We start from the raw sequence: 72,089 nt of genomic DNA on the forward strand, positions 1-72,089 counted from the left end.
CAGCCTGCCTGCTGAGTGTGGCAGGAGCAGTTTTCAGGTCATTTGACACATGTTATCATGAGAACCTGTGTAAAACCACACTGCTTCTGTCAAATCCACACTGTAGTACACTGTAGTGTAACAGGTGAACTGAAAGTAACCTACTCAAAGTATGTGCTGAACTTCCCTCGCAGTTAGTGTAAACCTGGTGTGAGTTTGAGTGAGTTTTGCTTCTTAGCCACAAGGTTTTCTCTGAGGTCTGAGGTCAGCACTAAAAGGAAAATCAACATTCATGGAGCATTTCCATGGACTTGTACGATGAGCTGGTACAGTTTCACAAACTGTACACACACGGCTGTGAAGTGAGTGTAGACAGATGACAAAGCCTCTTGGGTGATTGGTGAAATGAAATGACTCCTTTTGAAAGCTTTATCATTCTTCGTGGTTTGTTGTGACTATAATCCTCTCTCTTCAGGTACGTCCTGTACAAGGCTCCTGGAACGGAGCAGCGCACAGGTACAGAGTACATCTACATTGACTCTGCTGGACAGAAAACCAACTCTCACATCAACGACGCAAACGGACCCCTGGCCAACACACTCCGGCCGATGCTTGGATCCGTCCGGACAATGGTACCACTGCTTATGTTGAAAGAATATTTAGTTACCATGACAACAGAATGCACTCTTCTGTACACAAACACAGTCTGTTTTATATAGTCTGAAAACTCAAGCAAAAACACAAAATGAATTTAAAGAGCACATTTTCAGGAGCCTGTGATCCATACAAGTGTTCAAGTTCTGTTTAGGAGTTTGATTTTCAACAAAAAAAAGTGAGAGTGATTAAGTGAAAAACTGTGGAATCATTACATTAGAATATTAGTGCATTTAAGATGTAAGGCATTACATTACTATTACATTACTTTTAAGTTACTCTCACCAAAATAACTGTGATGCTGAACTTTTGCACTGTATATGTACTGATCCAGGACTGAACCAGGACTGAACCAGGACTGAACCAGAACTGAACCAGGACTGAACCAGGACTGAACCAGGACTGAACCAGAACTAAACCAGGACTGAAACAGGACTGAACCAGGATTGAACCAGGACTAAACCAGGACTGAACCAGAACTAAACCAGGACTGATCCGAGGACTGAAGTAGGTCTAAACCAGGACTAAACCAAAACTGAACCAGAACTGAACCAGGACTAAACCAGGACTGAACCAGAACTGAACCAGGACTAAACCAGGACTGAACCAGGACTGAACCAGGACTAAACCAGGACTAAACCAGGTCTAAACCAGGACTGAACTAGAACTAAACCAGGACTGAACCGAGGACTAAAGCAGGACTAAACTAGGTCTAAACCAGGACTAAACTAGGACTAAACCAGAGCTGAACCAGGACTGAACCATGACTAATCTTAGACTAGAACTTGGAATGAGAGAGAACCTGAGCCCATGGAACAGGGTGTTTGCAAAGCGCGATTGCGTCAGCTGCAGTCAGACCCGTGGAGCGTGGAGTTCTGCTTCGGTCCTTTCACCCGCGGTTACTTCACAGTCTACGCAGGCGCTTCTCCGACATTTCACCACTGCTGATATCACAGCGATTTTAGGGAATTTGTATGAAGAAAAACGAAAAACCCACCACTTCAATCCAGGTTAAAAATGCATTGTAACACATGTTACTGACATTTGTACTGAGTAAAATATTAAGATTTTTTCCCCTGTAATGCTGAACATTACAGCAAAAAGCAATGCATTACTGTAATTTGTTACTTTTATAACACGTTACTCCCAACACTGTTCACAAGCTTTGGTCTTTTCCACGACTGCTCGTGTGAACCATGGCATAGTGTGAATGTGTACAATTAAATGCATCCTTGCATCATGTAGTGTGACATCTACAGTCTTATAAGATGAAAAAAACAAAATAAAAATCAGCAGCACAAGGATTTAGAAGGCACTTGCTTCAACTTGAGGACACATGCACACTGTGTGATAGTGCACGTGATCAGGGGTGGTGGTGCTGAGATGGTGTACACATTTAAACTCACATTTAAACTAAAATAAGAATGCAAGTTGATAAATACTTGACTCTGTCTCTGTTTCAGCCATCTACCTTCGGGTTTCTGAGCTACAGTGACCAGCCTCCGGGAGCCCAGGCCATGAGCGAATTGTTTGGGCACAGCAAAGGTCAGAGAGCAAAAGTTTCAGATCACATCACAACATTCTAGAGGCCAGTCATATTGAGAGGAAATAAATGCCGTTTTGTGTTGTAATTCAGTGACTCTTGTGTCTAGTCACTAATAGAAATGATCAGGTTCAACATTTGTGAATTTATCTTTTGGATATTTCATGGCAAAGTACAATTTAATCATTGTTAGATTTCAAGTAAGAACCAGTACAATCATATACAGTATATCTATGTATTAATGCAAGGAACGTCTGTCTGTGTCTCCTCCTGTTGGTTTGTTTGTCTGTTCCATGCATAACTCTCAAACCACTCATCTGAATGATCTCAAATTTGGAGGGTGTCATCATAATGAGACGGGTGTGTGCAGTGCCAACTTTCATGTTGTTAGGCCAAAAAATGCAAAAGATCTGATAAAATGAGCGATATTAATCAATTCTTTTTAATTCATCATTGCCTTTACTGTATATAGAGCCTTTCCAGATCCCCAAAGGGCTTTACAGATCATTATTCATTCTCTCCACACTCAGTGGTGGTAAACTACTACTGTAGCCACAGCTGCCCTGGGGCAGACTGACAGAAGTGAGGCTGCCAATCTGCACCATTGGCCCCTCCGACCACCACCAACACTCACGCACACACCACTTTCATACTAGGCAATATATGTAAAGTGTCTTGCCTAAGGACACAACAACAGTTTTGGCCACTGGTTCCCCCCTGTGGCACCTGGAATTCCCAGCGATCTCCCATCCAAGAACTAACCAGGCCCAGCCCTTCTGATCTTCTGAGACCTGATGGGATCAGGCTTTGATAAGCCGGTCTGACCAAACAGAAATATTTTAAATATAAACAACTTTTGGAATCACGGACACCGAGGGTCACAGGTGATGTCTCTGTCTCTGTACAGGTGATGTCTCTGTCTCTGTACAGGTGATGTCTCTGTCTCTGTACAGGTGATGTCTCTGTACAGGTGATGTCTCTGTACAGGTGATGTCTCTGTCTCTGTACAGGTGATGTCTCTGTACAGGTGATGTCTCTGTCTCTGTACAGGTGATGTCTCTGTCTCTGTACAGGTGATGTCTCTGTCTCTGTACAGGTGATGTCTCTGTCTCTGTACAGGTGATGTCTCTGTCTCTGTACAGGTGATGTCTCTGTCTCTGTACAGGTGATGTCTCTGTCTCTGTACAGGTGTGGTGATGGGGGACAGCAGTACTCAGACTGCCCTGTGGATCACTCACAGCACTCCTCGGTTCCCATTCAGGAGGGACCAGAACCGCTTTTGGCCTGACAGTGGAAAAGACAAGGGCCAGACCTTCCTGTGTGTGTCTCTGCCCTTCTCTGCGCTCAAGACTGTGGGTAAGGAACACATTTGGTTTTGCATCTAGAGAAGTCCAAGAGAGGCCCTGAGTAATGTCCAGCTGTTTTCAGGGGAACATCTGCAGAGAATCCACGCATATCCATATGACTACGACCTTCCTGGAGATTTCCCAAGTGAGCTGGAAAAAGCTGCCAGATGGGAAACGTCTGCGACTGGTTTGGGGACATTAGTGCCCCTACAGACCATAGGACACAAGGATCTGGCAATCATGGCCAAACCGCTCGGGGAAGAAGCCAAAGGTAAGAGGGAGGTGTCATAACAAACATCATTGTCTGGTCTTATTTGATTTTATTAGACCTGTAGTCGACTAAATAAATTCACGAAGACATGTCCTTCCAATCGATTGGTCGACTAAAAAGGGGGCTTGGCAAAAGCTCTGAAAACTATTCTGTATCTGTGTATCTGACCCACACTGCGCTCACAAGGCTACACCTGCAAGGATGTCCATGCAAAAGCTGCTATTTATGCCCAAACAGTACTAGAAAGCAATGTATTTCTATAAAGAGAGATTCAACTTGTACATCATGAGTTTAATTTTACATATAAATACCAGCAACTCATGTCTCCTTTCTGCTGTTGTCCCGTATAAATCCTTTTACCCTAAATATATTGATTATTTGACTATACAAATTTGGATTTGAATTTGTTTCCCAAACATTTTTCTGGGGACCTATATTTTAAAAATAACAAACCTTTGCTATCAAGGCAATAGACATTATTCATAAATCACAAAATAAAGCTGGATTTGAGCATTATTGAACATGAATGAGGATATTTTATTGTTGACTGAGTGATCGTGTCTCTGAACAATTAGTATTACTCAAGTTTTATACAATGAAAAACAGTAACTGAACCAGCAATAAAAGGGATCTGTAAGTATCCTGAAGTGCACTGACCTTCTGATTTCTCACCCTTCTTTTTGGACAACCAAGCAAGTACTTCTTAACTTGAGCTGCAGGAACACTCGCTCAGGGCAGGCAGATAGGATTCACTGACTCACGAGCTCTCTCATGTGTCCGAAAATATTGTGTATCATGTATGTTGCAGAGCTACATGCAGATCGTGACAAGGCGACTGAAAAAAACAAAAACAAACTGAGGGTCGTGACCCAGTCTTTGAGAAACAATGGTCTATGGTATAAATCTGTGTGTAGCTGGTGTCTCACAGTTTATGAATGCATCCTTTTTCAGATGGGGACCTGTATGTGAAGCTGGCTGATCAACTGAACAGTAACGTAAAGGCTCAGACCTGGGCTTGTCAGCCAAAAAGAGATGAGAGCTTCTGTGACAGAGGTAAAAAACAGGTTATCAATGTGGAGGCGATCGACACAAAGGATGATACGATGAAGAAATGGTCCTCCAAAATTGACCATTCCAAGTGGGCCGTGACCACTGAGTCCAACATCATCTGGACCTGTTTTGGAGACATGAACCGCGCCTCAACACAATACGAGCGCTGGGGAGGAGCTGTGTGCATCAAAGATAAAAATGTCAACACTGCATTCAAACAGTATCCATCTGAAACACTTTCATGTGGCAAACGTCCATACCCTTGTTAAGTTTGGTATATCAGTAGACACCACTGGAGTCTTGTAGAGACAGAGATTTGTCCAAAATGTCAAATTAAATTACTATGTTGCATTGAAAAAAGGAAAAAAAAAAAGTCAATAATAAAATTTCAAACACAACAACTCATTTGTCTTTATTAATCTGAGCAAATGTGAACTGAATAGGCTCCTTGTACTATAGTGCCTGGTGAGCAAAAAAAAACCAAACTGAAATTACTGAGTCAAAGCTGAAAATTCTTTTGGGTCGGTGACTGATCCTTACACCACACAAGGGTTAATAATCCGTGTTTCATTCGTTCAGTCGTGTTTCTATATAAAACCAAAAGTAAGAAAACGAAAAAACAACTATCGTCTTGATTATTTGTCTCCAAAAACAAAATGAAAAAACAGATAACGATTTGTTTTTTCAGTGTTTGATTTGGTGTTAAAAATGAATAATGGAAAAAACGGATAACGGCCATTTCCTGTTTCTGTGACTTGAACTGAGATGCTGGACTTTTGCACTGCATACAGACTGAACCAGAACTGAACCAGGACTGAACCAGAACTGAACCAGGACTGAACCAGGACTGAACCAGAACTGAACCAGGACTGAACCAGGACTGAACCAGGTCTGAACCAGAACTGAACCAGGACTGAACCAGAACTGAACCAGGACTGAACCAGAACTGAACCAGGACTGAACCAGGACTGAGACCAGGACTGAGACCGGGACTGAGACCAGGACCAGACTGGGACTAAGATCGGGACTGACACCGGGACTGACACTAGGACCAGACCAGGACCAGACCAGCACTGACACCGGGATCTGGTTTAGTCCTGGTTCAGTTCTGCTTTAGACCTGGTTTAGTCCTGGTTTAGCCCTAGTGTAGTCCTGTTTTAGTCCTGGGATCAGTCCTGGTTCAGTCCTATTCCTGGTCCCGGTCTCAGTCCCGGTCTTAGTCCTGGTCCGGTCCCAGACTCAGTCCTGATCAGTCTACATGGGTGCACCTCCGACCGTCCCGACACGCCTGGTTTAGTCCTGGTTCAGTCCTGGTTTAGTCCTGTTTTAGTCCTGTTTTAGTCCTGGTTCAGTCCTGGTTTAGTCCTGGTTCAGTCCTGGTTTAGTCCTGTTTTAGTCCTGTTTTAGTCCTGGTTCAGTCCTGGTTTAGTCCTGGTTTAATCCTGTTTTAGTCCTGTTTTAGTCCTGGTTCAGTCCTGTTTAGTCCTGGTTCAGTCCTGGTTCAGTCCTGGTTCAGTCCTGTTTTAGTCCTGTTTTAGTCCCGGTTCAGTCCTGGTTTAGTCCTGTTTTAGTCCTGTTTCAGTCCTGGTTTAGTCCTGGTTCAGTCCTGGTTAATCCTGGTTTAGTCCTGTTTTAGTCCTGGTTCAGTCCTGTTTTAGTCCTGGTTTAGTCCTGGTTCAGTCCTGGTTTAGTCCTGGTTCAGTCCTGGTTCAGTCCTGGTTTAGTCCTGTTTTAGTCCTGTTTCAGTCCTGGTTTAGTCCTGGTTTAGTCCTGTTTTAGTTCTGTTTTTGTCCTGGTTCAGTCCTGTTTTAGTCCTGGTTCAGTCCTGTTTTAGTCCTGGTTTAGTCCTGTTTAGTCCTGTTTTAGTCCTGTTTTAGTCCTGGTTCAGTCCTGGTTTTAGTCCTGGTTTAGTCCTGGTTTTAGTCCTGGTTCAGTCCTGGTTTAGTCCTGTTTTAGTCCTGTGTTTTAGTCCTGTTTTAGTCCTGTTTTAGTCCTGGTTTAGTCCTGTTTTAGTCCTGTTTTAGTCCTGGTTCAGTCCTGGTTTAGTCCTGGTTTAGTCCTGGTTTAGTTCTGTTTTAGTCCTGGTTCAGTCCTGTTTTAGTCGTGTTTTAGTCCTGTTTTAGTCCTGGTTTAGTCCTGGTTCAGTCCTGGTTTAGTCCTGTTTTAGTCCTGTTTTAGTCCTGGTTCAGTCCTGGTTTAGTCCTGGTTTAGTTCTGTTTTAGTCCTGTTTTAGTCCTGGTTTAGTTCTGTTTTAGTCCTGGTTCAGTCCTGTTTTAGTCCTGGTTTAGTTCTGTTTTAGTCCTGGTTCAGTCCTGTTTTAGTCCTGGTTTGGTCCTGTTTTAGTCCTGGTTCAGTCCTGGTTTAGTCCTGTTTTAGTCCTGTTTTAGTCCTGGTTTAGTCCTGTTTCAGTCCTGGTTTAGTCCTGGTTTAGTCCTGTTTCAGTCCTGGTTTAGTCCTGGTTCAGTCCTGTTTTAGTCCTGGTTTAGTCCTGGTTTAGTCCTGTTTCAGTCCTGGTTTAGTCCTGTTTCAGTCCTGGTTTAGTCCTGTTTAGTCCTGTTTCAGTCCTGGTTTAGTCCTGGTTTAGTCCTGTTTTAGTCCTGTTTTAGTCCTGGTTTAGTCCTGTTTTAGCCCTGGTTTAGTCCTGTTTCAGTCCTGGTTTTAGTCCTGGTTTAGTCCTGGTTTAGTCCTGTTTTAGTCCTGGTTTAGTCCTGGTTCAGTCCTGGTTTAGTCCTGTTTTAGTCCTGTTTTAGTCCTGTTTTAGTCCTGGTTTAGTCCTGGTTTAGTCCTGGTTTAGTCCTGGTTTAGTCCTGTTTTAGTCCTGGTTCAGTCCTGTTTAGTCCTGGTTTCAGTCCTGGTTCAGTCCTGTTTTAGTCCTGTTTAGTCCTGGTTCAGTCCTGGTTCAGTCCTGTTTTAGTCCTGGTTTAGTCCTGGTTTAGTCCTGGTTTAGTCCTGTTTTAGTCCTGGTTTAGTCCTGTTTTAGTCCTGGTTTAGTCCTGGTTCAGTCCTGGTTCAGTCCTGGTTTAGTCCTGGTTTAGTCCTGGTTCAGTCCTGGTTTAGTCCTGGTTTAGTCCTGGTTCAGTCCTGGTTCAGTCCTGTTTTAGTCCTGGTTTAGTCCTGGTTTAGTCCTGGTTTAGTCCTGGTAGAGTCCATATGCGGTGCAAAAGTCCAGCATCACAGTTTGTCATGGAAAATGGGAAAAACGTCCGTTATCCATTTGTTCCATTCCCCTTTTAACACAAAATCGAAAACTGAAAAAACAAATCGTTTTTTGGTTTTCGAGACAAATAATGAAGAAAACTGTTGTTTTTTTGTTTTCTTATTTTTGGTTTTATTTTGAAAAACAAATGATACATGAATTGTTAATAAACCAATCAAATCGATTCAGAAGACTGAACCAAATTTTTGCATCAATATTCTGCACATCACCTTATTTTTTATGCACATACAGATTCACATAAGTAACAGGAGGTGGAAAGGCATAAATAAACCTATTGTATTTCAAATTAATTTGCACAAAAGTTTATTTGTGGATTTTGATTTGTGAGTATAAAACCTAAGTGATGGTCAGACTACACTGGACCGAGCGGACATGGGTGATGTGTGCCCAAAATCCTCCAGAGAAAAACAAACGAACATCGCTGCACCGCACAATTCTTCGGGTTAAAGTTGAAAACAAACAGGGTTGACCAACTAATAATTTGCCCAAAGACACGAGTATGTGCATCCACACCATCTACTGTCTAATGTTCAATAGCAGAGCAACTCAGGGGAAGTGGACAAGTTGGGCTTCAACGGTGGTTCAAAATCTTAGGCAGATTTGGTGGTAAAACAGTCTTTTGATAGCATTATTATGGTTTAAAATACCAGCCAACTTTTACACAAGACACAAATGTGACAGCAAACGCGTAATTAACAGTCAAAGTGCATCTCTGTTTAAAGGGACAGTCTGGAATTTTGGACATAGGACCTCATTTCTTAGTGATCCAGAGTGTTAGAGACGTGTGGAGACACTTTTTGAAATATTCCATAACTAACTACACTAACTCAGTTGAAAAGGTAATTGGTTAATTCTGTCTCCTTTTCCTCCAGGGACCAGCAGTTTTCAGTTAAAGTGCTACTGTGCCTCAGGGTTAAAAGTGGTAAAAGGAAATACAATAAATACATTTTAAAACCAATTATGTGCAATGTCTTTTGTAATATGTGCAAATATGTTTCAAGTGCTGTGTTCTCATGGGTAACAAACCAGCCTGTTTGTTACATTTACTCCAGCAGTCTCTCTGAGGAAGAGGACGAAGATGAAGATGAAGTGGGGGGTCCTCAGCAGCGGGCAGATGATCCACCTCCAGCACCCAGCCCCGTCTTTGAAGAGGATGTGACTTCTTCTCTAGACTTTCTGCCTTTCTGTGGATCCAAGCGCCACAGAGATGAAGAGGAACAGCCCAGCACAGCCATGAACGCCCCGCCCACTCCACTTCTGCTGGGATGTCTGACTCCGCCCCCTCCACTTCTGTTGGGATGTCTGACTCCGCCCCCTCCACGTCTGTTGGGACATCGGACGTCCGGGGCTTCGTCCATTACTTCCTCTTCCTCACCTGCTCCACGACCCTGAGTGGAAGGGGAGTTCAGTGTGTGAGACTCTGGTCTTGGTAACATCATATCTGCTGCTTTTACCACCTACAGCACGGCCGATTACATCTGTAGAGTTTGTACATGTTATATCTATTTAGGAGGAGTTGTTTGTTTCAAAAAAGGGAAATCAAGGAATGCTACGTAGGATTTCCAAACATTTGAGACAATGACTATGATTACTGAATTACTGAAATGTAATTTATTGTTTTTGTCAAAGGAAAATGAGGGGAATAGAAGGAGAGTATATACACTCAGTGCCTTCCTCCACATGTATGTTTTATTAAATATGTGCCCAGAAATGTGTTTAAGAGAATGGAGTCAGCACAGATCCATCATGTCCTGGTGAGTAAAGAGCAATACAAAACCGACTGTTGTTTTTCACTAAAATCATTTCCCTTTTCACAGAGAGGTGGGAGTGAGTCTTATGGGGAGCTGTCCATGGTATCATCCACACACTGCAGTGACCCACCACCAGAGGGAGCCCTCATCCTGACACTGCAGCGTGACACAATAAGAAGTTATTATACTTGTATAGGGAGGAACTCCAGGGCCACTGTTTTGGGATTTTTATTTTATTTTTTTTATATGGTGGCATAGATATTGGTGACATTGATTCATAGTGAGAAATGTATGTAACACACACATGGCCTTGACATATGTTTCAGTCTTTCACATTTGCTTATTTGAACACGTTTGCATTGAATTAAAAGTGATTAATTACATTTTTTCCCATGTACCCAACTTAATTAAATATTAAACCAGCACGGCGGGTGCATACTCATGTTTGTCTATTCCTCATACTCTATAGATGGGGGAAAGCACCGGGGAACACAGGGCCCACCGAGCTCTCCAGCTGCAGTTTTAAAGAAGTGAGTGAGCTGGCTCTGTGTGCAGGAGTGGGGGGAATAGTTTCCTCTAACTAAGTGGGTCTGGGGAAGTATAGGGTATTATTATGCCCGGGATAAAACAAAGGAACTCAATAGGAGTTACTTTGTGGCTGCACAATGATAAAAACAAATGTAAGAAATTAAAAGTCTAAGTCTAAAAACATTTTGAGACGACTGTAGAAGCTTGTCAAAGATGTTGGTCATTTAACACCAAAATATCCTGGTGTCCTTTACAGACGACATGTTATAAAATTATACATAAAAATAAAATTAACAAAATCTAAATGCTAAGCTGTTCATTTACTTCCAAACTGACAGAAAATTAGACACACACACACACACACACACACATATACATATATAATAAAGCCAATATTTTCTTCCAGTATTTTCCATATATTTCACAAATATGAAATTATGAAGCCATTTTTATTAAAGAAACATGTAGAATATAACAGTGTTTTCTGACTTTCCTTTCCTCTTTGATCTGTTATATTATTATTTTAAAAAGAATATATATATATATATATATATATATATATATATATATATATATATATATAGAGAGAGAGAGAGAGAGAGAGAGAGAGAGAGAGAGAGAGAGAGAGAGAGAGAGAGAGAGAGAGAGAGCCGGGCTTCACTCTCCTGGTTTAGTCCTGGTTAGTCCTGGTTTAGTCTGGTTCAGTCTGGTTTAGTCTGGTTTTAGTCCTGGTTTAGTCCTGGTTCAGTCCTGGGTTTAGTCCTGGTTCAGTCCTGGTTTAGTCCTGGTTCAGTCCTGGTTTAGTCCTGGTTTAGTCCTGGTTCAGTCCTGGTTTAGTCCTGGTTCCGTCCTGGTTTAGTCCTGGTTTAGTCCTGGTTCAGTCCTGGTTTAGTCTTGGTTTTAGTCTGTATGCGGCGTAAAAGTCCGGCATGGCAGTTTAAATCATGTAAACAGGAAACGTCTGTTATCCGTTTTTTCCACTATTTTTAAAGGTGCACAAGGGTTTAACAGATTTGTAAAATTTCATAATGTTAGTTCTGATTTTCTTTTTGATAAACGTGGTCGTACTTCTGAGCTCATATTGGCTATTTTCGATTTTGAACATTTTCTGTAATGATTTTGAGAAGAGATTGTTGTTTACTCTGAACATGCTTATTAAAGTGTAAAGGTCGACTAAATTGTAAAATATCTGAGTTTGAAGGTTCATAAATAACATATTGGTTGGTTCACTGTAAGTTGATAATGTGATTGCTCTTATTGCCTGTTTTTGCAAGGTAAAAGTTGTAATTAAAAAGTTTTAAAAGTTTTTGTTGCAACATGGATAGACATAAATATGGGCTACAGATAGTTTTTATTTCACTATTGGGTCAGTCTGTATGAAATCAGCCGTTTTCAAGGAATCTCCCCTATGAGCCATCTCACATTTGGCTGAAAAAATGTCAAATAATTTCTAAAATCACCAAATGAAAGAATCTCAAATTTTAGCTCAATCCCTTGAGTCGTTCCTGAGTTATGACCCACTGAAATTTTGGAGCCATGTTCACTTTTTCTGAAGCCTTAATTTATAAACATGTTTAAGAGACCAGAACTTCATAAAAAATAGAGCTAGGAAACTGAAAATTTGTATTATTGTAGATTCTTGGTCATAGATTCTAAATCTGTTGTCAAATATTTGGTGTCTTTATTAAGGGGGGCGCTGTGGGCCCCCAAAATCTCACATTTGGTTGCAGCTCAATTTTTTTTTTTCAATTTTTGAGGTCCAAGATCTATTTACTCCAAGCAGATATTTACAGACTAACTGCTGAACCTGAATATTTGAGAGAATGAACATTTCTGACAACAATCTTAAACTTTTCTGAGCTTTCATGTGGATGGTGTAGAGTCCCAAATATGGTCACAGATCAAATGTGATCTTTTTGGTCCCTTCTTTGGAGCCTCGGTTCCCCATGTGGTACAGTTAGATGTTGATCATATTTTACCAGAGAAACTTTGGCATATTTTGATTAGTTTAAAGTAATAAAAACAACTATTAATTTCCTTTATTTCAAACGGAATTTTTGAAAATGAGCTCTCACGGGTCATTTTTGGTGGAGCTTATGTACTTTTCCACCTGATAGAAAGATTCAATTACCTTTAATAGATTTAAACACTAATTTCTTGTTATAAGGGAAGACAATTGGAGATTATAGTAACAGATTCAGAATCTATGACCCAGAATCTACAATAATACAAATTTTCAGCTTCCTAACTCTATTTTTTATGAAGTTATGGTCTCTCAAACATGCTTAAAAGTGAGCATGGCCCCAAAATTTCAACGGGCCATAACTCAGGAACGACTCAAGGGATTGAGTTCAAATTTGAGATTCTTTCATTTGGTGATTTTAGACATTTTTAGGGTTTTTTTCAGCCAAATCTGAGACGGCTCATAGGGGAGGGTTTCTGATTTCATATGGACTGACCCTATTTTATTTGTTTTTAAAAATCCCATTCCTAATATAGAGCCGGGCTTCAAATCCGCCTGTGTAACCACTAACATCTCGAGCTTCATTTGAGTGGAGCTGAGCGCTGTGGGTGCTGACACACTTGTTTATACAGTGTGTGCTTTGGCCTCAGGATTCACATGTGGAATTACAACTATTCAAAGTATGGGACATTTGAAGGGAGACAAACCTGTGTGACTGCATCTGTCTGTAAATACTCTTCAAACACCTGAGGAGATGAACTGACATGGAACAAAGAAGTGTTACATGAAAGCTTTTCTAGAATGTCTACAAACCAAAATGATTCTAAAGATAAAATAAGCATTGTGTGGAAACAAGGAAGTCCCACATTAAAATAAATAAACTCTTGTGAGCTTCAAGTCATGTGTGTTTTGTTTCATTCACACATGTTTGAGTAACTCTTTATTATTAGTCTGTCTACATCTCCAAAGCTCAAAACACTCTCTTCCACCTTGTGATGTCATGATGTCACTATGTTTCAAGTGAACAGCTCCTTTTACATTTAGTTCAGTAGAGATTGGCAATTCCAGACCTGAAATGATCCAAATGATTCAAGTGAAGGTGTGTGGAGTTTAAAAACACAGTGGAGCACTCCCTGTATTACCACATGACATCACAAGGTGGGACAGATTCTGTTTTGAGAGAAGAACTCAGTGTAAATGTGCAGGGTTTGTGTGTTAAATGTGTGACTGAAACAAAAAACTCCAGGTGTGTTTGTGATGAGGAAACATCTTTAGAACAGGTTTGTAAAAAGAGTCATACTTCCTGCACTCTTCCTGTCACAACTGAACCTGCAGTGGCAGTGACAAAACCTGCAGATCGAGACACATCCAAGTTTGTCTCATTCTCAGTTTATGGACAGAACAGGCGTCATGTGAAGCTCAGAACCTCCAGAATTCCCCCCCAGAGCTGCAGAGGCTGCACTAGCACTGACTCATCCTTTGTGCATGTGCTAGGGTTTAGTAGAGACCATTTAGATCAGAGAGTCCTTTTAGGTTGAAACCAACTGGATTTGAGCACTGAAAATGGCAACGCAAATAAAAGACTCATGTTTGGCTCATTCTGCTTATGATTGAATAACTGAACCTAAACACCAAATCATGACATAAATAAATAGAACATCATGTCCAGTGTAAATCAGCTTTAGATTTGATTTGAACATCTCACTGATCTCATATCCAAAGAAATCAGATCCAAATCTTTCTTTGTCCAAAGTTTCTTTGATTATAGAAAAGGTGAGATTATTGTCTTCACATGACATGTTCATGTGTCTATGGTACATGGCTCCTTACATTCACTCTGCTGTGTGAGAGCAAAGGCCCATCAAGTGTATTCAGTTATCCTGAGGAAGTCTAGATGAATATCTGTTAGAAAAGTCTGTATTTCTCCAGTAGTCATTGTAAGTGGTGATATTTAAACATTCAGAGACACTGGTCAAAGGTTTAACCAACGATGTGTGGAGAGCATTACGTGGGTCCAAAGCATCTTTTCACTCTTTACTACTGTGTGAGTACATCTGTTTTTTTATCATGCTATGACATAGAAAGTGGTGTGAACCAGGGTCAAGTTTTCTCCAGTCTCCATTATCTATTCTTATTTGATATAGTTAGTAGAACTATTGAAAAATTACAACTGTAAGTGCAACACTATTTTTAGCCAGCAGAGGGCAGTCTGACTTTACTGTTAACAGTGTCTGGGCTCGGTCATGTCATATATGAGCTGTAAACGTGGCATCTTGAGCGTATAGTCTTACATACATTAGTGTGTGTCCATCTGGCCATGGGCTGGACTGATGGAGAAGACCACAGGTCACAGGTGAACCTGTGCGGGCAACAGCAGTGCTTCATTGTGACTCTTGAGAGTGATTTGACTCTTGTGCCTCACGTGGTTTCTTTTGTGTTGACGTCTGGTGGTGTGGAGGGCCCCTGCAAATAATCACTCCCATGGCTGTGACCCAGACGTAACCTGAATGTTCTCTCTTGTAAAAGGTGTGCTGGTTCTGTTATGTCATGCTCCATCTGAATGACTCGGTGTTGTCCCCGGGCTGTGCTCCTCCTCTTCATATACAGTTTGTGTCAATAAGTGGCCCTCGGTAGAAAAAAGTTGGAACACCTTGGTGTAGACCTGGCGCGTCTGTTTGCCATAACTGGACTTCCAGGCTGTGCTTTGCGCATGGCGCACACTGCGTGCGCCTGTGACTCGTGTTTAGACTGTGTGACGTCACGGTGAGCTTTGCCGCGCTCGCACTGAAGCAAACGTCTCCGGTGCTGAAGCTGCTCTCGCTGTGAGCTCTGATCCGGAGGAGGAGCGGGAGGATGGAGTCTAAAGCCCCGTACGGAGCCGCTAAGGCTGGGAACGGAAGCTTCGATCCTTACGCCTTCTTCACGCACCCGCGGACCGTGCTACGGATCCTGTCATGGGTAAGAACGGCTCACAGGGCCCGGCCATCCCCGCAGCTCACCTCACGTCCACATCTGTGCGCTGGCCTTGTACAGGATTAGTCTGCAGAGATGGGCCATTATCTCTTCAGACGTATGCTCGAGGTGCGGACGTGTCACAGACGCACTGAGCACACTCAGGTCCGGCCTGATGTCCAGCTGCATGTGCACGGAGCGGCGGCGGCGGCACTGTGCGGCTGTGCGCGCGTGTGCGCGCGTCTGCGTGTGTGTGGAGCTCTTTGTTAGCGCTTTGTCTCGGGTATCACAGAGCTGTCCTCTTGTCTCTGAGGTGAGGCTGCGCTCTGACTCACCGTCACTCACATTCTGCACCAGACTGACAATGCGCGTCCAGCCCGGACATGCGGCTCCGAGTGGATCTGTCACCTGCGCGTTAAAACCAAGAGCACACGGATAGGCTTATAGCCTACTGCACTCACGGGTATCTGTGATGGCCCTTAAACGCGTAGGCCGAGTTATACACGATTACTGACTAATGTTCACTCAGTGCAGTCGTGTAATTGCTCTTGAGTCAAAAGGAGCGCGCAGAGGGGAGGGGACACTTAAATAATAAACCTAATCACCATTTATTTCATATTATTCTATTATTAAAAGAGAAGAAAACATCATCCGTGCAGCACAAAAGAAGAAAGTGCTTCTTGTCCCAGTGTGTAGACCGACTTCATTTTGCACATCAGAGACAGAAGGTGCTTATAAAAACTGAACCAGTCAATCAAAGTGTCTTGCTCAGGGACAAAACAACAACACATGAAAGCCAACACTGAAACAGAAACTTCAGCAACCAACAATCACACAAATACAAACACTCGACCAGTCAAGGTGGGAGAAGATGGTCTTGCTCGTGGATACAAAGATAATATCCCGAACCATCAACCTTTGGACACTTAACACACAGTTGGAACCACTGACCCCACTGACCCCACTGACCCTACTGACCCCACTGACCCTGCTTAATGTGCATTGTTTGTGTGTGAGTGCAATTCCCAGTACTGTGTTACTTCATTCACTCTTGTCTGCTACATAACTAACCCCAGTGGTGGGAAGTACTCTGTTACTTTCCTCACTTCTTTCTCAGAGTATTTTATTTGACCTATAATTTCTTTTTTATTCCATTGATCATGAGTAATTCTTATGTCGTTCCTTCTTTTTTATGATCATATTTATTTATCACATGTAATATTATTGGTTTAAATGTTATCATTTAAAATTAATTTATTATTATTTTTTGTAATTTTATTAATTTGAATTTCATTATTTTTAATTACTTTACATTACAGGTTTTAATTAAAATTCCTGAACATCATTTTCACGGGGTATATAGGCAAAATAAATATAAAATGCAATAATTTAGATTCAAACATTTTTGCCTTAAGATATGATTTGTTTTTTCTAATTTATGCACATTATTATTGGAAATATCAGATTCTTAATTAATATTTTGTCCAATTACAATAGATCCTATGTTATACATGCTTAATTTTAAGGTTAGTTATTGATTAATTTATCCAAATAATGATTCTGATACCACAATGATAATTAACTCTCTTTCTGTAGACAATAGATGTGATTTTCAACATTAAAGGTGCACTGTGTAACTTTTCTACTAGAGTATGTGTCAGTCGCTTGTCTCCATGGAGATATTATTGCTTTGACTACAGTGTATGGCATTAAGCTTGTCTGTCTCCATGGAAACAATCAGGAGACGCCACCAGGCCGAGTAACAGGTGAGATCACCACGGTGCTTCAAAGCAAGAAGGTTCCAGGTTCAATCCCCGGTTCACCTCGGCCTTTCTGCGTGGAGTTTTCACTTCGTAAAAATGTCTGATTAGGATTCGTTCAGTGGATGGGTACTTTTTAAAATTTAACCAATAGAGGCTTTGCACTGTCACGTGTCCCCATGGCAACGGTTCCTACGCCGCCATGACACTGGGCACACTATGTCATTGACTTCAGCAGCATCGGAGAAACATGGGCAGGTTTTGTTGTGTATTTGGTTGTTCTAGACCCTCTGAAAGGGATAAAAGGATTCATTTCTTCACTATTCCTCTGGAAATGACTCATCAGGAGCTCAAACAAGGGAATTATCAAAAAAAAGATGCGGATTATGTCTAGAGAACATAAACCCCGAAGAGATTTCCTATGGTCCCATCAAGACACACTCACGTCACTTTCATCAAGGTATTTGTTATTTAAATGGTTTTACAGTTTATTTAATGAGAGAAGCACATTTACTGAACTAAAATGTAAAAAGAAAACATTTGCAGTGTGAGTGGCAGTAGAAACTGGATCTTCCAGCACATATAAACATGTCACTCATCGTAGGACCATGTTTTCTTTATTGTCTTGTTTATCCACAACTATGTCTTCTAGAATGAATCTCTTTTTGTGAGTGGATCTTTCTAATGTTCGCGAGGATCTTTTCATGACCGATTCTTTCGAGGTTCGGCTCACAGACTCTTCGACTCGTGCGTCATGTTGATCATAGGAGCCCAGTGTGGGTTTGTTAAATCGTAAACTAGAGCGGGTTTTCCTGGATAAATTAATGACATTTTAGTTCAGTAAATGTGCTTCATTCATTAAATAAACTATGAAAAAATTTAAATAGCAAATACCTTGATGAAACTTTGGGTGTCTTGATGGTTCCATTGGAAATCTCTTCGTGGTTTATGTTCTTTAGCCATAATCAGCGTCTTTTTTTTCGATAATTCGCTTGTTTGAGCCCCTTTTGAATAATTTCCAGAGGAACAGTGAAGAAACAAATCATTTTATCCTTTTCAGAGCGTCTAGATCAGGGGTGTCAAACTCATTTTGGTCCGGGGGCCGTATCCAACCTACTTTAATCCAAAGGGGCTGGATCAGAAAACTCATGTCATATAAACCCCAAAAATAACAATAAGTTCAAATATTTGTGCAGAGAAACACAAATCTATTACAGAAATCTTTTTTAATTGATGAACTCTTATTATACTATTATAATATTATGAACAACCTGAAACTTGAAGAAAAAATCAATTTCAACACAATGTTTTAACATTAACTTGTCTGCAAACAGGAATAAGTCTATTTTTGTTGTAAAATCCTGCACTCGGCTGCACTTTTCTCATTTTGGACATTTTTCTGATGAGGGTGTCACGGTCAACAGTCAAAACGATCGTCCTTTAAGAGCGTTTGGAAAGAGACAAGTCTTCATTTGTGCTGCTCTGGTGGGAGGGGCCACGTACAGAGACGCTGGAGACGCTGCTGCTGATAAACACCACAGAAAATTACCAATATTTTAATAGAAAATATAATTAAAATATTTTAGTAGAAAATCACCCAAGGGCCACATTAAAGGTCTTGGAGGGCCGGATCTGGCCCCCGGGCCTTATGTTTGACACCTGTGATCTAGAACAACCAAATACACAACAAAACCTGCCCATGTTTCTCTGATGCTGCTGAAGTCAATGACAGTGTGCCCGGTGTCATGGCGGCGTAGGCACCGTTGCCATGGGGACATGTGACGGTGCAAAGCCTCTGTTGCTGCTATTTGATCGAGGCGTATGTAATGCTGCAAACAGTGTTGCCATAGTTACTTTGAAATTGTAATCTGACTACTGAGTATTGATTACTTCTTTAAAAAGTAACTTAGTTGACTACTTGCTTTTAAAGGTAACTAAGTTAGATTACGAGTTACTTTACGTTACTGTTTTCTAGGGGTGTGCAAAAATATCAAAATATCGATATATCGTATCGTTTAATGCAATACAGTATCGATATCGTGGGCTGCTGTATCAATATATCGCCAAGAGTATTTTTTGGTATATTTTGCTACATTATTTTGTTACAGCTACAGTTTTGTTGTTTGTTTAGAGGAACAAAACTTGTTTATGCGACACATTTGACATTTTCACAGTTTTGATGATTAAAATGTTTGTGTTTCATATTAACTTTGCACAAGAAGTGGTTTAAGAAAGACACACACAGTTGCACAGCCATGATTTAGGCTTTTTTTTAATTTTTATTATTGAACCGTATCGAATCGATTTGAAATATATCATATCGAACCTAAAGTGCACTGTATCGAGATATGTATCGTATTGTGGCCTGTGTATCGAGGTATGTGTCGTATCGGCAACTTCTTAATGATACCCAGCCCCACTGTTTTCTTCGCACCGGGCGGGACCTGCTCTGTTAATGTGGTTGTGCCATGTTGTATTCTTGAAGGCAGACAACACTTGGTCTAAAGCACATAGTGTACAATGAACCTTAATGTTGCCATCCTTAGCTGAAAGAAAATCAAAAGAATGTTTGTATTTCCAGCTGCAAAAGTCGTACCTCTCTCCCTCCATTGTTTACATCTGACTCGTGGCGGAGCAGAGGTGACATATCATCATAGGAAATGTGTCACCAGAGACGATTTATATGATCTTTGGGGTCACAAAACCCACGTCGCCAAAAAATAAAAATAAATAAATAAACTTCACCTTGAAATGCAAAAATAGTAATACACAGTGTATTAGATAAGTAACTTAAATCGGACTACTGGTTTGGAAATAGCACTGCGTTAGACAACTCGGTACTGAAAAAAGTAATCGGACTACAGTAACATGTTACTAAGTAGCATGTGAGCGGCATCACTGGCACCAAATCCCGTAGGAAGAAGGACAATCACATCTTTCCGATTGAGAAAATTCACCAAACATTCTCTTTGTGCCAACTTTAAATCCTCGATCTCGGGAATCGTTGCCAACACAGAATGTTTGGTTTGTCTACATCCATCTTGACACTTTGTTTACTGTTGTGCTCTTCCACAAAAGGGACCCAGACAGGAGCATCAGTTTGACGTCATGGCTTCACAGCTCACAGCTGATTGGCCGGTGTGGTCTACAACCTCTGGGGTTCATGCAAACATCTAGTGTATTTTGATTCCTGACAGTCGCTGGAGAGAAATGAAATGGAGTGGAGGTACTGGGTGGTGCCAGCCTGGCAAGCAGTTTCCCCCATCAACCCAAAACATGCACCAGGGACGACAGGTGGAAATAAGCTCTAGTTCTACGACATGGCACAAAGCAATGTATACTGTGCACTGTCCCTGTCTCATAAATAAACTAAATAACAGGTGAGATGTGTGATGTGAAGAGACAATCCCCCTCACAGTAAAAATGCATGGATTTAAAAGTAGTAGAAGTTTAATAATATAATACACACAATATTATAATACTGTGGGTGACAGAAGCTCAGTTGGTAGAGCGTTTATCCACTAATCCGAAGGTTGGCACTTAGAATCCTGCTCTCGACATAGACATCATTGGTAGAGTTGGCTGGTTGGCTGATGTGATTCCAGCTCCCACAGATGAATGCTGTCGTTGTGTCCTTGGGCAACACACTTGACCCACCTCGTCCCTAGTGTGTGTGTACACTGGTGTGTGAATGTGAGTGTGAATGGGTGAGTGATGTAAAGTTCTGTGAGTGTCTTGAGGGTGGATAAGTGCTCTATAAAAATGTGACCAATAGGGCTGGGTTTCATTAAGAAGTTGCCAATATGATACATAAATCGATACACAGGCCACGATGCGATATGTTTTTCGATACAGTGCACTTTCGATTCCGTACGTGATATTTCAAATCGATTTGATACTGTTCAGTGAAAAACAAAGTCTAAATCAGCAGTGCCCCAAAGGACTACATGAGTCGCAGGCTGGTTTTAAAAATAGCACTGAACTTATTAGTGAGCTGTATCTACAATTACATTTTATTTTGTTGCTATTCTTTTTTTTTAATCACCCTTGCATTTATATGGATTTTAAAATGACAATATCTTAAAAATATGTTCATTATACATGAAGTTTAGATGAGCGAGTTGTTTTGTTTTTTTCAGCGCAGTTTATGCAAATGAGCCATGTGGTTTTAAGTTTCATTTCTGTAAAACATAAACAAATGTGTCAAAGCTGCATTAAACACATTAAAAGCTAAAACGGGCTGATGTGGCTCTGTAGTGGTTATGGTTTATATGTATGTATAAGATTTTAATGAAGAATCTGCTGCAGTGTAGAACTTGCACAATAGTGATTGGAAACGTTTGGTTTGATCTGTGCAGTGGATTGTGGGATACCTCATAGTTCCTTACTGTTGGTTAGGAACCTCTCAAGCTTCCTAAAGGAGCTCATGGTTGTTTGTATTTTTCCTGGGTTATTAGATGTACAATTTTTACACTTGTGCATTTGTAAGATTATGTCAAGAAACGGGCATACTCCATTTATAACAGGATACTCCATTTATAACCAGGATACTCCATTTATAACAGGGATACTCCATTTATAACCAGGATACTCCATTTATAACAGGGATACTCCATTTATAACAGGGATACTCCATTTATAACAGGGATACTCCATTTATAACAGGGATACTCCATTTATAACAGGGATACTCCATTTATAACCGGGATACTCCATTTATAAGCGGGACACTGATGTACATATAAACACACTCTAGAAGCAATGATGATAATTGCTAAGACTGTACTTAAAATTGTAACAATTACTGAGATAAATAAAGTGCTGAATATTGATCTCTTTTTCTCACCTCGCTGTCATTGTTGATAATTATTGTGATAAATCATGAACATAATCAGTGTCTTCACATAGATGATTATCATTAATCATCATTAATAATGTATCATTAAAGTTCAACTGAGCACATGTGTTATTTCAGAAGAGAGTATCAAACTGTAGCTCTTCATATGACTCAGTGCCCATGAAGTAGCTGGTTTAAATCATTGCTGTGATACTAAAACTCTACTAAGTTCACTAAGTTTGTGCAAAGTTAATATGAAAAAAAAAAAAGCATTTTACTCAAAACAGTGAAAATGTCAACACAATTGTAGCTCTAGCAGAAAATTATTTTGTAAAATATACCTAAAAATACTCTGTAGGAGCCATTTTTCTTTTGTTTAGGCTGGGGTTAATTTGGTGACCTATATTCAGCTTGGCCACAAGGGGGCAGGGTGGAGTCAAGCTCTATATAAATGCACAGGTGCCAGTGTACTGGGTGTATGGGTGACAGGAGGTCACACAGTTTTTACCAGTCTCCTTCTGGCCGGTGGTCGTGATGTTGAAATGAAGCCCCATGAAGCACTGAAGTGTTCCAGCCATTTGCTCGACTCTTGAGCCGATGCTTCAAGGTGCTTCATTTGCTCCACGGCGCCATCAAGTGTCCAAAAATATATATATAACAGGCAGATTGAAAATAGAACAATCAAGATGATCATCGAGGTTCTGATAGAAAGATTTATATTGAATAAATTAATGATTAAATATTTGAATGTTTGTGATTTCAACATAAAGAATGAATGTATTAACATAGAGTCTGTGTTCATCATATAACGGTCGGGTTAAAAGAAAAAGCAAGAACAAATTGGAGATCAGGATGTAATGTGACTGTGCTTGTGTTACTACTTTATGTCTGTACTTATGCCACAATAAGGACGGCAAAATAGGGTCATTTTATTCATTTTTATTTAAAAATATCAATTCCTCCACAGTATTTGGACTCAGACGGTTTCTTTTTTACAGAGAACTTCCCCTGCTTTAAAAAAAAAAAAAACCTTTCACAGCGCACAGATGAAGCAGGCGTGCAGAGAAAAGCCACTTGCTGCTCCATCACCAAAAAAAATAAATAAATAAATAAAAATCTCAAATAGAATGTACCAAACTCGCAATAACCCAAAACCACAAAATGTTTTGGGGGAATCCGTTGCCTTTCACTGGCCCTAATGCTTCCCATGCGCCAAATCCGTGAACCACTTCTTGAAGCAGTCACGTGGTCGAGCCGGGCAGCGAGGCTTCGGATGTCATCATTTTTGGCTCCTCCCCCAAATGAAGCGAGCCTCGAAAAACACGCTTCACGGAAACACCCCCTTCATTACTCGACACAGGCTTCGAAACCTCGGCACATCTCGTAACATCACTGGCCGGTGGTCCAGCTTTCACTACTCAACTCTGTAATATTATTGAACATCTATTCATCCATCCTACTCCTTTCTGCTTTATAATGTGCCAGTCTGGTAGCGCGTTAGGCCTGGATCCCCTGCACCCAGAAACGACTAAAGGTTAGGACTAAAATTGTGGCTACATACTCGTATAGTGATATACAGCAGCCCGCGACAATACTGTATCATCAAATTAAACAATACAATATATCTATATTTCAATATTTGCACACCCCTGTGATCAACCTAAACATTGTGGATTATTGCAGCAGCATCTCCATGGTGGCGTATCCTAAACCTGAAAAGTTACGCTGTGTGCCTTTAAACCATAGTACTTTCAAGGTTCAAGATTCTTTATTTGTCATTCAAACATGCGAGAGAAACACATGACAGAACGAAATGTGCTCCCCGAGGCCCAGTGATCCAGAAAGAGATAAAAAAAACAATAATAAATAAGCAATGTTAAAAAGTAAATACATTCAAAACAACAACATTTACCAGTTCCAATGAACAAGTAGTAAAAAAAAAAAACGTGGCAAGATAGAGAGGCAGCCCAAGCAGGAAGTCAGTGTGCACTGTTCAAAAGTCTGACAGCCTCAGGAAAGAAGCTGAACTTCAGCCGAGATGTTCTGGCTTTAATGCTCCTCAGTCTCGTCCCAGAGGCAGAGGAACAAACAGATGGTGGAGGGTGCGAGGGGCCCCCCATGATCCTGGAGGCCCGTCTTCTGCAACGCTCCTCATAAATGTCACTGATGGGTGTAAAGTCACATCCAGTGATCTTCTCTGCTGCTCTGACCACACGCTGTAGATCTGTCCTGTCCTGGGCTGAGCAGTGGCCGTACCACACTGTGATGGACTGGGTCAACACACTTCCACTCCACATCGATAAAAAGACATGAGAGCAGGGAGGCCTAGTCCAGCAGCCTTGAGTCTCCTCAAAAAATACAGACGCTGGTGGGTCTTCTTAACAATGCTTGCTGCATTAGTGGACCAAGTTAGTCTGTCGGGGATGTGCAGACCCAGATACTTCCAGCAGGACACCTTTTCAACTTCTGTGCCTATGATGTAGAGAGGCAGCGGTGAACAGCTGCTCCTCCTAAAATCCACTATCAACTCCTTCGTTTTAAAAAGGTTCAGACAGAGGTTGTTCTCTCTGCACCAGGTCTCCAGCGACTCTTTTCTATGCCCATATGGTCTTCTATCTGTGTAATCCCTCAGTGGTTCAGGTAGATTCCAGGGCTCTTATACTTGTTCTGATGCAGCTCAAGATGATTCAGGAAAGTTTCATTCCAAAGGTTATAAGTACATGAGCTTTTATTTGCATCAGTACTTTTTGATTCTACTATTTATTTAGCATTTGAAAGTAACTGGACTCTTAATTGAGCACAGATTTGTTCTACTTTTCCTCCTCTGACTGTGACCCTTCTCGTTCTCTCCTCTCTCAGGTTTTCTCCATTGTGGTGTTCAGCTGCATCGTCAACGAGGGCTACATCAACATCGGCAGCGAGCGTCTGCTGTGCGTGTTCAACAACAACGCCGACGCCTGTAACTACGGCATGACAGTGGGCGTGGCCTGTTTCCTGGGCAGCATCTGTTTCCTCATCCTGGACGTCTACTTCCCCTCCATGAGCAACGTGAGGGACCGGCGCCGCGCCGTCCTGCTAGACCTGGGTTTCTCTGGTAATTCAAGAAAATAGTTCAATAAAATGCACAACAAATATGCAAAAGTTAAAGATACACTGCAAATCTAATATCTAGGTTAGTTAAAATTAAGAACATTTGGCTTTATTTGAGTAGATCCTACCAATGAAATAAGTGTGTTTTTCTTATTTCAAGCAACATTCGATTTTGTTTCTTATTTTAAGGGCAAAGAGTTGTTTTTCTTATTTTAAGTGTAGCAAGCTGTATTTTCACATTTTAAGTACAAAAAGTCTTGTTCCTTTGGCAGATCATTTTACCTGTCAAGTGAAATTTACTCATTTCATGATAAAACTTTCTTAATTCAAGTCATCTTAACTTGGATAATTTATTTATTTATTTTTTGCGATATATATTATGCAAAGCTGGCTCTTGTGAGCTTTAAGCCATGTTAGAATGTTGTTACCTCTTCACAAACATGAGTTGAGTTTTGTTTCATGTGTAGATGTTTGAGTAAGTCTTTATTATACATTATTATAAGTTTAAAAGCTCCCCTTCACCTGAAACGAATGTTTCACTGTTAGACTGAAACGAATCACCGTATCACCATATTGGAAATGATCTACATCCAGGCACGTCCTTTCTGTGTCTGCAATCCTTCTCTGTCCACACAGTTTTGAGCATATTTGTTTACGGTTTACAGAAACAAAATTCAAAACCACATGGCTCATTCGCATAAACTAAGCTGTCAAAAAACAGCTCACTATTGTGTCGCTGATGCGGTTCAGCTTCTGTCGGACTAAAGAGACAGATTACATGTACCGGCGTTACGTAATCAGAATACAAATTATGAGTAGTACAGTAGTGAACTGTATTCAGTTACAGTTACTGTTTCAGTGAGAGGTAATTGGATTACAGTTGAAATAAACTGATTTATAAATATATGGAATATATATAAATATATGGAAATAATAAATGGATTACATGGCAGTATTTTTCTGTTTTCACATTTTGGGCTATATCCCTTTTTTTTTTTATTTTTTTTTTTTTTTTATTTTGATAATTCCACTCATTGCCAGAAACCCACCCAGAATGTGAACAATAACAGCGATGTAAACGTCTTGTTCACGTTGGTGGCGTCAGTTACACAATGGACGAGGTCGTTAATAATCGTCGTTGTTAATAATCTGATTCTGCATCATTTTGAGTAAAAAACATCAAATAGTACAGATTTTTACTGAGCTGGCGCCTTTATGTTTGTACTGAAAGTGATTTATTTTTTTAATAAACAATATGACACTTAACAGTAGAGTGGAGATCATTTAAAGCAGCAGTGATCTCATATAAAAATAATTTCTCTATCAATAATATTTTTAATCTGGTTAAAGAAAGACTGAGCTTTTTATTGTCTTTTAGCAGATAAAACATCTCATGTTAAGAGATGTCTTAGTCTTTGCTTCTCTACAGCAAACAGTTGCTTATTCATGGACAGTGTTGAGGAGTAACAGATTACATGTACCGGAGTTACGTAATCAGAGTACAAATTATGAGTAACTGTATTCAGTTACAGTTACTGTTTCAATGAGTGGTAATTGGATTACAGTTACTTTGTTGAAATACATGGATTTTTACATGGCGGTATTGTTCCTGTTTTCACATTTGGGGCTATAATCCTTTTTTTTGTTTGTTTGTTTGTTTTTGTTTTTCTCAGTAATTACACTCATTGCCGGACACTAAACCAGGTCTAAACCAGGTCTAAACCAGGTCTAAAACCAGGTCTAAACCAGGTCTAAACCAGGTCTAAACCAGGACTAAAACAGGATTTAACAGGACTAAATCATGCTGCATGGACCGTGTTTCCTCTTCTTCTATCAATAATATTTTTAATATGGTTAAGTAAAATCTGGGCTTTTTAATTTCTTTTATCAGATAAAACATCTTATGTGAAGATTTCCTCGTCTTTGCTTCTCTACAGCAAATCAAGTAATCCAAAGTATTCAGATTACGTTACTCACCTTAAGTAATTTAATGAATTACGTTACAAACTACATTTTGGGCTATGTAATCTGTAATCTGTAGGGGAATACATTTTAAAAGTAACCTTCCCAACACTGTGAATGGACATATATTGTAGCCTCGTCACGTTTTAGCTGTGAATTACTTTGCAGCGCATAGACCTACATCAGCGTATCATCTCTTTCTTGTTTTTGCTTGCCGCTTAGGGCTTCTGAAGAAAACTGTGCTCGTTTCTGTTACATAGTTTCAATCTATGACACCCGTGGATCATGAGGTTATAAATTGCACTTTTTAAATCGCAATATTCATCTAAAACGAAACTGCAGTGCCCAATGGGACCTGATGTCGCCGTTAATGTCGTGTCACAGCAAAGAGCCATGCAGCTGTTGACGCCTCCTATGAAGAGCTGCACTTCACTCTTGCACATTTTTCTCATTTGTACCAAAATGACGATGTGAGATTAAGAAAGTAAAACTGGAGAAAGAAGTACATACGTCACCGTGGGCGTGTACCGGTGGCGTCTTGAGCGTTTAAAGATTACTCATCATCAAACTCGTTCACAACAAGTATTCAGTCAGCTCCATGAAGCTACGAATACCCATGATGCTCTTGGCGTACTCCCCAGTGCTGCCAGCAGAGGTCGCCAAAACACACACAGGGCAATGTTGACAAAAATGTACAGAACAGGTTTTACAGAAGATAAAGAGATGACAAAATGTGAACGACGAACGCGTATGTGATTGTCAGATGCTGGAATAAATCGGAATGATGCGTCGGGAGTATCTGGTGTGGTTCTCTTGGATGTGAGACGGGCTGTTCCGAGTGTCAGCTGCGTGATGAAAAGCTCTGGCGCTTGTCCATACTGCCCCCGTTACAAACTGAATGAGGATCAGCAGGGAAATGATCCAACACTGGAGCCTGTTACATCATTTTTACTGCATATTCTACTGCATATGCCTCATTATTGCAAAAGAGAATTAAAGTCCTATTCTGCGAAATCGACTTTCCGGAGCTTTTAAGTATGTTTTAATTGTTTCTCTTCTCTTTTACCATCTTGAACTTGAATTTTCAAAACGCCATATTGCAGATGAACCCCATTTTGCACTACCACCTGTGCACGCGCGCTGTTCTCTACTTACTTTGTTCTCCAGTTTCTTTTTCTTAATCGGTGATACATGCGGGATGAAAAAAATTAAATAAAATCCGCAACTTACTACAGTGATGTGCAGCTCTCCACCGTGCCGACTCTTTGTGTGTGTTTTCCGACGCAAAACAGTGCGGCGCAGGACACATTTTGAATTTTTTTTGGCAGGATTGGGACTACACAATGTGGGAGCGGGTGGGTGGGATGATGAACTGCAGTGCTGCAAACTAAATATGAGTGTAAAGTCAAATATACAAATGATGAATGTAAGCATACACCTCACGGACACCACACGGACTGTCCCCCGTCCCCTACGCCGCACGGACTTTAATCCATCCCGTACACGGCCCGTGCGGTGCTGGTTGTAGGCATCAAAACATTTCATACTCATTACGTTGGGGCAGGTAAAAACAGTATTTGTATCTATACATCTATCTGTACATCTATCTATCTATCTATCTATCTATCTATCTATCTATCTATCTATCTATCTATCTATCTATCTATCTATCTATCTATCTATCTATCTATCTATCTATCTATCTATCTATCTATCTATCTATCTATCTATCTATCTATCTATCTATCTATCTATCTATCTATCTATCTATCTATCTATCTATCTATCTATCTATCTATCTATCTATCTATCTATCTATCTATATCTATATCTATCTATCTATCTATATCATCTATCTATCTATATCTATATCTATCTATCTATCTATCTATCTATCTATCTATCTATCTATCTATCTATCTATCTATCTATCTATCTATCTATCTATCTATCTATCTATCTATCTATCTATCTATCTATCTATCTATCATCTATCTATCTATCTATCTATCTATCTATCTATCTCTATCTATCTATCTATCTATCTATCATCTATCTATCTATCTATCTATCTATCTATCTATCTATCTATCTATCTATCTATCTATCTATCTATCTATCTATCTATCTATCTATCATATCTATCTTATATCTATCTATCATCTTATAACATCTTTATGAATGCCCATCCCTACTGTGAAGTATTCAGTATTATAGGCTAGTCCCATCCAATCACATCTGTACTTTTCATAGACTGTTGGATCAAATGATACAGACAACTGAAACTGAAAAATCAACAGGATTTATATGGGCAAAAAGGCAGGGTGCAGGGTGCAGGGTGCAGGGTGCTGGGTGCTGGGTGCAGGGTGCAGGGTGCAGGGTGCTGGGTGCTGCTGGGTGCAGGGTGCAGGGTGCAGGGTGCAGGGGTGGTATTCCGGTAATGTCCAAAACAGGGTCTGAATAAAATACGAAAAAACAAACTAAGGCAAAAAATGTTATAGACTAGAGTGCCCGGACGTCCCTATTTACCCGGGACAGTCCCAGTTTAGAGTCCTGTGTCCTCTGTCCCAGCAGATTTATACAAAACCACTGATTTGTCCATATTTTATACAAGAAATGTCCCGATTTTTGTCCGATTTTATACCTGCCAACGGTAAAGAGAAGCATAAATTGTCATCTGTTTAGGTAAAATACAAAAAAGCTGCTTGAAAATGACCAGAACACAACGAAAATGTGACTATACTGACTCTTGTTTCACAATTTTATTATTACCAACCACCAAAAACCAGGAACATCCCAGTTTTTGTTTTTTGTTTTTACCCACTACAAGAACATGTCACCCTCACCAGCTCAGGTGCAGGAGGGTCCGCTTGGCAGAAGCCTGATGCCCTCGGTCATCACATTTCTGAACCCCAGGCCCGGCTGAGTGCACTGTAATGTCTCCTGTAATGTGTCTGCGTGTGTTGTGTTGTTGCTGAATGTGCCAATCGAGCTCTGTGTGCGTGAAAATGAAGTTCTCCTTAGGGACAATAAAAGTCTAAAGTCTAAAGAGGGTGGCGCCAGACTCTCCTCCCAGCTCCAGGCACACGGAGACACAGACGGGAGCGGGAGACTGCATAAGTAGACTGACTGAGGATTTCAAAATAAAACACTGGGACATCCCGTTTTTTTGTTTGTTTTTTGTTAGTTTTTTTGGTGGTTGGTAGTAATAAAATAGTGAAACAAGCGTGTAATTAAGTTAAACAGTCACATTTTCTTTAAGTTTTGGTCATTTTAAAGCAGCTTTTCTGTTAAAATGATTGACAATTTATGTTTCTCTTTACTGTTGGCAGGGATCAGCTTGGTCAAAAATATGGACACCTGGGACATTTCTTATTTCAGCTGTTAAAGGAATTGTAAATCTTACTGTTTTAAAAATAGTATAGGTTCTATTCACACTTACGTCACAACCGGGAAGACGTTTGGAAACATGCGATGACAAATTCCGGCGGGTTCTGTTCACAGTAGTAAGTCTAAAAAAATGTAGGAAAAATGAGAAAATGTCCCAATTTTCTTCATCTCCGTGTCATTGTAGTGTTCTGTTATGTTCGACTCATCAACAATTCCAAACACACTTCAGTTTTCATCATTTCCCCACTGACGCACAACTCCGAGTGCATTGGGTACATGTGATTAGAAGAGATGAGGCGCCAAATTGATGACTGAAGATGACTCCAAACAGCACAGACTAGGGCTGTAACACGTTTGTACACGTTTTGGTACAGGACGTTTAGTGAGTTCGCACAATTTGGCTGCGTTCAGACTGCAGCCTGAAGTGACCCAAATACGATTTTTTGGCCTCTATGTTCCTGTATCTGATCTTTTAATGACAGTCTGAACGACACAGATCCGATTTTTTCAAATGTGACCCAGGCCACTTGGATATGTGCTCCTAAAACCGATACATATCTGATCTTTTGACATGTGACTTCAGTCTGAACAGCCAAAGCGCATTCATCCACCTACACGTTATCAACAAGACACAAACGTCACTATTCTGCGCTGAAGTCGGCGAAAATTGTTAATGAACTCTGTGTCACTGAAGTGAAGCACATCACCACTCACCACTCTTGGCTACGTCTCCACATCCACACGTTCCTTTCAACGGACGTCGCTGCCGCTGCCCCACAAAACACCACGGCCAAAAACCTCGTCCTTCTCCTTCTCAATCTCCTCCTTAAAACAAGTAAGTTGTTCATGTTCTGACTCCGGTACGAGAGGAACTTTAAAATCTCCAGGTGCTCGATGCTCGCGTCCATGTTTGGACAACTTCTGTAAACACAGAACACGCTCGCTGCGGTTGACGTCATCGTGTCTCCAGTGCACATGCGGGACACTTTTGGGTCGTTTAAAGGTTGTATAGAGGATTGTTTAAGGGAAGTGAAATACATTGACAGTTCTTTTTCAAATGTTGTGCATGTGTGACACCACCTTCCTCCTCCACAGCTCCCTCAGTAGAAACATCTCCTCCTCCCGCCTCTTTACTCTAGAAATCACGCTTGTTTACATCCAGTGTCTGTTCAGAATCACTGTTGAAGTTTCCTGTCTAGAAATAATTCAGCGACCGACACGTCAGTTTTTAGACCCTTCGTCTGCTTCGTTCGCACCATCGCTGGAAGAAATCTCTAAGAATCACCTCAGTTTGTCTTTGCTCTTTTTCTCCTTCTCTTCGTCTTTCAGCGACCTCAAAAACTGACTTTCTTTTGCGGCGAACTGGTCGTGGATTCTCATCCGCCGTCGCAACAAACTTTGCGCGAATTGCGAGGAAGCGACAGTTTTAAAAAGCCTCAAAGAACCGCTGCATAAACCATGTAATCCCCGCGCGATGACGAATCAGTTACACTAGAAACATAGGGAGTTTGATTGACAACCAAACAGCCAATAGAAAATGAGGCAGTCTCGTTTTCTATTGGCTGATGTTTATCTGGCCTCAACACGTCCACAATTGATAGATTTTCATTCTTTTTTTTTTTTTGGTCATAATTACAAAGCTGCTGCATCTATGTAATGGTATTTAAACTTTGACAATTTGAAACTAAAAAAAAAAATAAAAATCCTCCATACAACCTTTAATGTTCACACTGGTCACAAGTCACATTTAATTGGAAATGTGAACGACCTCGCAAAAACATCGGATTTCACAAAAAAATCGGAATTGAGCATTAAGCCCTGCAGTCTGAACGTAGCCTTTGTGTGTGTTTACATTCCACCACTACATGCGCAGCTACACGGAGGCTCGGCTGTTTAATATTCACGAGGGAACTTGTCCGTGATTGTGGTGTCAGTGTTTCCTGCAGCGCTTTATAGTTAGGGTGCCGCCTTGACAACAACTGCCCCCGCCTTGACTACGTCCCTCCAAACCATGTGAGTCCTGCAAAACTACGGTCGTCGTGCCGCGGTCCTCACTCTCGCCTTTCGCCAGCACGAAATCTCCAATCTCCATCTTACTGCAGACAATGTGGACAAGTTGGTTTTCTTTTATACAACTGAGACAAATCAGTGGTTTTGCATAAATCTGCTGGGACAGAGGACACAGGACTCAAAAATGGGACTGTCCCGGGTAAATAGGGACATGTGGTCCCCCTAAACATTGTCCATTCTTAACTTACTTTGCAGGTATCATAATCTGAGGGACTTCTGATGGTGCTTTTTTTTTCTTATGGTCATTTTCAAGCTCAGTTTTCTGTATTTTACCTAAACAAGTGACAATATATTCCCTTCTTTACTGTTAGTGGGTGTCAAAATGGTCAAATTAGGGACAACCGGGTCGGGGAACAACTCTTATTCTGACATACCCCCAACCCGACACACTGTCAGTCCAACAACCCTCCACACTGACGAGCCCCCATTCTGACACCGATGAACCAAGGACTAAGTCAGGACTAAAACAGGACTGAAACAGGACTGAAACAGGACTAAACCAGGACTAAACCAGGACTGAAACAGGACTGAAACAGGACTAAAACAAGACTAAACCAGGACTAAAACAGGACTGAAACAGGACTGAGACAGGACTAAAACAGGACTAAACAGGACTAAAACAGGACTAAAAACAGGACTGAAACAGGACTAAACAGAGACTAGGACTAAAACAGGACTAAACCAGGACTAAAACAGGACTAGGACTAAACAGGACTGAAACAGGACTAAAACAAGGACTAAACTAAACCAGGACTAAACCAGGAAACAGGACTGAAAACAGGACTGAAACAAAAACAGGACTAAACAAGGACTAAACCAGGACTAAAACAGGACTAAAACAGGACTGGAAACAGGACTGAAACAGGACTAAAACAAGACTAAACAGGACTAAAACAGGACTGAAACAGGACTGAGACAGGACTAAAACAGGACTAAAACAGGACTAAACCGGGACTAAACCAGGACTGAAACAGGACTGAGACAGGACTGAAACAAGACTAAACAGGACTAAACCAGGACTAAAACAAAACAGGACTAAACCAGGACTAAACCAGGACTGAAACAGGACTAAAACAGGACTAAACCAGGACTGAAACAGGACTAAAACAGGACTAAACCAGGACTGAAAACAGGACTAAACCAGGTCTAAACCAGGTCTAAACCAGGACTAACACTGGACTTGGTCAAATGGTCAAAACCGGGACACCTGTGACATTTCTTGTATAAAACTGGGACAAATCACTGGTTTTGTATAAATCTGCTGGAACAGGGGACACAGGACTCAGATCTAGGACTGTCCCGGGTAAATCGGGACGTCTGGTCACCCTAAGCACAAGAATTCTGACAACTGAGCATAATCTAATATATTTTGGAATGACTGAACTCACCATTAACTATTCTTTTGGGTTGATTTGAAAGTTCCTGCTTCACAAATCTTCGGTGTTCTTCAGACGTGTGACTGTTGCGCTCCCTCCTCCAGGTGTGGCGTGTTTCCTGTGGTTCGTGGGCTTCTGCTTTCTGGCCAATCAGTGGCAGATGACGTCCCCCGACGAGCTCCCGCTGGCCCAGGGATCAGACGCAGCCCGAGCCATCATCGCCTTCTGCTTCTTCTCCACCCTCTCCTGGGTAAGAAACAATACAACTTCTGTTCCCGTTGTACAGCAGCCGAACACGCTACTGGACATTTCAGTTTTTCTCAGCAAAAAGACTACATCAAAGACACGGGAAAAAGTTTAGACACTTCTAGTTACAGTCTGAATCAAGTAAAAGTAGCACAGAGCACATAACATTACATATGGACCTCTACTAATTGTTTTCTTTGCGTTGGGGATTATTTCAGCTGTTAAAGGAATTGTTAGTAGCTTGTCCTCTTACTGTTTTAAAAATACTATAGGTTCTATTCACACTTACGTCACAACCGGGAAGACGTTTGGAAACATGCAATGACAAATTCCGGTGGGTTCTGTTTGCTGTAGTAAGTCTGACAAAATTTAGGAAAAATGAGAAAATGTCCCAGTTTTCTTCATCTCCATGTCATTGTAGTGTTCTGTTATGTTCGGCTCATCAACAGTTACAACCATCAGTTTTCATCATTTCCCCACTGACGCACAACTCCAAGTGCACTGGTACATGTGATTAGAAGAGATGAGGCGCCAAACTGATGATTGAAGATGACTCCAAACTGCACAGACTAGGTGTGTAACGATACATGTATTCATGCTGAACCATTTTGTTAAGGAACGTTTGGTTCGGTGCGGGGCTGTGCACGAGTGAGTTCGCACAATTTCAGCTCTTTAATATTCACAAAGAACTCGTCCGTGATTGGCGCAGTGTTTCCTGCAGCTCTTTATAGTTAGGGCGCCATCTTGACAACAATTGCCCCGCCTTGAGTACGTCTCTCCGAACCACCAGAATCCTCACAAAACTACGCTCACCGCTCCGCGGTCCTCACTCTCACCTTTCACTGGCACTGAATCCCCCCGTCCCAGACCCTCGACCTCTGTCCCTAGTGGAAGTTTATTTTCAACCGCTGAGGACATTGTGTCTGCAGCAGATGTGCACTTACTGCAGACAATGTGGACAAGTTGGTTTTTCTGGTCAGAAATATGAAGGCTGAGTAAAAGTTCATATTGGAACTGTTAGTGCTGCACAAAAGTTTTGTTTAGTGTTTACAAAGAATTTTTAGCTTATTTGAGAATATTTTATTTAACTTATTAGTATTACCAGGCAGCACTTTGCATTTATTTTATTTTCCCATTTGTATAATGTTAAAACAAACTGTTGGTTTAATAAACACACAAATAAACAACAAGCAAATGGTTTTGCATTTTGTTCCCAAACTGAACTAAAAATGAACCGAACCATGACCTCATGGTACATACAGAACTGTGATTTTTGTATCATTACACTCCTAGCACTTACACACACACTCTTCATTTTACAGCTGATCACATTTACTTCAGTGGGTTTTATCACAGTCGGTCCATGAGTTGTCATCACATGTTTCCAGACGTCTTCCTGTTTGTAACTTGAGCGTGAAAAGAGACTATCACAATCACAGCTGAACCAGTGTTGCCAGAACCTTCACCCGCAGGCAGAGACAGATCCAAGTTTTCCCCCGTTTATGGACAGACTCATGTGAAACTCACAACCTCCAGAGTTCCCTCCCTGAGCTGCACACGCTGCACTAGCACTGACTCAGGATTGTCTGTAGTTTCTGGGGGTTAAGGAAGAGAATTTTCAGACCAGAGAAAGTCATTTTAGGTTTGAACCAACTGGATTTCAGAATTAAAACTGGCAACACAAAAGATTCTGTTTGCTGACTGGATAATTGAGAACTAAAACACCAAATTAAAACATAAATAAGTTAAGAGTAAATGAGTGTTAGAATACTGATTAGTAAAAGATTTGAACATGTTTAGCTCATATCCAGGGACACCTAGGACCTTTAATAATGTTGCCTTTGTTGTAATATTTTGGCATGTGTTTTAGAGTCTTTTTCACCCAGTTCAAGTTCAGTTCATTAAAATATGACCACAATTACCTTTTTATAGTTGTCAAGCCTTGATTCTTTTGATTTGCAGCTCTTGTCAATATCATCATTAGTACGATTTTGATCAAAATTACGTCGAGTTCCTTTTTCAGACGCTGTTTTTTAACTCCATGTGACCCCGTGTGCTTGTCCCCAGGGTTACCAGTGTCTCCTCACCCTGGACACCCTAAAGACCGTCCCCTTCACTGAGGACGCATACACACTGCTGCCATTAAGGACACACCCCTCGCTTAATATAGTCTGAGCTAACAGAGTCCACACAGTGACAGCTCCAAGTGTTTACCTCTAAAATCTTTTGTTAATTTGAGCTTTACTGGCTGGGTCAGTAAAAAGCTTATATTCAAATTCATTTATTAGTAGTCCTGAAGCAGATTGTTACTGCCAAAACAACAAAAAGTAAAAGAGACGTCGCATGCATTAAAGGACAGCTGGTCTGTGTAACATTCGTGCTTTTGAATTTCAATTAAGGACGAAAAATAATAAAATGGGAAAACAGTTTTCATTATTCTGCTTTCGTGTCAACAACAAAAAACAGATTTCGACCTCTATTTCCAATATTTAATTTCAAGTTTACTTCAAATAACACCAATCTAAAAAAAGTCTCGGTGTATATTTCAATTCTGATATTTTATTCTCTTTGGTTTATCTGAAGTTGTGCTGCTCAGCGCAGTGTGTGAATTCAGTGTCACATGAACAAAGGAGAGTTTATCACTGCTTCCTGTTTCTTGTTCAACAATAACTCTCTAAGACATGAAAGTAAAGGTGTCGCTATAAAAGAAGACGACATGTTTGTCCACAAAATTGCAATGATTTTTCAGGTAAGTTCTTCTAGTAGCAGAACTTCCAGGGCAAATAAACCAGAGAGTAGGGCTGTCGCGGTTAGGGAATTTCTCTTGCCGTGTGGTATAGCCCCCCTACCCCACCCCCCATCCCCTGGAGTTACAATATTTGGGAGAATATATGGGAGAAGTAACATTTGAACAAATGCCGCTGCATCTCTCAAACTCTCACTGTGACAGCTCGGGTCAGAGTCCTGCACCAGCTCGGGTACTTGCGGACTTAAGTGAGAGAGAACCCCGAGCACGTGGAGCAGGTGTCCACAAAGTGCAACTGGGCGACGGCTGCACTTACCTCCGTGCGGTGTGGACCACTGCGCCGGTCCTTTTGCCTGCAGTCACCCCATGCTCTACACAGGAGCACATTAGTCCTGGGTTAGTCCTGGGTTAGTCCTGGGTTAGTCCTGAGTTAGTCCTGTGTTAGTCCTGTGTTAGTCCTGTGTTAGTCCTGAGTTAGTCCTGTGTTAGTCCTGGGTTAGTCCTGTGTTAGTCCTGGTTAGTCCTGGGTTAGTCCTGGGTTAGTCCTGGGTTAGTCCTGGGTTAGTCCTGGGTCAGTCCTGAGTTAGTCCTGGTTAGTCCTGGGTCAGTCCTGGGTTAGTCCTGAGTTAGTCCTGTGTTAGTCCTGTGTTAGTCCTGGGTTAGTCCTGGGTTAGTCCTGAGTTAGTCCTGTGTTAGTCCTGTGTTAGTCCTGGGTTAGTCCTGAGTTAGTCCTGTGTTAGTCCTGTGTTAGTCCTGGGTTAGTCCTGGGTTAGTCCTGAGTTAGTCCTGTGTTAGTCCTGTGTTAGTCCTGGGTTAGTCCTGAGTTAGTCCTGTGTTAGTCCTGGGTTAGTCCTGGGTTAGTCCTGTGTTAGTCCTGGGTTAGTCCTGAGTTAGTCCTGTGTTAGTCCTGGGTCAGTCCTGGGTTAGTCCTGGGTTAGTCCTGGGTTAGTCCTGGGTCAGTCCTGGGTTAGTCCTGGTTAGTCCTGGTTAGTCCTAGTCCTGGTTAGTCCTGGTTAGTCCTGGTTAGTCCTGAGTTAGTCCTGGTTAGTCCTGGGTTAGTCCTGGGTTAGTCCTGGGTTAGTCCTGAGTTAGTCCTGGGTCAGTCCTGGGTCAGTCCTGGGTTAGTCCTGAGTTAGTCCTGGGTTAGTCCTGAGTTAGTCCTGTGTTAGTCCTGTGTTAGTCCTGTGTTAGTCCTGGTTAGTCCTGTTAGTCCTGGGTTAGTCCTGGTTAGTCCTGGGTTAGTCCTGAGTTAGTCCTGGGTTAGTCCTGGGTTAGTCCTGGTTAGTCCTGGTTAGTCCTGGGTCAGTCCTGGGTTAGTCCTGGGTTAGTCCTGGGTTTATCATGGGCACGGGCAGTAACAGGTGGAATGTTAACGGGTCCGGGCGGGTGCAGGTCTCTAAAAATGGACCCGTGCAGGACTCTGGGTGGGGTCACGTTGGTCACGTGCAGTGATCGCAGTGAACCAACATGCACTGCGGTGGACCTCTTAGTACCACAGTGATTCATTTCAGTGGTTATCGCGACAGCCCTTCAGAGAGAATAAAATATCAAAACTGGTGTGATTTGAAATAAACTTTATACTAAAAACTGGAAATAGAGCCCCTTTAATCATCTCAAGTCTTTACAAAAACATGCCCTCATTATGTTGGAGAAATTGTGGCACAGTGGAGGATCACTTACATGTCTTCTGGGATTGTCCAGTTCTTTGTAATTATTGGCAGGACATTAAAATAGAAATAGAAGATACTGTCTTGTGAACTCCCTACGGATCATCTGATGTATGTCAGGAGCTTTGTCAGAGAATGTATGAGTAAAAGATTAACAGTATGCTCTTTGTATTCTTTTGATGATTACACTAAAAATGAAAACTGTGAACTGGAGGAAACTGTCTCCTCCAACAAGGACAGACTGGACACAGAGACTGAAACAAAAGTCAACATAATGGAACAACCAAACTTCATCTGAAAATGCACTTATTCTTAGAACGATGGACTCAGGTGACTATAAACCTGAATAAAAATATACAACATTTATATTTATTTGCACTGCTGATCTTAAAAAAGTAAAGTTAAAGTCGACCTCTATTTCCAATATTTCATTTAAAGTTTACTTCAAATAACACCTATCAAAAAACAGTCTCGATGCCTGTTTTAATTCTGATATTTTATTCTCTCAGGTTTATATGAAGTTGTGCCGCTTGGCATTGCGTCTACATTCAGTGTCAAATGAACAAAGGAGAGCAACGAAAAATGAAAACTGTTAACTGGAGGAAACTCTCCCCTCCGACAAAGACAGACTGAACACAGAGACTGAAACAAAAGTCGACATGATTGAACAACTGACAGCCAAACTTCATCTGAAAATGCACTTATTCTTAAAACAATGGACTCTTGTGACTATAAACCTGAATAAAAATATATAACATTTATGTTTATTTGCACTGCTGATCTTAAAAAGTAAAGTTCAAAAAAGATAATGGAAACAGAGGTCGTTGTTTGACAGTAAAACAGAATAATGAAATAACAAACTGTTTTCCCATTTTATTGTTTTCATTCTTAATTGAAATTCAAAAGAACAAATGGTACACAGACCTGGTCCATATTCAATTATTTTCTGATCTGTTCTAATGTCGTTTCCTCATCACAAACAGACCTGGAGTTGTGTTTTGTTTCATTCACACATGTTTAACACACAAACCCTGCACACTGTGGTTTTAATCCCACCTTCAGTATAATCATCTAGTTTAGTGGTTAATAGGGATGTATCGATATCCAAGTCTCACAATACGATATTTATATTGATATATTGATATTTATTGCGATATCGGGGGAAAGCTCACGATATGATGGAGAGACTCACGATTAGGGATGTAACAATATTAGACTCACGATTAGGGATGTACATCTCACTGTATGATATTTATTGAGAGTTTGTGAAGGGAAAACTGTTAATATGTGACTTTTTCCTCTTAAAACGCCTTGACAAGACTTAATCCAAAGAACTAAGACTTAAACAGTGTTGGGGAGTAACAGATTACATGTCCCGGCGTTATGTAATCAGAGTACAAATTATGAGTAACTGTATTCAGTTACAGTTACTGTTTCAGTGAGTGGTAATTGGATTACAGTTACTTTGTTGAAATAAATGGATTACATGGAGGTATTTTCCTGTTTTCACATTTTGGGGTTATATCCCATTTTTATGTATTTATATTTTTTTATTTGGGTAATTCCACTCATTGCCGGAAACCCACACAGAACATGTGCAATAAGAGCGACGTAAACGTCTTGTTAACGTTGGCGGCGTCACTCACACAATGGACAAGGTCGTTAATAATCATTGTTAATAATCTGATTCTGTGTCATCGAATAAGAAACATCAAATATTATTGATTTTTACTGGGCTGGCGCCTTTATTTTTGTACTGAAGGTGATTTTTTATACATATATTTTTTAATAAACAATATGACACTAACAGTAGGTGGACATAATTTAAAGCAGCAGTTACCTCATATAAAAATCATTTCTTTATCAATAATATTTTTAATATGTTTAAGGAAAGACTCGGCTTTTTATTGTCTTTTAGGAGATAAAACGTCTTATGTTAAAATATTCTAGTTTTGCTTCTCTACAGTAAAACAAAAGTCTGTTCATGGAGACTTCGGCTCAACAGACAATTAGAAGAGAACAAACAAGAATTTTCTGGATGTGGTTGCTACATTCATGTAGTTTTAAAAAGTATGACAATATCAAGTAATCCAAAGTATTCAGATTACATTAGTCACTTTAAGTAATTTAATGGATTACATTACAAACTACATTTTGGGATATGTAATCTGTAATCTGTAGGGGAATACATTTTAAAAGTCACCTTCCCAACACTGGACTTAAAAGTCTTAGAACTGTTTTTTCTTCTTATAGTCTGCACTGAAATGGAGCAAAGGATCATGGTCTATGTAGTTCTCTGTCTTTGTTTTAAAAACTATTCCTGCACTATAACTCTTCATTTAAGCAAAGACACTTGTTGTAATTCGATATATTGCGACGGTCAACGATATTATTGTGAGAACTTTAACAATACGATATCACGATTTTTTGATTATTGTTACATCCCTAGTTTTTAACTTGAAAACCATCGCTTCATGACATCACAAGGTGGAACTGAGCATTTTGAGCTTTGGAGATGTAAACAGATAATAATAAAGAGTTACTCAAACATGCGTGAATGAAACAAAACACAACTCCAGGTGTGTTTTTGCAGGTAACAACATTCTAACATGACTTAAAGCTCAATTCTGTGTAATTTAGGAGTGTTAAATCTTAACAGGTTTCCCTTTCCTTCTCTCTGGAGTCAAGGAGGCAAGAATTGAGATGCAGCCGCAGACTAACACGCTCCTGTTACTGGCTTTTCAATTCACTATTTCATGGCCACGCATCTCTTCTATTTTCTTGTTTCCTCCTCAACACTTTGATTCCTAAACTGTTAATCAACTTTACTTAGCCGAGTCACTTACAAACAACTTTTTTTCCTAATCTAGATTGATACTTTGCAGTAACATCGTGCTGGGGGTTGTTGTACATGTGTTTCTTTAAACGAGTGTTAATGGTTCTGTTTAAGTGTTTGATTTTCAACAAAAATGGCAATAGTGACTGAGTGAAAAACGTTCTGGTGAGATTATCTTAAAGCTCAGATGAAAGTTTAACAAATCCTCAGACAGAGCAGTGCCTCCAGTTAGTATTATTGACGACATCAGCTGCAAAGTATCAGTATCCTTCACTAACGTGTCTTCTGCCCTCACTAACCCGGCGTGTGTCGTGTGTGTGACTAACAGGCCGTGCTGACCCTGAGTGCCCTGCGCCGGTACCTCGCGGGCAGCCAGGCCAACCTGTTCACATGGCAGCACCTGGAGCCCACCCCCGGCAACGTCCGCGCCACGCCGTACCCCATCGCCAACGGTGCCACCATAGTGACCACCAACCCGTACCAGGCCCCGCCCTTCACCGAGACCCTGGACCCCAAGAGACTGACCCAGCAGAGACCCATGGCCCCTGCCTTTTAGACTCACGGACAGCGCCGACGTTTTCATGCTTCTGGGCGGGGTCCGGGTCCGACCGCCGGCTCCGCTTCGTTAGTTGTGTCACGCGTGGAGATTGTCCTGTCACGACCACAGACACTGACGCTCACAGCTGTTAGCATTCTGTCTGTAATGTCTGTACAACGTCTTAGCTTGAGCGAGGCTAGGATACTAAACAAAAGACAAAAGAACATTTCACTGTAGAATGTACTCCAATATTAAGCGCCTAAACTACATGCATATGCAACAGCACATACATATGCAAGAGTCAAGTGCCATACCCAGAGGTATCCACAGCCCCACTAGTGCGCAATAAAAGCAAGAAGCATCACCATCCTGGAGTCTCTCTGCCCTAAACTCCACAGAACCATCTTATACTGCACCACACACACACACCACCACTACTCAAGTACTCAAGTACTCAAGTACTCAAGTGTTATTGTACTGCATGTATAATTACACACGACACACAAGGACGAGTTTGATTTACTTAAGTGCACACTACATAACTTTTCTGCTAGACTAATGTCTCCATGGAGATGTTATTGCCTCGAATGTTCTACAGTATTTACCTGGATCCAGGATCCACATGTGTGATCCAAAAACGTTCATTTTGTCTTCTTCTGTACATTCACTTCTTGGGTTCTTTTTAAACACAGTACAGTGGGAGGTGTAGTTATCTTGTTGACATGTTTCGGCTGCTGCTGCTGTGAGACGTCTTCAGAACTAGTCCAATAACTTTCATTTGGTTTTCAGATATTTTATGTTATTAGGTTCTTTTTTCAGATCAAGAGTTTGTTTTCATACCTGACAGTTTGGACTGCTCCCTGCGCTCTTCTTCAGAGTGGTCACATGATGTTGCTGTGACATGTCGCTCAGCTGATTTAAACAGGTTTTGGCGCTGAGGAAGTGGGACTGCAGATGGCGCTGTCGTCCTGCCTCCTCCAGTAGGAAGACAGCACCACAACCTGTTTAAACCAGCTGACTGGATGTGTCACAGCAACATCACGTGACCACTCTGTGAAAAAAGAACCTAATAACATAAATCGGAAGGCCAAATGAACCTCACTGGACTAATTCTGAAGATGTCTCACAGCAGCAGAAAAAAGAATCTAAAAACATAAGCATCTTCAGAACTGTCCCGGTGTTGGTGGCGACGTGTTGTATATCAGATGTTGTTACGCGCTGTAGGTGTGGTCAGGGAGGACACTGACAGCATTAACAGTGATGAGGAGCGTTCCTCCTTTCACACACCTGGGACACCCTCCTTCAGAGACACCGGGCGACGGGAGGCGTGGTCAGTCTGAGCCACCTGCCAGGTCCATCAGGCTGACCACGCCTACAGGAAGTAACAACAGCTGGCCACGCCTACAGGAAGTAACAACAGTTCTGAAGATGCAGCAGCAGCCGAAACATATCAACAAGGTAAATACACGTCCTACTGTCCTGTCTTTAAAAAGAACTTAAGAAGTGAATACACATGTGCGATGTGAGTTTGGTCACTGATGAATCTCCCTGTTTTCAGATCAGCATGACTGACAGATGGATTAGCCAATCAGACACAGACATGGTGCATCCATATCAAAACAAATATGGAGAGGAAAAAATATAAAATATATTGTGAATTTTTGCAGAATGTCTATTTACCCAGGACAGTCCCAGTTTTGAGTCCTGTGTCCCCTGTCCCAGCAGATTTATTTATTATTTACAAAAACAGTGATTTGTCCCAGTTTTATACAAGAAATGTTCCATGAGTCATTATTTTTGACAAATTTGATCCCTTTTGTCACTTATTTAAGTAAAATACAGAAAAGGATACTTAAAAATGACCAAAACACAAAGAAAATGTGATTATACTGACTCACGTGTTAGTCATGAATGGTCTCTGCGTGACCATTTTCATTAATTACGCACTTGTTTCACAGTTTTATTATTACAAACCACCTCAAACCGTGGGTGTCCCAGTTTTTCAATTTGAAAATCTAGTCACAGAGCACTAAACTGTACATGAGGAGAGAGAAATTTGGAAATCGAAACTAATAGAGGTCATTCTGGACATGCCAGGTAACCACTGTATAACATGGACATTTTTCACTGTGATTGGACTCACCTCTCCAAAGACCTGACTTGTAAGTTGGCTCGGAGATGTCACCGCGGAGGTAGAAACGTTTCATGCCAGACTGCGGAAGATTCTGGGCAAAGCAATATCATTTCCACGGAGACAGGCAGGCCGCTCCAATATCCACCTGAAAAGTTACTAGACTGAACTGACATTTAGTTTTTGTCACTTTTATCGTTCAAAGAGAATCAACAAAGTGCACACCTCCACCAAATCAATGTTATAACCAGTGTTGGGATTAACGTGTTATAAAAGTAACTAATTACTGTAATGTGTTGCTTTTTGCTGTAACGCAGTCATGTTCGGCATTACAGGGAAAAAAAAAAATTTTTTTTACTTGGTACAAATGTCAGTAATGCTTTTTGTCGACAATGCTTTTTTAACCTGGATTGAAGTGGTGGGTTTTTCGTTTTTCTTCATACAAATTCGCTAAAATCACCACGATATCAGCAGCGGTGAAACACCAGAGACGCACCCACATAGACCGTTAGGTGACCGCGGGAAAAAGGACCAACGCAGAACTCCACACTCCACGAGCTTAATCACAGCTGACGCCCGATCGCACCTTACAGACACCATGTTCCACGGGCTCAGGGTTCTCTCAGGGGAGGTCCTAGATTCCAAATTCTAGTCCAAGATTAGTCCTGGTTTGGTTCTGATTTAGTCCTGGTTTAGTCCTGATTTAGACCTGGTTTAGTCCTGGTTTAGTCCTGATTTAGACCTGGTTTAGACCTGGTTCAGTCCTGGTTTAGACCTGGTTCAGTCCTGGTTTAGACCTGGTTCAGTCCTGGTTTAGACCTGGTTTAGACCTGGTTTAGTCCTGGTTTAATCCTGGTTTAATCCTGGTTCAGTCCTGGTTCAGTCCTGGTTTAGTCCTGGTTCAGTCCTGGTTTGGACCTGGTTTAGTCCTGGCTCAGTCCTGGTTTAGACCTGGTTTAGACCTGGTTCAGTCCTGATTTAGACCTGGTTCATTCCTAGTTTAGACCTGCTTTAGACCTGGTTTAGACCTGGTTTAGTCCTGGTTCAGTCCTGGTTTAGACCTGGTTCAGTCCTGGTTTAGACCTGGTTCAGTCCTGGTTTAGACCTGGTTTAGACCTGGTTTAGTCCTGGTTTAATCCTGGTTTAATCCTGGTTCAGTCCTGGTTCAGTCCTGGTTTAGTCCTGGTTCAGTCCTGGTTTGGACCTGGTTTAGTCCTGGCTCAGTCCTGGTTTAGACCTGGTTTAGACCTGGTTCAGTCCTGATTTAGACCTGGTTCATTCCTAGTTTAGACCTGCTTTAGACCTGGTTTAGACCTGGTTCAGTTCTGGTTTAGACCTGGTTCAGTCCTGATTTAGACCTGGTTTAGACCTGGTTTAGTCCTGGTTTAGACCTGGTTCATTCCTGGTTTAGACCTGCTTTAGACCTGGTTTAGACCTGGTTCAGTTCTGGTTTAGACCTGGTTTAGACCTGGTTCAGTCCTGGTTTAGACCTGGTTTAGACCTGGTTCAGTCCTGATTTAGACCTGGTTTAGTTCATATACGGCGCAAAAGTTCAGCATCTTCACAGTTATTTTGTTGAGAGTAACTTAAATTCTCAACATGCAATAGTCATGTAATGTTTTACATTTTAAACACAGTAATATTGTAATGTAACAAATTACTCTGAAATGACAGTAACAAGTCATAAATAACACATTACAGATTTAAAGTCACTTGCCCAACAGTGGTTATAACTGATCTTTTGTAAGAGAAAAGTCTTGTCAGTTAATTCCAAGTCTAATCATTTGACCCATTTTGTACTAACAGTTTCACTTTTCACGTTTTTTGTCACTTGTTTCTGTTCATATGATGTAATATTAATGTGAATGTGTTCTGCGCTCACCTCGATCACGTGCCGATCGACGGGGGGAGCGCTGTCATCAGTTAACTGCATGTTCTTTTAGTGCAGCAGAGCAGAGCTACAGAAGTATTTTTAGACCAATCACGAGTTTGTTTGTACGGCCCGTCCTCTCCGCCCTCTCCGCCCTTTCTGCCCTCCGATTGGTCCACGCCTGGAGCGACGAGAGGACCCGACCAACGGCGTGGCGGCGTGGGGGCGCGACGAGATGGGTAGATTTTGTTGGCAGAGAAATAAAGACGGAGCGTTGCATTCTGAACGCCGTAGTGTTCGATGTGAAGTATTCATGTGGTTTCATATTTTATTGTGATTTGCTTAAGTGGTAAGAAAAAATGAAAATAAAAAAAAAAATATTCACCGTCACCTCTACTCACAGAGCTCAGAGCCTTGTTTGTTTTATTGCTGGAATACGAGAGCTTTCTTGTGAAAACGGCGGAGAGAGAATATATTGTGTGTATTAATTATGAAACATCTGGCGGCAAACCATAATTAGACTTAGTTGTATCGTGTTTAATTCATGAGCGGTGGCAGGCAGCTGCAGCGTGTTATCATTATTTTAGGATTATGTGTGGCTTTTGGCAAAGTGTTAAAAAAAAAAGCAATTTGAATTTATTTTAAATGAGCAGCGTTGTAGCCTGATGCCAGCGGGGTCAGTTGTTCGGATTTGACCATACTTTTAAAGTAACAGCTTGTTTTGCCGTAGGCGTGTGGCCACTTGGAATTTTCAGGAACACTTTGGAATGAACATGGTCGAAGTATAAAAAGAAATGCTCCTCTAAAATGGCTCAAATGAAGGTATCCTGTGAAACTCCAGCATTAACTTGAAAAGCCTCTACAGCTTCATTGATAATAATAATAATGCATTAGTTTTACATATATTGTAGCTGCATCTGTCCTGGGACAGACTGACAGAACTGAGGCTGCCAATCTGCGCCATCTGCCCCTTCGATCACCGCACCACATTCATACTAGACAATGTGGGAAGGGTCTTGCCTAAGGACACAACAACAGTATTTGTGTTCCATTACAGCTTTTGAGGCTTCAGGTTTTAACAAAAGGGGGTTTGGCCACATTAAACACGTTTATACATGATTTGATTGAGTATTAGAATATTGTCATGGAATTATATAAAATAAAATGATAGACTTTCTTGTGTTGTGTTGTTTTCTACATTTGACCCACAGCCAGGGTCAAGCTGGAGGAGGAGTGAAGTTAACAGGGAATTTAAAGGAAAAGAAACGCAGAAATACGACAAACCCACAATCAGGTCTGCTATAAACAACAAATGTGACTTTTCAGATGTGTATGATTATTGCAGTACTACAAAATTCACATTTTTACTGTTAAATACGTGAGTTATGTCCATGATCACCTGGTAAACACTCATTTTTAATTAAACATTAAAAGCATATTTGTTGCCAAACCTCCTGTCAAAACCTGATCCTGTCAGATCTCAGAAGTTCAGCAGGGTCAGGTCTGGTTAGTACTCGGGTGGAGACCACTGGGAAAATCAGAAGCCACAGGGGGGCGCCAGTCACACAAACTGTCATTGTGTCCTAAGGCAAAGCACTTCACCCACATTGTCTAGAATGACAGTTGTGTGTGTGTGTGTGTGTATGAGTGTTGGTGACGGTTGGAGGAGCAGATGGCGCAGATTGGCAGCCTCACTTCTGCCGGTCTGTCCCAGGGCAGCTGTGACTACTACTAATAGTATTTTACCACCACCGAGTGTGGAGTGAATGAATAATGCTCTGTACAGCGTCTTTGAGTGTCTAGAAAAGCGCTGTATAAAACTGATGCATTATTATTATTTATTTTTGAGTGTGACTTCAGTGACAAAAGTCACAGGTTGTGGATAAAAGTTGAAAAGAAAAGTACAAAAATCCAGGTGAGTTCTAAAATGGAACACCTCTACTCATGTCATCAACGCCAAAAAATCCTAGAAATGTAGAACAACTTATGTACAAGGAACAGATATTTCTGACAGATTAAACATAGATTTAACCAAATAAAATATTGGCTATTGTAAACACTGTTGCTGTTATGGAATTACATATGTCATATCTGCTGTCAACCAGGAATTAAAATGATAAACTTCACCCAAACTGTAAAAAACTATGCAAAAATCTTGAGTATAGTGATGTGAATATTTTACTGAAATGTGTAGCCTAACCATATGACGTATGTGAATGTGGCTTTTTTGGATCAAAACCTGCTCAAATGAGGATCTAGTTTCGATACAAGTTTTAGTTTTGATTAGTATTAGGATTTTGGATACTTCTGAGAGCCCTCCCTGTAATATAAATCATTCTAATATTCATTTCAGTTGATTCTATTAAACAAGAAGAGTGGAAAGAAAAGACAAGAGCTTTGCTGAAAGTCAGACAGGAAGTGGTTTTATTAAACACTGTCTAAACATGCCACTGCAGGTGAGCGTACGCCATTCAAATCTGCAGCAACATCATCTCATAAATGTATATATATCTATATATATATTTGCATCATCCACCATATGTTCTTCATCCAAACTTACTCCAGCCCACACATTCAAAACACCACTGTTATGTTAATAAAATAGAATCTTAACCTTTGTCTAAAAGTGTTGTCTAGCAGTTTGATCATCTACGGTAAGCCCTTCTGTATCTCCACACCTCGCTTGTCTCTTCTCCTCTCCGGACAGCAGGGGGCACTGTAGCTCCGGCCATCGCTCATGCTGTGGTCTGAACTAGCTCTACCCTGAGAAATCTAAGAAACAGAGGAGGGGGAGAGGGAGACACAGACATTCAGATGGTTGGAGGGGATGGCGAGGTAGAGATTGTCTCAGCCCAGGTCACAATACTGGCCAACACGGAATATTTGTAAAATCATAAATCGAAAACCTGGTAATATCTTCATATGCTCAACCCTGCTGTAAATGTTATTAAACTCAAAGCAAATGACTAAATGCTGGTGTCGGATTGAACTGCCAGAGAATCTTCATTTTTCATTGTTAGTCTATATTTTTTAAAACTTCATGATTAATTGATCAAAAGTGTTTTTGGCAGTGATGTTACAATGAAATGATTAAACAGTGTAAAACGTAAAGGATTATTCACAAAGGCTTGTTACAGTCACATGTGATGGAGTGTATTTGGCGAGGTCGGCAGTGAGATTCATGAGAAAAACAGTATCAAAATCAGTTTATAATACAGTATGCAATAACCCTGTAAAGCTTCACCATATTATTAGTATTCATGCTCAGAGCCTTTTCATCACCTCTTTAATGCCCACAAAAACTTGCCTTGTCTTCAGAAGCTGATGAGAAATGCTTTAGGCTTATATTTCAAATTTGTGGTGTGATTGTGAGTGCTGTGACCTAGGCTGGGGTGAGGGAGCAGGCAGGTCCAGATGGTTTGTGAGTGTGTGAGAGCTAAAGCTATGACCATGAGAGGAGAGGACGTGATTGTGCATGTGTGCTGCTGCACGGACGAAGTCAGAGCCACTTCACACGTGGGATTGGATGAATGATGTGAGAGAAGCCTAAAATGACTAGTTCAGTCGTCTACAGAGCTGCCATCAGGAGGGTTGGGAGAGAGGCTAGTGGCATCAAATGACAGAGTCCGTCTCCTCAGCTCCACGCTGCTGTCCGTGAGCTGGGTGGTCATGGTAACGGGCTGGTCGTCGGGGGGCGGGCTGACCCTGTGTTTCCTGTTCCTGCCCGACACCGGGGACAGTGATTGGCTGAGGCGTCCTGGCAGGTGTCTGCTCGTGTCCCCCGTGTGTGGGGGCGCGTGGGCCGAGCTGGTGATGCGGCTGACCTCAGAGTCTGTCTCGTCTCCCTCGGGCGTGTGCTGGGGCGCGCTCAGTCTGCTGGGGAGGGGAGAGTCAGGGTGAGAGACACTGAGGCTCTGAGGTGCCTCTGCTGTCTCTGTTGTCTGTGTTGTCTCCGCTGCGTCCGGCGTGGGCTCTGAGCTTCGGCAGCGGCTGTGACTGGTGCTGGTGCTCCTACAGGAGATGACCCTCTGGGTGTGGGCACACTTGAGCGTGTGCACACTGGAGGAGCGTCTGCGCTGGGGTGAGGCTGAGGGCACAGTCAGATGTGTGTCTGCTGTTAGCTCCTCTGTACTGCCACTCTGCTCCACAGAGTCACTGCGCACCGCCTCCTGAGAACAAAAGGCAGACATGAGCACACAGCAGAGTAACAGAGCTCGTCTGCTTTAAGTCATGTTTAAAGACACAGTCAGGCCTGTGCCAGTTCTCCTCTGCTAATGTTCAACCTGTTTAAACTCAATCTGCCCCTGTGTCACTAAGAACACATCAAACGCCTGATAAATATACTGACTGTAACATCACATCTAAGGAGGACTTCCTCAGACATTCCCTTTAAACCTCATTCTCATGGAGCATTTGTTTAGCAGGTTTTTTGTAACATAAATTGTCAAGTGTCACGTAGTAGAAATGTCAAACTGGTGGGTTGTCCTCAGGCAGGAAGTGATGTTACATTAAAGAGAGAATGAATCTCAGATGAAAACTTTTGGGGCTTTTCTGAATGTTTTGTCAGTACTTGATCTATTGAAGAGTTTTCCATTTAAAGAGCAGCACCTCACACAGGGACAGTCAGTGTGGAGTTTGTCTGCACCATATTTGGGCTTTCCTGTCTTCTTCTGGGGCTGAGCGGGGAGAGACATACTGTAAGAATCCTCCTCCCACAGCAGGATGAACTGTGCAGCAGTGCTCAAGTTAAAGGAGCAATTACTCAAACGGATGTGAGTATTTTAAAGTGTATTCAAATAAAAATCACTTGAACTCTATATGTACAACATCCAGGACACAGAGGTTATTGCTAAATGTGTCCCTGCACGTATCTTGACAGTAAATACATTTTTATAAAGCCTCACAGAGAATCAATGCAATGTTGACCCGTTCGTCACTGAACATTTTGCAGATTTTAGAAAACACTTGACACAGACAATGTAAAGTTATATTTAAATTTTGTAGCACTTTAAATCACTTCTTTTTGAGATGATATACTGCACATATATATAAGTAAAGCTTCTCTGTGGTACCTGTCTGCGGAGCTGTCGTCCGGTCGTGTGGAAGGAGGCGGGCCTCTGGGGCCCTGAGCGCTCAGGGACGTAGGAGGGGCTCAGCTTGTTCCTGTCCAGACTGTCTTCAGGACTGAGCCAGCGCTGGGGCCTCCTGCTGCTGGTGTGTGTGGGGCTGTGTTTGAGAGAGCCCTGTCTGTCCATGCTGTAACTGGACACGAGCTTCGGCCGCCCCCCCCCGCCGTCCTGTGCCAGCCTGTACCCGTCCACGCTGCGGGTGGAGCTGAGGCGGTGGCGGTTGATGCGGCGCGTGGGGCTGAAGCGGTAGCCGTCGATGCTGTGGGCGGAGTTGAGTCTGTGGCGGTGGATGCGGTGGGCGGGGCTTAGTCGGTAGCCCTCCACGCTGTCGGAGGGGCTGAGTCGGATGGAGGAGCAGCGGTCGATGCTCTGGAAGGGGCTGAGGCAGATCATGGGCCTGCTGCTGCGGCCTGTGCCCAGCGACGCATGACTGATGCTGGGCAGAGCTCCAGGGACCTGCAGCAGAGAGCTGGCCCCGCTGGAACCCAGGGACGACACAGAGCCTGTGCACAAGAGCACAACAACAGGGATCAACTACTGTGCACTTTTCATAAGGAATGTATGCAGCTAAACATGTGTCATTCACAGCACAGGTGTTCCACTGCAGTCCCCACACAGCGATGCAAAACACTATAAAAGTGTGTGTGAAAAGTCGTCCTGGAGTCTTTGTTCAGGTGTGTGTCCCACTCTGAACACATCAGCAAACACAGACTTTTAACTACACACACAGCAGGAACCTGAATATGCTCCTGTGGGTTTTTAAAGTCCACACTAATCCTGACCTGACTCTCCAATAGTACAAAAGTTGTATGTTCAGTTTCCCACATCAACCCAAACATGCAAGGTACAAGCCTCATACAAGGTACAAGCCTCCAGCTGAGGTGGTCCTGAGCAGCAGATGGGTCTCTGGGCTCTGCACTGTGGTGTTCACTATTGCCCAGCTGCACTGAAGGACGGGTCAAATACAGAGGACTAATTTCTCTATGGGGACAATATAACGTGCCTTAACTTACATTATCAGTGTGTTTGAATGTGTCCAGTGTTTTCACAGGATTTGAAGTCTATGCACACAGGGCTGAAGTCCAAACTGATCCCACGGTGGGGGGGCCCGGAACGGGCTCCTGGCTACACTGTTAAATAAACATTTATTTGGAGTGGCTCCGCCCTCACCTTGTGTTAGCGTAAATCTCCCTGAGGTGACATGCAGACACACACACACATTAGCTCAGAGACGTCCTGCTAAATGCTCTTTGCTTCTGTTCAATAACAGTTGGTGAAATAGGAGCCAGGCTGTTTGGGGGAATTACCTTCTGCCAAGGAGCCCTGTGCCAGCCTGTGTTTGTCTGAGAGTGGGATTACATAAACACAATGCTGACGACTTGGGTTTTTATCACTTTTTCAATTGGCTTAAATTGGACACTAATATAATCTGTTCTGCTTGAATCACTAAATCAAAATAAAAAGTATTTATTGAAGATTTTAGTTTAAAAAAGTTAAAAGCTGTATTATGATATTAATACTGTACAGTATGTTTGGAATACTGTTACATCCAAATCATCTCATCCACTATGCCATATCAACAGGCCTTTTAATAATACACTTGCCTAAAAATGTTCCATAATATAGCATTTAATCTAGAATTTCTGAAATCACTAGTGTTTTTAATTTAAATAATCATCTACTTATCTGACCTGTAACTTGGCCTCGTGCCTCGTCTTTATGAACACAAACAGGTAGAAGAACCAGACTGATGTTTCTGTACGGCTGTATTCTGAATTCTTAATTAAACCAACCGAGTAGTCGTGTAGCAAAAGCTCACAAAATGAATCTGTATCTCCATGTATCTGACCCAAACTGCACTTGTAAGACTACACCTGCAGGGGGAGCGCATGTTAAAACTACTATTGACAGGTGACAGGTGCGGTTATGACCCCTATGACGGACGGCTGCAGGCACAAAGGATTCTTAAAACTTTCAGTCCTACACCGGAGTGAGAGGAGCTGTATTTTTAAAAATTGTCTGGTAAAAGACAGTTTTTTGTTGTTAAGACCACAGCTTCCTCACAGGGATTATCTTGTCTCATCTGCACCTGTTAATTATCTTCTGCATCACTAAAGAAAAAAACTAAACCAAAACAGTGTACCTATAAGCAACAATTAGAAAGAGAATACATCCATCTGCAATCATACAACAAAATAGTAGCATGTGTGACGTGAGCGCCGGGCCTTGGAAACGCTTTGATGGCCGCTGGTGTTGACGTGGCGGGGCTGTCTGACATTTATTACTGGCTCTGGCTCAAGTCGGGTCGGAACAAAACAAAGACTGACAAATCCAGAACTTGATGTTCCTTGCTCCAGGAAATAGATTTGAGAGTATTAAGAGCAGAACTAGCAGCCTCTGTAACAGCAATATCCCAGAGCACTCAGGCCGACACAGCTGAGCCTCAACAAACACTTTTCACTCTTTTTACTCCAACTCCAACATTCTTTTTTCTTATTTTTATTATTGTTGTAGGTAGTAGTAGTAGTAGTAGTAGTAACAGCAGTAGAAGTAACAGCAGTAGAAGTAGTAGTAGTAACAGCAGTAGAAGTAACAGCAGTAGAAGTAGTAATAGTAGTAGTAGTAGTAGTAGTAGTAGTAGTAGTAGTAGTAGTAGTAGTAGTAGTAGTAGTAATAGTAGTAGTAGTAGTGATAGTAATAGTAGTAGTAGTAGTGATAGTAATAGTAGTAGTAGTGGTAGTAACAGTAGTAGTAGTAGTAATAGTAGTAGCAGTAGTAGTAACAGTAGTAGTAGTAGTAATAGTAGTAGCAGTAGTAGTAATAGTAGTAGTAGTAGTGATAGTAATAGTAGTAGTAGTAGTGTTAGTAATAGTAGTAGTAGTAGTATAGTAGTAGTAGTAGTAGTAGTAGTAGTAGTAGTAGTAGTAGTAGTAGTAGTAGTAGTAGTAGTAGTAGTAGTAGTAGTAGTAGTAGTAGTAGTAGTAGTAGTAGTAGTAGTAGTAGTAGTAGTAGTAGTAGTAGTAGTAGTAGTAGTAGTAGTAGTAATAGTAGTAGTAGTAGTAGTAGTAGCAGTAGTAGTAGTAGTAGTAGTAGTAGTAGTAGTAGTAGTAGTAGTAGTAGTAGTAGTAGTAGTAGTAGTAGCAGTAGTAGTAGTAGTAGTAGTAGTAGTAGTAGTAGTAGTAGTAGTAGTAGTAGTAGTAGTAGTAGTAGTAGTAGTAGTAGTAGTAGTAGTAGTAGTAGTAGTAGTAGTAGTAGTAGTAGTAGTAGTAGTAGTAGTAGTAGTAGTAGTAGTAGTAGTAGTAGTAGTAGTAGTAGTAGTAGTAGTAGTAGTAGTAGCAGTAGTAGTAGTAGTAGTAGTAGTAGTAGTAGTAGTAGTAGTAGTAGTAGTAGTAGTAGTAGTGGTAATAGTAGTAGCAGCAGCAAAATTAGTATTAGTAGTAGTAGTAGCAGCAGAAGTAGTAGTAGTAGTAGCAGCAGGAGAAGTAGTAGTAGTAGTAGTAGCAGCAGGAGTAGTAGTAGTAGTAGTAGTAGTAGCAGCAGCAGGAGAAGTAGTAGTAGTAGTAGTAGTAGTAGTAGTAGTAGTAGTAGTAGTAGTAGTAGTAGCAGCAGCAGGAGAAGTAGTAGTAGTAGTAGCAGCAGGAGTAGTAGTAGTAGTAGTAGTAGTGGTAGTAGTAGTAGTAGTAGTGGGTAGTTCTCAAGTAGAATCAATTGTACAACTTAATTCATTTGAATGTACTTCTCAGTAGTTTTTTGTACCATACTTTTACTCCTACTTGAGAGGTATTTAACAGTACTTTTACTTGAGTAAAAGCTGTGCTTCTTCTTCTCACTGTGAGTACCTCTACATGGACAAAAGCTTTACGTCGACAACATTAAATTGTCTTTGCTTTTACTGCATTTATTGTTACCGCTTTGAGTGACAGTTTCCACAAATACTTTCACACCTGAGCAATATCTCGCACCGCTAATTTACACTTCTTCTTGAGTAACAGAATTGTGAAATACTGCTGCTCATACTTGTGCCAGTAAAATAGTACAAGAGCAAGTACAAGAGTCAGTGTTAGTTTTACACATGATGTGAGCACTTAAAAAGCACTTAAGAACTGCTAAATGACTCTTTATATGATCTGAAAAATGTAAGTGCAGCAGCAGCAGCAGTAGTAGTAGTAGTAGTAGTAGTAGTAGTAGCAGCATCAGCAGCAGAAGTAGTAGTAGTAGTAGTAGTAGCAGCAGGAGTAGTAGTAGTAGTAGTAGCAGCATCAGCAGCAGAAGTAGTAGTAGTAGTACCAGCAGCAGCATCAGCAGCAGAAGTAGTAGTTTTAGTAGTAGTAGTAGTAGTAGCAGCAGGAGTAGTAGTAGTAGTAGTAGTAGTAGTAGCAGCAGCAGGAGAAGTAGTAGTAGCAGCAGCAAAATTAGTATTAGTAGTAGTAGTAGCAGCAGAAGTAGTAGTAGTAGTAGTAGTAGTAGTGGTATCAGCAGAAATAGTAGTAGTAGTAGTAGTGGTAGCAGCAGAAATAGTAGTAGTAGTAGCAGCAGCAGCAGAAGTCGTAGTAATAGCAGTGGTAGTAGTAGTAGTAGTAGTAAGGTTTGGTCAAGTGGTAACGGAGGGAAACAGGGTCAGATTTTTGACATTCAAATGTCTCTTATTCAGAAACTAGAGGGACTATTGAAATAAGTAAAGTATCAGAATGTAGGAAAGAGTTACACTCCAACAGGGTCAAGTTAAACCTGTGATATTCTTTCAAGTTGTTGACAAAAAATTTAAAAACTCATGTCGGTAACGGAGGGAATGAAATATGCAGCACTTTTTGGGCAATAAATCCAAACAGTGATAACTCTTGGTTCTCACTTACATATCCTTAACAAACTGGTTTGAATATTTGCTTCATATAGTTTTCTACCATATGGTACAAGATTAGGTTGAAAAACCTCTTACTTTTTGAGTTATGAGATTTTTTATTAAGAAAGGTCATGGTAACGGAGGGAAAAGTAACGGAGGGAAAATTGTGCAAGCAAGTAGAAGGTGCAGGATTTTACATCATTTGTCGCTTTTTTCTTCCAAATACTTTAATATTACTTCAAAATGAAAGGAAACTATTTCTATAAAATATGTCAGTCCTTCCAAGCAAATTTTTATTATTTTAAATACATTTTTTTTTTAAATCCTGTACCTTCATCAACAGTTCAAAGATGGAATAACACAAGATATGATGAAATACATCCATTTATTGACATGATTTTCAGGTCTTTGAAATTTGGGAAATAATTTTTGTTCCATGTTTCATACATGGTCTGTTTAAAACATATGGGACTTTAGAACCAAAAATGGTACAGAAAAAAGATCAACAGTTTCATAAACTAGAATACATATGTATCTGTTCAATACATTTTTATATCAGACGCATTAACTTGAATTTTTGGCCTTGATGTTTACTTCTGCTTGACTGGGCCCAGTAGTAGTAGTAATAGTAGTAGTAGTAGCAGCAGAAGTAGGAGTAGTAGTAATAGTAGTAGCAGTAGTAGTGGTGGTTTCAGCAGAAGTAATAGTAGTAGTAGTAGTAGTTGTAGTAATAGCAGTGGCAGTAGTAGTAGTAGTAGTAGTAGTAGTAGTAATAGTAGTAGTAGTAGTAGAAGTAGTAGTAGTATTAGTAGTAGTAGCAAAAGTAGTAGTAGTAGTAGTATCAGTAGTAGCAGCAGCAGAAGTAAGAGTAGTAGTAGTAGTAGTAGTAGTAGTAGTAGTAGTAGTAGCAGCAGCAGAAGTAGGAGTAGTAGTAGTAGTAGTAATAGTAGTAGTAGTAGTAGTAATAGTAGTAGTAGTAGTAGTTGGAGAGCAAGTACAAGACTCAGTGTTAGTTTTACACATAATGTGAGCACTTAAGGAGCACTTAAGAACTGCAAAATTACTCTTTATATGATCTGAAAAATGTAAGTCTTTGTGAAATGTGATTCATCTCCAAGGCTTTATTGTAGAAGTAGTACAATTCTGCAAACCCTCTACTTTTTAAATCCAGACTTTGCTTCTCTCGTCAGTCTATTAGCGGAGGCAATGGTCCATTCAGAATCCACTTTAGCTCGGAAGTTCAAATGCTCCTAATCATTTTGCCATAAAGAGAGAAGTGGAGTTACCTGAGTAGCTGTATTTGGAGTAGGGCTCGTGGCCAATGGGAGGGTACGGGGTGCACCGCAGAGGCTGCACATGGCTGTCGCTGGGGAGAGACAGCATGCGGCCTATGCTCAGCAGGTTGCCATGGGAACGCTCATCTTCCTCCGCAGGCACCTGCACACATCATCGTTGGAGCTGTCATCATTACACTCACCTTTGCTCTCCCACCTTTCATACAGGCAGGAAATGACATCACCAAATCTCTTCACCTCATCAAGGCCAGGAAATACAAAGGTCACATGAAACTATGGGACTTTTCTGTTTCTTGCTTTATGAATGAGTGGAAATGTTGTGGTCCAATGACATGACTGTAGTGAAGTCCCATTATCCTTATATGAGAAAACAAATGGTTTAACCTCTCAGACCTAAGGGCAATTTTACTACATTTGTTCTCACCGGGAAATTCTCTTAATTTTGTTATTAAAACTCCCCTTTTACCCCCTAATGAAGCGTTGTACATCCTTTTTATCAGTACAACCTGTTATTTCACATTCTGCATGCTGGAGTTGTGTCATATGGCTGTAATAAAAGACACAGGACCAGGACCAAAAAAAACAAAACAAAACTCTTTCATATAAAACCCACAGCAAACATGTATAAACATTTTGGATATAAAAAAAATGCTTAGTTTAGGGCCTTAGCTACAAAAGTGCAAAATATCAAGACTGTAAGTAAATAAAAAATATCCTTATTGCCTCAAAACTAAAAAAAAAAAAAAAAACGTGCAATGGCCCCATGATTTTCCTGGTGTCAGTCATGGAAACAGCTGGTGTCAGGTCCAGGACACAGAGCCACATCACTTCCTGCATTTTCCATGGAGTTTATTACATTTGGATTTGGACATTTTGACTGACATAAACCTTTCAAATAAAAATAGCAAAGGATGCACAATTACACAGACTAAGATGCACAAACTTATTTGAGAAATAAGTGCACTTAGAGCGACTTTTTCAATTGTTTTGAAAACAGACGCTCAGAGCATCGACCATTTTGACTCACTACACTCTTTAGCACAGTTTGGGCCAATCAAAATGGACGGAGCGAATGTGTGTGACTGAAAACAAAATTCCTATTAAACACATGTTTTCCCTACATCAACAGCTTTTCAAGGAAAAAACAGTTTCTATCTTATATAAAATATAAAACCTATTGTATGGTATATGATCCGGTCAATGTGGAAGGGTAAATACTGGTGAATGTGAAATCATCCCCACAGCCTGTACCGTCCCAGGGACAGTGTTACCTGTGCAGGTGTGTCTCCGTTGGAGCCCTGCTCTAGGCCCACTGAGGTGGTGCTGTGTCTGCGGGCCGCCTCCTCCCTCTCTCTCTCCCTCTCCTTCTCCCTCTCTCGCTCCTCTCTCTCCTCCATCTCCTCCAGTTGGGCCTCCTTGTTGCTCTCCTCCAGGTGCTTCATGAGGACAGCCACCACCACATTGACCAGGACGAACTGAGCGGTCAGCACGAACGTGACGAAGTACACCGGGGAGATGAGGGGCAGGTAACTCAGGCAGTGGCGGTCCTGGGGCCGGCACTCCCGCAAAGTGTCCTGCAGGATCATATTAAGAGTTTGTGTCGTACATATAAGACGTACTACACAGTAAAACAATAAAACTCTGTGTGAATCCCCACATTACCAGTAAAACATAAGTGTTTGATTAAATCTTGTCCTATTTCTAAATTTGAACAGTGAAAAGAGGCCGAGAGGCCACTAGATGGCACTTTGAGGCCCTGTGTGGAGCTGTAGAGGAGAGAGGTAAGTAACCTTCATAATCCCATTCCAGTTGTCCCCTGTGGACACTCTGAAGAGCGTGAGGAAGGCCATGCCAAAGTTGTCAAAGGTGGCGTGGCGACTAAGGCCTTCACAAGGGTTCTCGTCCGAACACTCTGAAAGAGGATCAGAGAAAGTCAGGGTCGCGCTGACACAACAGGACGACTGTGTGCACACTAGATCTGACTCTAAACTCACTTATAAATATATGCACCACAGCAAGTGTAAGCCTCTTACATAATCAAATAGAGATCTGACTACAGTGTCAGCTGCATGCACACACACACGCACACACACACACACACACGTGCCACCCTCATGCACACACATGCACGTGCACGCACACACACACTAACCCAGTTTTCCAAAGAGCTCAACTCCCAGAGCTGCATAGATGAAGAACAGCAACATGAAGAGCAGACCTAGATTCCCCACCTACAGAGACAGTACAGCACAGATATATACAGAATGAACACAGAAAAACATGAAGTCAACAGACAGAGCACAGAGAACCTAGACACACCCTCAGTCACTTTAAAACACAAGTACTACTGTCAGGAGCTCACTGGAATACACCGCTACTCGTACGAAGTAAACACACTATTCCCCAGCACAAGGTTAATGTAGTTAGAGGTTAGAAAAGCCAGCTTCTAACAGGAGTACCAATGTCTAAGTGATATTTATGTCTAAATTACACCTGTGTACAGCTCCAGTCCAAAGGCATTAGCCACTATATGTACACACACTGGTCAAGAAGGTTAGTCCAAGGTTACTCATATACTGTATTATTAGTTTGTGTAAGTGGTGCGCTCGAATAACAAGTTTTGTTATTTTCAACAACAAAAAACACTGATATTCACAAAAACATCAACAGCCTGGTATGGTTGCATTGAGTGACAGTATTTCTCTTCAAATATTCACTAGAGTCTTTCAAAATAAATTTTTAGGAGTAACTATAGACCATAATTTAAACTGGAAATCGCACATAAATAAAATTAGAAATAAGTTATTCAAAGTGATCACAATTATATACAAATATAGATATATTCTAGATAAAAACAGTCTTTTTATTATATATAACTGGCTGGTAATGCCCTACATACCCTACTCTATTGAGATTTGGAGCAGTACATATAAGACTAATACAAATCCAGTCTTTACCTGCAAAATAAGGCAATAAGAGCAATCACATGATCAGCTTTTAACAAACCAACCAATGTGTTATTTAAAAACCTTCAAACACTGAAATTTTATGATTTAGTCGACCTTTATACTCTGAAAATCATGTTCAAAGTAAACAACAATCTCCTGTCAAAATCTTTACAGAACATGTTCAAAATCCAAAAGAGCCGATACGAACTCAGAGGCACGACCATATTTATCAAAAAGAAAATCAGAACTAACATTATGAAATTTTGTAAATCTGTTAAAGGGGTGGAGCCTCTGGAACAATTGTACAGAAAACCTCAAATTGTGCACCAGTGTCTTTCACTTTATAAAGAAGTTTAAATGTTTAACTCTGGACAGATACATGAAATATGATACTTAGTTTGTGCTGTAGTACTTTGTTGTACTGTTACTGATTTGTTTGTTTCCTCCTGCTGTATTTATGAAGATGAACTGGTGTCAAGATGATACTTTGATAAAGGAATAAAGGGCAGGAATAATAAGCTTAAGCTTCAGCCGACACCTTTTCGGTCTGTTAAATATGACTGTCTGTGAATTAATGTCAAAATATGGGCCCGGTCAAGCAGAAGTAAACATCAAGGCCAAAAATTCAAGTTAATACATCTGATATAAAAATGTATTGAACAGATACATATGTACTCTAGTTTATGAAACTGTTGACCTTTTTTCTGTACCATTTTTGGTTCTAAATTTCCATACGTTTTAAACAGACCATGTATGAAACATATCTTGTGTTATTTGATCTTTGAAATGTTGATGAAGGTACATGATTTTTCAAAAAAAAAAAAATTAAAATTAAAATGATAAAAATTTGCTTAGAAGGACTGACATATTTTATAGAAATAGTTTCCTTTCATTTTGAAGTAATATTAAAGTATTCAGAAGAAAAAAGCGACAAATGATGTAAAATCCTGCACCTTCTACTTGTTTGTACAATTTTCCCTACGTTACTTTTCCCTCTGTTACCATGACCTTTCTTAATAAAAAATCTCTTTACTCAAAAAGTAAGAGGTTTTTCAACCTAATCTTGTACCATATGGTAGAAAACTATATGAAGCAAATATTCAAACCAGTTTGTTAAGGATATGTAAGTGAGAACCAAGAGTTATCACTGACAAAAAAAGTGCTGCATATTTCATTCCCTCCGTTACCGACATGAGTTTTAAAATTTTTTGTCAACAACTTGAAAGAATATCACAGTTTAACTTGACCCTGTTGGAGTGTAACTCTTTCCTACATTCTGATACTTTACTTATTTCAATAGTCCCTCTAGTTTCTGAATAAGAGACATTTGAATGTCAAAAATCTGCCCGTTTCCCTCCGTTACCACTTGACTGGACCCAAATACCTGTTAACGAAATAAATAAATAAATAATAAAATATCAAACTCTATTTAACCAACTTTACCAAAAGCGTGTGCAGTTTCCACACGCTGTATAACCACTTTCTATTTTTGTTACCTTAAGAGCTTTTTCAGTTGTGAACGGACAAAGTGGTCATTTCAAGATAATGGATTCTAAATGAAGGTGACTCTTAGCGGCTGATCATAATTCTGACTTATATTACAGAAATATTTTTACACAGTAAGGTCACTTTGACTTAAAATTTGAATAATAATTGGGAATATTCAACGTTGCGTATATCTTACATCATGTACCATATCGCACAAACCTATTATCCATAAATCTAGAGACAAATTTCTCTGTTTCTGCCTGGTTCCAGTCCTGGTGCATTACAAACCTGCTGACCATTAATTCAAATGACAAAATCGATAGTGTGGGACTGGGCGTGCTCTGCTCTCGTGGTGGGAGGTATGGAGATGGCTGATTAGATGATATACGCGGTTAGCGCCAAAGCACGTGGAGCCTGGAGCACTTAACACAGTCCGGGCCCGGTCCACGGCAGCGCTCTGTCACTTCAAAGACAAACGCTATTACAGCCGTTCCAGAGCCGCTGAGGGGCCACGTGCGCAGACAAAGAGCAGGCGAGTGCTACGGAGACGGGATCTGGAAGAAGGGCTGGGGCAATCTCCTCCTGATAATTCGGCTTTGAAGGCAGACTATAGAAAATCATTTGTACAAAATGCATAGAAAATATTGACACATTGTGAATAGGGGCAATTTCGGTACAAATTCGGTTCTGTTGTCTGAACTCTCCGCGGGATGAATCCAGCTGGAGAAATACATTTGCCTCGGAACGCCTTAAGAATGTGTTCATTCGTTCATTCGTTTTTCAATATAAAACCAAAAATAAGAAAACAAAAAAAACAACTATTTTCTTCATTATTTGTCTCCAAAACCAAAATGAAAAAAAGGATAACAGATAATGATTCTTGGACTAGACCAGGACTGGTCCCGGTCTCAGTCCTGGTCTCAGTTCTGGTCTCAGTCCTGATCTCAGTCCCGGTCTGGTTCCAGTCTGGTCCCGGTATCAGTTCTGGTCTCAGTTCTGGTCTCAGTTCTGGTCTCAGTTCTGGTCTGGTCCCAGTCTCAGTCCTGGTCTCAGTCCTGGTCTGGTTCCAGTCTGGTCCCAGTCTCAGTTCTGGTCTCAGTTCTGGTCTGGGCCCAGTTTCAGTCCTGGTCTCAGTTCTGGTCTGGTCTCAAGCTCAGTCCCAGTCTCAGTACCGGTCTGGTCCTGGTCCGGTCCCGGTTTCAGTCCTGGTCTAGTCCCAGTCTCAGTCTTAGTCCTGGTCTTAGTCTCAATCTAGTCTCAGTCTCAGTCCCGGTCTGGTCCCAGTCTGGTCCTGGTCTCAGTCCTGATCACCCGACAGCCTACGCAGGCACACCCCCGGGCCCATCCCGACACTCAGTCCTGGTTTAGTCCTGGTTCAGTCCGGCATCTCAGTTTTACAGAAACGGCCATTATCCATTTTTTCCATTATTCATTTAAACACAAAATCGAAAACAGAAAAACAAATTGTTATCTGTTTTTTCATCTTGGTTTACGAGACAAATAATGAAAAAATTAGTTGTTTTTTCATTGTCTTATTTTTGGTTTTTTGGTTTTAAATATCACGATATTTCGGTTATTGTTGCATCCCTAGTAAATATGTACATGCATTTGACATATATTTTGTGTGTGAAAACTGTGTCACCACTACAGGATTGGTTTAACGGTTTGACAGATTCAGTTTTTGGTTAAAGTACAACAACAAAAAATGTAAAATAGTAATAATAAAGCAAAAGAAAAAAAACCAAAAGAAAACAAAAAGAAAAATAAGTAACAATATAATGAAATGAAATGAAATAAGAAAATTTAATAAACAAAATGAATTAAAAGGCTTTGTGCCTTTTCCTTTTTTCTTTTAGATTCATTTGATGTATTATTACTGCTTGGTTATTTTATTTGATATACTTTCTGCGATTTTAAGGTTTCAGGGTCACAGGGATATGAATGTTGTTGTTGTTGTTGTGGTTGTCATGTAGGTCAAGCTTATTTTTTCTGCTTTCCCGATCCACAGACACAATGTGACAGTACTAAATGTCAAAATGAAGACGTTGACGCATCTCAGTAAAAGTGGAATGAAACTAAAAAGGGCCCACGTGGACATTTAATCAAGAATAGTGCTTTTTTTTTTTTTTGAACTTCGTGTCACCGTCAGATAATCGCAGCTGGCCAGGCTACCTTTTGCCCCTCAACTAGTCACCTCTAAAACTCTTCAAATGTCCTCTCCTCTGCCTCACCTCCTCCTGCACATCAGCACAACCATCCTGCGTCTGAGCCAGGGGTGGGCAATTCTTTTTTGCATTGGGGAAACATGAGAAACAGAAAATAATGTGGAGGGTTGGGACAAAACGCTTAACTCAATTCTGCATAATATCAATTGTATTTCTTCATAAAAAGCAGTAAACAGTTAGTGACGGGCAAATGAGTCAGAGCTCTGGAGCACGTCTCGTTCTTTCTGAAACAAATTGCTCTGAAGCTCTGCCTCGGAGCTCGTCTCGCAGCAGCCGCTCACGTGACCAAAGTGTGGAAGTGTCGGTCCCTCCCCTGACTGCTTCACTCTGCGTGTCGATCGCTTCAGTGTATCGAAGCGTTTCATTGGCTCAGTGAATGTTCCGCTCTGTGATTGGTTCAGAGTGTTTCAGAGTGTTCAGTGCACTTCTGTGGTTTGACGAGCGCTAAACTGCTACAGTATAAAAGATGCACCAATATTTCTTAAAAATGTTTAGTAGTGAGGAGTACTGTGTGACGTTAGTGGTGATTTTGGTGACTTTTGGCGACTTTTGGTGTTTGTTTCCTTTTTCGATGGCATCTACAAGTGGAAAAAAGTGATCCATGGTTTGGGATCACTTTGATCTAATTCCACCTAACAAGGTAACACCTATTTTCTTATTTACAGCTGCTATTTATGTTGCTCTTTACATATTATTTTAAATCATCATTATTATTGTTGTTGTTAGGTACGGTGTCGCTCTGCACACAAGTATTGTCTTACACTAACAATACTTCATCGATGCTGAGACACCTGCGGCCAATGGTTAAATTTGTCCACTAGAGGTCAGTGTTTCTCCGAGGCCTCAGACACGTCCCACCATTTGAGACAATATTGCGACTGAGGTGTCAATGCTTCACGAAGGCTCCATTCGCCCATCACTAGTAAATAGCATTGTTTTGACGAGCTGGTTAGACTGGGAAGAGTTTATGTTCTGACTAAGCAATGAAAAAAGTGAGATTGCCTTACAAAAAACGTCATTTAAAAAAACAAAAATAAAAATAGTCCGTGCATGAGGTCAAATGAAAAAAATATGTTTCTTTTGTAATTCTAAATAATCTTAAACGGGCTAGTCAGAGTCAACCAAATGTGGCCCGAGAGCTGGACAATGCCCAGGTCTGATTTAAGCTCTGAGTTCTTCTCTCAAACTGAAAACACTCTGTTCTCCCCTTGTGATGTCATGTGTTAATACAGGAAGTGCTCCGCTGTAGTTTTAAAATCACCTTCAGTGTAAACATTGAGTCTAACTTGAAAAACGGCCACTTTCCTCCAGAGACCAGAGAGAAGAATGATACACACTGAAGGATCAACCTGAGTGCTTCTTACTCTAGCTTATGTAACTTTATTTGTGCAACCAAGTATTTTCAGTATCAAGGCAATTTTTATTTTAAACAGGGTTACCACGGTCATGGAAATCCTGGAAAAGTCATGGATACTGAAAATGTCATTTTCCAGGCCTCAAAAAGTCATGGAATTTTAGAATCTCTTTCACACAATTACAGCGTTTGGTTAAGTTCTCATTAGCCTATTCTGATTATTTCTGAACGTCTGTGCCTTTTCTTTAAAAGAGATGACAATAAATGCACTGACAGGATTTTGAATGATAAAAACTATAAAACCAAACCATAAGGTGAGTGGAAAGGGTTAACACTTCATATTTAGCCCTAAAAGTCTGATCAGTTCTACACATGTAGGTGCTGTAAAGTCATGGAAAATTCACTTTAGGTCATAAAAAACTCATGGAAAAGTTTTGAAATTTTGTCAGTGAAAAAGAGTGGGAACCCTGTTTAAAGGTAGCCAGGCTTTTGCCACCTAGTGACTCCACTAAGTTTCTTTTCTCTCCAGCAACTAGGTCAGGAATCAGAATACACTAGACAGTTTGCAAAAACCCCGGAAGTGTAAGTTCGGGCACCGGCCAATCAGCAAAGAGCCATACATTCTGTGTTGGAAACGATTCCTAAGATCGAGGATTTAAAGTCGGAATAAAGAGAATGTTTGGTGAATTTTATCAAGGGGAAAGACGTTATTGTCCTTCTTCCTACGGGATTTAAGAAAAGCTTAATATACTAGTTAGCCGCGCACTACATGTGTCACGACCAAATAGCAGCGATTGGTAAAATGAAAAAAAGTACCCGCCTATTGTCAAGTGAATGAATCCTAATGCTGCGAGGTCAGACGGTTTCCACAAAGTGAAACCAGCTGATGAATCAGGCTAGTGTAAACTTTAAAGGTCCTATAATATGCAAAATTGAGTCCCTGAGTGATCTTTGAGTAGCCTTTTATTATCTGTGTACATCTCTAAAGCTCAAAAAGCTCTGTTCCACCTTGTGATGTCATGAAACAGTAGTTTTATAGTTAACATTTACCTTTTACCATTAGTTCAGTAGAGATTGGCAAATGATCCAAATGATTCTACTGAAGTTTAAAAACACAGTAGAGCACTTCCTGTATTACTGTATGACAACACAAGGTGGAACAGAGTGTTTTCAGTTTAAGAGAAGAACTCTAAATATGCAGAATTTGTGTGTTAAAAATGTGTCATTGAAACAAAACACGACTTCAGGATTGTTTTTGATGAGGAAACAGCGTAATATTGACCGTTTAAAATGAATTGCGCTTGTACATGTCACAATAATGATTAATATAAGACAGATTGATTGATTCTCCTTGGAGACTGATGATTTTTGTCACATTGTAGAATGGAACATAGTATTTTGAGCTTCGGAGATGTTAACAGAATAATGAAATCGTGCATCTTTTAAGTAGTCACTGCAAGTTCCACCAAACCAGTTTTTAAAAATCCTAGCACTTAAAATGCACAAATTGCCCAGTGGGAGTACAATCCACTTTCTCATTTATCGCACAGTACACATCTAACAGTGTGGGTTGTCCTGCCTTTCTGCCTCTCCCCCATCCTCTCCCTCGCTCAAAGCCTCCCCTGGGGCCCTGGTGAAGTCCCGTGCAGCGTACTGGCTTCCCCGCTCGCACGCTCTATTTTTAACCTTTTTTCCTTCGTGTTTCATCATTCTTTCTGTACGACGCGCTCAAAGCAACAGCTACGCACGCGCCTCCGAGACAGGTATATTGTGAAAACGCAAGCACGTGGAAAAATGAGGATTGCGCTCTCATTGGGGAGTCTAAACAAAAAGGAGTCAGTCCTCATTAATCCTGTCGGAAGAAAATAGTAACAGTGACACGTTGTTTAGGCAGTAGAATGTGGTTTTCAGCATTAAATCATGGCGCTGGCCTTGCCTCTCGTTGATCTCAATACTGCAATTGTCATGTTTAAGGCACATAATATGCAAGTGTATTCAAGACATGTTCAAACCCAGAGAGAGTGAGGACAATTTGAGAGGATCATGGTCTCTTTCACAAAGCTACGGAAGCCGAGAGGGGTCACAACAAACGCAAACGCCGCAACAAATACAAATGCGACAACACAATACAAAGCCACAACAAACCAAAAAAGCCACAACGGAAATGACAGCGGGACTCTATTTTAATGCAAACGCCGCAACAAATACAAACGCCACAACACAAACGCAAATGCCGCAACACATTAAAAAGCCACAACACAACAAAAAGCCACAACGGAAGTGACCGCAGGACTCTATTTTCCAACAGACCAATCAAGCGGCAAGTGAAGAAGAAGAACTACAATGTGAAAAGTAAAGGAACGGAGAATATGGAAACGTAAGTAAAAGTAATTTATTGTTTTATCATTATTCGTTTCACGTTGTAGTTCTTCTTCTTCATTTGCCGCTTGATCGGTCCGTTGGAAAATAGAGTCCTGCGGTCACTTCCGTTGTGGCTTTTTGTTGTGTTGTGGCATTTGCGTTTGTGTTGTGGCGTTTGTATTTGTTGCGGTGTTTGCATTAAAATAGAGTCCCGTGGTCATTTCCGTTGTGGCTTTTTTTGGTGTGTTGTGGCTTTTTTTTGGTTTGTTGAGCGGCGTTTGCGTTTGTTGACCCCTCTCGGCTTCCGTACAAAGCTCATGTGAGGAGCAGACAAAAAAGTCTCCATCAGAGGAACGGTTTGGATGAAACTTTGAAAAGGCTCTAAAACAATTTACCGGAACACATTTATAAAAAAGTATAAGACCAGAAATATAGAGAAGTGCAATAAATTAGGGATGCTCGATTATGGATTTATGAATTATCGCAATTATTTTGTCCAATACTGAAATCACGATTATTCAAATTATAATTTTTTAGTTACTCGATGCATCTAATCAGCATTTCTCTCTAAAAAAAACTCTGTTACTGATAACTTATACAAAACTTTCAATAAAAACTTTCAATTGAAAATAAATATAGGCATGAAATAACATGAAATAACACAGAAAAACATAAATGTATCGAAAACAAACAAACAAAAAAACATATCCAGCTGTTTTATAATCTCTTCTACTGAAAAATTAAATGGTAACACTTTAGTTTAGAGACCACATATTAATACTTAACTAAGTGGTAATTGGTTTGCTAATTAGCTGTTATTAATCAAACACTTGCTTATTAAGATTTCAGTGTCTGCACAAAAACATCTGTTGTAATCTCCACTACTTTAATGGGAAGAAAATAGTGAATGGGTTAGTGCTCGTAAAATACGGCCTTAGACAAAAATGCATTGAAAGTATTTCATAAATACTAACAAAGATGGAATTAAGCACTTATGCATTTTAATATTAACAAGCTATTACTATGTGGTCCCTAATCTAAAGTGTTGCCAATAAAATAAATATACTTATGTATATAAAAAATGTTGCAAAATAAACTTTGTTAAGATTAATCAATTTCAACTCTGAGTTTGGAGATGGTTTGACACACAAATCCAAATCACAATCAAAATTTAATTAATAGGACAGCCTTACAATAAATCATTAGTCTGATTCATCAGCTGGTTTCACTTCGTGGAAACCGTCTGACCTCACAGCGTTAGGCTTCATTCACTCGACAGTAGGCAGGTACTTTTTGTATTTAACCAATCGCTGCTATTTGGTCGTGACGTATGTAATGTGCTAAATCCTGTAGGAAGAAGGACAATAACGTCTTTCCCCTTGATAAAATTCACCAAACATTCTCTTTGTTCCGGCTTTAAATCCTCGATCTCGGGAATCGTTGACAACACAGAATATATTGGTCTTCGCTGATTGGCTGGTGCCTGGACTCACACTTGCAGGGTTTTTGTGAACCGTCTAGTGTATTTTGATTCCTGACCTAGTCGCTGGAGAGAAATGAAATTGAGCGGAGGTACTAGGTGGCTTACCTCACGAAATTCACAGATAAACTACAGTATAACCCTCAATTATACAAAGTGTCTGTGTATGTGCATTTATATATCAATAGGTATGAATACTTGCGTGTACGTTTGTGTGTGTGTGTGTGTGTGTGTGTGTGAACATCGATGTGTATTGAATTGTGTGTCTGTATTGTGTGTATACCAAAAGGATTCAGTAGGTATTATTTTCGGCATTCATAAAAGATGAGTTTTGTTTTTTCTGTTGTCTTCTTTTTCTGCTGTCTTTTATATGTTAATAGGGTTTGGCAAAATAATTGTTAAAACTTCAGCCTAAACCCTTCGGTGTGTAGAATAACTTTAGTGATATGCATACTTTCTGTGTTAAATCATTGTCATATGATTAATGTTTATGTTAAATGACAGAAGAAAAAACTAAACTAAATATCTCTCGGTAGGATATTATCACGATATGCATCTCAATGCCCGATATTTACTAGGATATTTTGGAGAGTATTGTAGATAGGACACTTTTTTGCTTTTAAAATACCTTGACAAGATTTTGGTGTGAATTATTACTGTCATAATCCCAAGAATTCAAGTAAAAAACATATTTCTTCATGTTGCTGCACTGAAATGAATCATGGGATATGTAGTTCTAGATGTTTATAAGCTCTTGCTACTATAAAACAATGAATTTAAGCAAAGAAACTTGTAATTCAATATATTGTGACAGTCCACGATATTATTGTGAGACTTGACGATACAATATCACGATATTTCGCTATAATTTCACTTAATTTGAGCCCTGTGACTTTTTTGGTATCGATACCTGCTCAAATGAGTATCTAGTTTCAATACAATTATCTGAATTTTTGATGCTTTTGACAACCCTACTTTGCAAATGAAAAAGGACATGCAAAATAAAACGAACACTGCGCTATTTTTACACTAACAAAAATACATTGAATGACTTTTTTTTTCTCAAAACAGCATGGCTCCACATTGTTTGAGATAGAAAGTGCTAGAATATTTGGTGTAGCTTCCAATTAGAATATCCAGAAGGTGTCAGACTGGGGCTTTTGTAATACAACAAAGGGAAAAGTGTCTGTATTCTTGCAATAATTATTTTGTCATTTGTTATTAGACAGTTTTAAAAGAACAGACGACGGGATGATTACTTTTTTATTCAGTCCTTCTTTGTATTTGTCTTGAGTGAATCTTATATGGACATTTTAGAGTCTATACTTATTTATTCATTTGTATTACTGCTGATCGTGTTGTGTTTATGTCTCTTGCACATTCCCAAATTTGAGTTAAAGTCCCACCGTGTAACTTTTGAGGATAAAAAAATATGGTTATTCAATTTTATGTTTTTACTGCACAAACAAACACGCGTTGTTGCTGAGAGCGAGTTTGCATTTCCACAAACTTGACTTTATTTGGCCTCAACTTGTTTGTCTCCATACAAATGTTGTTCCTTTGGCTATAATATTCCACAATGTGACGTAAAGGATCAAGCTCCATGGAGAATCAATCAATCAATCAATCTGTCTTATATTAATTATGATTGTGACATGTACAAGCACAGTTCATTTTAAAGGGCCCAGATTTTGCTGTTTCCTCATCAAAAACAATCCTGAAATCAATGACATTTTTAACCCACAAATTCTGCATATTTAGGATGAGTTCTACTCTCAAACTGAAAACACTTATTCCACCTATGTTCACCTAATAATGTCATATAGTAATACAGGAAGTGCCCCACTGTGTTTTTAAACTCCATGAACCTTCACTAGAATCATTTGGATCATTTCAGGCCTGGAACTGCCAATCTCTACGTGTTAACTATAAAACTACTGCTTCATGACATCACAAGGTGGAAGAGAGCATTTTGAGCTTTGGAGATGTAGACAGACTAGGGGTGTAATAGTACATGTGTGAATCTGCTGAATTGTTTCAGTACGGGTTGTTTGGTTCGGTGCAGGGCTGTGCTCGAGTGAATTCATGCAGTTTGTGTGTTTACATTCCACCACTACATGTGCAGAAGGCTCGGCTCTTTAATATTCACAAGGAAATTCGTCTGTGATTGGAGTGTCAGTGTTTCCTGCAGCGCTTTATAGTTAGGGTGGTCACCTTGACAACAATTGCTCCCTGCCTTGGCTCGCGGCCTGGCTCCCCGTTTGTTTTACCGCATGTGCCTTCCATATTTACATGTCCTGTGTGGTACCTGGCGCCTGATTGGTGGGGTGTGATGCCGTTGCTGTTGGGCTGGCTCCGGTGTTCCTTGTGCCTAGTTGGAGGATTGACGTCCCGCTCCTCCAATCCCCTTCCTACACATCCCATCACCTCGTCCAATAGAAGTGCAGTGCGCCTGTTCCTCCGGGCGGCTGGATGTCAGTTTCAGTTTGCCACCGTCGTTGATAGACGTGTGTTTGCCACATCCCTTTGCTACTCAGAATTTTGAGACTCTAGGCTCTCGCTATTGACCTATCGTTTGTTTGTATTTGCCAGTTTGGCTCGGCCCTTGGGCATTTGTATTTTCTTTGAGTTATTTAACCCAATAGAGGTATTGCTTAGTTGTATTTGGAAATTTTGATTTATCGTATGTAAAACAGCTTTTCTTTGTTATTATACTTACTTATATTTACTTTATAAAAGTCACTTTACATCACATCTTGTTTGTGTTACTTTCCTTTGTCCCTAGCACTGGTTCGTAACACTTGGCTACGCCCCTCCAAACCACATGAATCCTGCAAAACTAAGGTCGTAGCACCCCGGTCCTCACTCCCCGGTCCTCACTCCCCGGTCCTCACTCCCCGGTCCTCACTCCCCGGTCCTCACTCCCCGGTCCTCACTCCCCGGTCCTCACTCCCCGGTCCTCACTCCCCGGTCCTCACTCCCGGGGTCCTCACTCCCCGGTCCTCATCACTCCCCGGTCCTCACTCCCCGGTCCTCACTCCCCGGGCCTCACTCCCCGGTCCTCACTCCCCGGTCCTCACTCCCCGGGCCTCACTCCCCGGTCCTCACTCCCCGGGCCTCACTCCCCGGTCCTCACTCCCCGGTCCTCACTCCCCGGTCCTCACTCCCCGGTCCTCACTCCCTGGTCCTCCTCAAT

At 40.9% G+C, this 72,089-nt stretch overlaps 3 protein-coding genes across 3 annotated transcripts in view; 2 read left to right on the plus strand and 1 right to left on the minus strand.

The window, feature by feature from the left end:
• Positions 1-5,244, plus strand: part of LOC110153540 (plancitoxin-1-like) — an 8,230-nt gene extending 2,986 nt beyond the window's left edge. Inside the window, exons 4-8 of the mRNA XM_055157771.1 lie at positions 455-611; positions 2,097-2,178; positions 3,365-3,532; positions 3,605-3,793; positions 4,745-5,244. Coding sequence (XP_055013746.1) covers positions 455-611; positions 2,097-2,178; positions 3,365-3,532; positions 3,605-3,793; positions 4,745-5,112 — 964 coding nt within the window. The 3' untranslated portion in view covers positions 5,113-5,244. The remainder of the gene's footprint in view (positions 1-454; positions 612-2,096; positions 2,179-3,364; positions 3,533-3,604; positions 3,794-4,744) is intronic.
• A 9,911-nt stretch (positions 5,245-15,155) lies between these two features.
• On the plus strand, positions 15,156-41,790 carry syngr3b (synaptogyrin 3b). The gene is made up of 4 exons (XM_020917450.2): positions 15,156-15,260; positions 24,711-24,945; positions 33,844-33,989; positions 41,563-41,790. Exons 1-4 carry the CDS (start codon positions 15,156-15,158, stop codon positions 41,788-41,790), a joined length of 714 nt encoding a protein of 237 aa, XP_020773109.1.
• Positions 41,791-49,187: 7,397 nt separating this feature from the next.
• The window catches only part of cacna1hb (calcium channel, voltage-dependent, T type, alpha 1H subunit b), a 218,369-nt gene continuing 195,467 nt past the window's right edge, over positions 49,188-72,089 (minus strand). The window contains exons 31-36 of the mRNA XM_055157997.1: positions 59,190-59,268; positions 58,828-58,949; positions 58,309-58,611; positions 57,029-57,179; positions 50,846-51,405; positions 49,188-49,942 (exon numbers count right to left, since the gene is read on the minus strand). Of these exons, the coding sequence (XP_055013972.1) occupies positions 49,334-49,942; positions 50,846-51,405; positions 57,029-57,179; positions 58,309-58,611; positions 58,828-58,949; positions 59,190-59,268 (1,824 nt within the window). The 3' untranslated portion in view covers positions 49,188-49,333. The remainder of the gene's footprint in view (positions 49,943-50,845; positions 51,406-57,028; positions 57,180-58,308; positions 58,612-58,827; positions 58,950-59,189; positions 59,269-72,089) is intronic.

Source organism: Boleophthalmus pectinirostris, unplaced genomic scaffold (assembly GCF_026225935.1).
Source record: "Boleophthalmus pectinirostris isolate CB_2022bp ecotype Guang Dong unplaced genomic scaffold, ASM2622593v1 HiC_scaffold_22, whole genome shotgun sequence".
NCBI lineage: Eukaryota > Metazoa > Chordata > Actinopteri > Gobiiformes > Gobiidae > Boleophthalmus > Boleophthalmus pectinirostris.

Bases quoted from the DNA above. Each gene is read 5' to 3' on its own strand.
- syngr3b (XM_020917450.2), top strand. From the start codon at position 15,156: ATGGAGTCTAAAGCCCCGTACGGAGCCGCTAAGGCTGGGAACGGAAGC. The intron at 15,261-24,710 runs GTAAGAACGGCT...CTCCTCTCTCAG, and splicing joins TGCTACGGATCCTGTCATGG to GTTTTCTCCATTGTGGTGTT. The intron at 24,946-33,843 runs GTAATTCAAGAA...TCCCTCCTCCAG, and splicing joins GCTAGACCTGGGTTTCTCTG to GTGTGGCGTGTTTCCTGTGG.